Source organism: Euleptes europaea, chromosome 10, assembly GCF_029931775.1.
Source record: "Euleptes europaea isolate rEulEur1 chromosome 10, rEulEur1.hap1, whole genome shotgun sequence".
Taxonomy (NCBI): Eukaryota; Metazoa; Chordata; class Lepidosauria; order Squamata; family Sphaerodactylidae; genus Euleptes; species Euleptes europaea.
Window position 1 is genome coordinate 16,021,680 of NC_079321.1, and position 70,487 is coordinate 16,092,166.

A 70,487-nucleotide genomic window follows, 5' to 3' on the forward strand; every position below is an offset into this window, starting at 1 on the left:
GTTGCACGGGAATCCCCGGAAGAAGTACACAGATGGGATGGAGAGATATTCAGCAATGATCACCCCGCATGGCAAAGCTGGATCTGTCAAAAGGGCATCAAATCCACTCTTTTCTAAGGACCGCATGATTTCTCCGTTCCGCAAAAGGCTCTCGCAATTCATGAAAAACAGCTCAGAAAGAAAGCTCATGATCTTAAACGCTCCTATGATCATGGAAGGAAAAGGTACTTCATCGAAGGGCTGGTTGCCAAACAGGCGGAAACGATGAGCGAGATCGTCCGGCGTGTACGGCACCGCATGTGTTATCAGGGTGTAATACTTGGATTCTTTAAAAAGCAAGTTTACTTCTGGAGCCACTACCACTATTTCGTGGCCTTTTTCGCTGAGTTTCTCTACTACAGAACGCATACTGAGCCAGTGGCTTCCATCTTGAGGGATCACTAACAGCCTTCCACCTTCTCCGAGGGTCGCGAGTACAAAGAGAAAACAGACAGCACAAGCATCGAGGCGAGGAAGGGAAGAATCCATCTCTAAGGCCACGACACATAAACGCAAAGCTTCTTTTAAAAATTGGAGTGAAAAGCATACCCTCCTTGCTGCTTAAGTACTCTCTGCCTCCTGCCCCCTGCCTTTGTTAATGATTATATATTGAAGATGAGGTTGCTGATGAAGCAACTCTGGCCTAAATATCCCCCCCACCCCCGCTCAGTGAAATGGAATATTTGACTTGAAGGTAAAACTTGCATGCCTTTATCACGGACAGGTTCTTTTTCGGGCATGGGTGCCAAGGACAAAATAAAATAATGTGAAATATACTTGGGGCATCTTAGGTTAGGTCCAATCAAGAGATCAAAGGCCTCTTCCTTTTCGGTTGAAGACATGAAGCTGCCTTATACTGAATCAGACCCTTGGTCCATCAGTCAGTCTTGTCTACTCCGGCAGCAGCTCTCCAGGGTCCCAGGCAGAGGTCTTTCTCATCACCTACTTGCCTAGTCCCTTTAACCGGAGATGCCAGGGATTGAACCTGGGACCTTCTACATGCCAAGCAGAGGCTCTACCACTGAGCCACAGCCCCTTCCCAATTTGCAAGAAAGCAAACCACAGATTCCAAAGGGTTAAGTCATCTCGCCTCCTACAATGCAGGAGCTAATTTCCAACTCTTAGATGGAAAATGCCATCAAGATGCAGCTGACTTATGGCAATTACGTAGGGTTTTCAAGGCAAGAGACGTTCAGAGGTGGTTTGCCGTTGTCTGCCTCTGCATAGCGACCTTGGAATTCCTTGGCAGTTTCCCATCCATATACAAACCAGGGCTGACCCTGCTTAGCTTCCAAGATCTGACAATATTGGACTAGCCTGGTCCATCCAGTTCAGGTTTCTAACTCTTACGGGACAAATTTTGCAGCGGCCTCAACAGTTCAAGGGGTGTCCAAAAGACCTAAGGGCTGGACACAGATCACATGGTCACATGAAGCTGCCTTATACTGAATGGACTTTGTAATGTGTGAATTGGCCACATTGAGAGTTGGGTGTGCAAAGAGATCTGTGTGGAGAAGAAAATGAACAAAGACAGTAGCTTAGTGATGAGGGACACAGACTTGGGATGACACAGAGGAAAATTGAAGTGAATGGCAAAGCTTCTTGGAGGAAGGCTAGGATTAAAAAATCACTATATAGAATGATAGACAGGGTTGGATCCAGTTCTTGGAGTTTCCTGGACAAAATGGTCTGCTTTGGGCCCTCCTTGTACATGCATGCAGGGAAATGCACCCGCCTCAAGGTGGCACCTTCTTTGCACTCCTCCATCAGCACAAATCAATAGTTGTTTTCCATTTCCATTCCTCATCATCCTGACAGCTGGAAATGAAAGAGGGCCCCGCAATATCCAGAAGCCTCTAGGGAGGTATTTCATTTGCACCTGGGAGGAAGGCTAGAGAAGGGTCTGAGCATGGCCTCAGTTCAAGACTTTGCCCTTCTTCAAGTCCTGTCAGCACTGCGTGGGGCTTAGAAGAAGGCAAGAGAGCCACGCACAGCTGCTTCTGCCTCCTGGGCAGCTCCTTCTCGCTCTTCAAGTTTGGCATTAGGGTTGCCAACCTCCAGGTGGCGGCTGGAGATCTCCTGCTTATACAGCTGATCTCCAGGCGACAGAGATCAGTTCACCTGGAGAAAAAGGCCGCTTTGGAAGGTGGACTCTATGGTATTATACCCCATTGAAGTCCCTCCCCTCCCCAAACGCTGCCCTCCCCAGGCTCCACCCCCAAAATCTCCAGGTATTTCCCCACCCAGAGCTGGCAACCCAAATAATGACATTATGCATATAAACCAGGAGTGGTTTATGAATGTTGTGTGTGGGTTAAGTGCCGTCGCTTTCGACTCTCAGCAACCCTATGAATCAATGTCCTCCAAAACATCCTATCTTTAACAACCTTGCTCAGATCTTGCAAATTGAGGGCCGTGGCTTCCTTTACAGAGTCACTCCATCTCATCTAGGGTCTTCCTCTTTTCCTGCTGCCTTCAACTTTTCCTAGCTTTATTGTCTTTCCTAGTGAGTCTTGTCTTCTTGTAATGTGACCAAAGTACGATAGCCTCAGTTTAGTCATTTTAGCTTATAGGGACAGTGCAGGCTTGATTTGATCTAACAAGTGAAAGAAGCTCAGAAGCTCGCATAGTCTGGAGGCGAGGTCCAAAAGCAAGTCCAGGGTTGAGGCAAAAACATTCAAAGGGTTTTTAATGCACATAACAAGCAGCTGGTAGGCTAGCCTGCAGGATCACAGACAAATTGATGTCACAGTGGCTGTGAACTCAGGGCAGGCTCATATAGGGAATTTCCCTAAAGGTGATGGCTGGGTCCAGCAGAAGGCTCATCTCACAAGCTGAGTCAGCTTCTGTAGCAGAACAGGTCAAGATCTCGCTAATATTTGCATAGGAGACCTCGACGACACCCACAAACGCTGCTGTGGGTGGCTGAGTGCACGGTCAGAATGTTGGCGTAACAAAGTAATGTCCATTTCTCAATATCGGCATGTATAAATTTCGCTTAGTTTCATAGATGACTGCATATAAGACTTCAAGAAGGGTTCAACTTGTCTGCTTTCTGTGTATGTCATCACTTCTTGTACTTCATCAACTTCATTAATGTCCTAGACATCCTACTGAAATTAGAAAGAAATGCTGGATTGGCGTTAAATATCGTCGTTCCATCCCTTCTGCTCTGGATTTCTGGTGACATTTTGAAATCTACCGTGAACTTGAGTGAACTAACTTAGAAACCACAATTAATTCGAGGAGCCCTATGTTCTTGGCATAGCATTTGCAATCTTATGATGTTTCAACATTTCGTCTATGAACACTTCAGCCTTAAACAATTTTAATGCTTGTAAACCGAACAAACATGTCAAGAAAGCAGTTTATGCGGCATACTGCTGAATATTGCGGTAGCTTATCATTCATGGTGGAAAACTCTGTTACAATTTCCCCCCCACTCACTGGCTTCTTTAACACATTCTCTTTCTCCTCTTTTTCTCTCTGTGGGCCAATAGCGTGATTTCCCTGATCACTGCTGTGTTTCCTGACTTTCTGTAATTGTTAATCCTTCCCTCTTGTCTCTCCACTCAGAGGTGGTACCAGAGATCAGAGTGTTCGGTCAAGTGCCAGTGCTCCAGGAAAGCCCCAACTCCGGATTGATCCCGATCAATGAAGGGGGAAAGAGCTTGAAGGAGCGCATCTTCTTTTGTATCCCCCTTGGTTCATCTTCCACCCAGAGTAGGTCTCCAGGTACTAGCTGGAGATCTCCTGCTAATACAACTGATCACCAGTTGATAGAGATCAGTTCCCCTGGAGAAAATGGCCGTTTGGGCAAGTGGACTCGATGACATTGAAGTCCCTCCCCTCCCCAAACCCCGCCCTCCTCAGGCTCTGCCCCATCCCACCCCCACCGGTTGCGAAGAGGGAACTGGCAACCCTAACCCAGAGGCCCTGCACTCCATCTTCCATTTCTGGTTTGGAGGATGCCCAGGAGGAAGCAATGCAGTGCAGTCTCCTTGCTGGTACATGGCAACTAGGGTTGCCTGTTCCAGCTTGGGAAATACCTAAAGATTTTGGGGGTGGAGCCTGGGAGGGCAGCGTTTGGAGAGAGGAGGAACTTCAATGCCATAGAGTCCAATTGCCAAAGGGGCCATTTTCTCCAGGGGAACTGATCTCTGTTGCCTGGAGATCAGTTGGAATAGTGGGAGATCTCCAGCCACCACCCGGAGGTTGGCAACCCTAGTTATTATTGATCCTTGTTTGTAGCCTTCCACGTATCATGACACGCACACATCCTTTCCTGCTTAAATGCACATGTATTCCTTACAGACTGACCATTAAAAGATGACATACCTGAGGTAGGGGTTTTCTTTCCTCACAGTTGATCCCGCCTATGAAGACCATGTTCGGCATAAGAGGCCGGGGAAACTCAAACACAAAGTCATAGCGCAAAAGCCAGATGGAACCGTTCCTGTAAAGGGTTGGCAAGTGAACATCTCTCTGCAGAAACTCTGATGCAATATCTTGATACTTGGTATAAAGGGTCTTAAAAAGCGACGTCTCCAAAGAATTCACCAACAGATTAACCAGACGTTGGGTGAAAGTCATTTGGTCCGTGTGCCTGGTGTAGCATCTTGGGACGTAGGAAACTGGATTTGGGGATTTGCAAATGGCATGCTCTAGACTGCATGGGAACCCACGGAAAAAGTATACAGATGGGATGGAGAGGTGCTCGGCTAGGATGACTCCGCATGGCAGAGCTGGATCTGTCAACAGGGCATCAAAATGACTTTCTTCCAGGTATCGTATGACTTCTCTGTTCTTCAGAAGACTGTCACAGTTGTAGAAAAACAGGTTTATTATATACATGTTGTTCCGGTATTCCTGAAGAATTGAGTGAGGAAAAGGAACCTTACGGAACAGGTTTGCAGCAAACTTTTGAAAACTCCTTTTGAGTTCCTCTTCTGAATATGGCACCGGGTATGTTTTCCTCTCGTAATACTCTGATTCTCTCAAGAGCAAATTTGTTTCTGGCGCTACCACCACTATTTCATGTCCTCTTTCGTGAAGCTTCTCTGCCACGCTACGCATGCTGAGCCAATGGCTTCCATCTTGAGGGATCACTAGCAGCTTCTCGCTTGCAATGAAGCCGAAGGCCGTTAGTAAACAGAGAAGCCAGCTAGCCAACCTGTTAGGCCGGAGTCGGAGAAAAGTCATTGCTCTGCTTGGAAAAACGTTCTCAATGAAAGGAACCTTTTGCCTGCTTTGTAAGTTCAGGATTGAGAAAGAAATATAAACTTAAGCCTTATATGCTCCCAGAGTCTGTTAATCATTAGCTTAGCACAATCGGTGGGCACTGCATGGCAGAATAGTCCTTAGAGAATGTTTGCCATGTAAAGGTTGAATCAACTGAAACAGGAAGCACTGAAGGAAGGGGGACTTGCAGTTATGCAGTTTGAGAGCGAATTGGGGAATTAACTATAAGCCCCAACTATAGCTGTTCAGTAAAGAGAGGTAGGTAGGGTTGCCAGCCTCCAGATCTCCTGCTATTACAACGGATCTCCAGCCGATAGAGATCCGTTCACCTGGAGAAAATGGCCGCTTTGGCAATTGGACACTATGGCATTCAAGTCCCTTCCCTCCCCAAACTCAGCCCTCCTCAGGCTCCGCCCCAGTTTGCATATCATCATTGACAGGAAGCCTTACATATGAGGATGGACTTTTAGTGGGAAACACTTGGCCCTCCTGGTGTCCCATATGAGCCACCAACAGTTGGCCCTCCTGGGTTCCCATTTGGGCCACCCAGCTGTCAGTATTTTGCTGGGGAGGACATAGTTAGAGCCTCCAAATAAGGCCCAGGCTTCAGTCAGTTTCAGTCGTTGCCCAATGTTTGCAGACCTCATCACAAGCTTTAATGAACTTTTTATTTCTCTCTGACTTCCATGCATGCAGGGAGAAAGAAGAGCCCATAAAGCAAAGAGTACATTGCATCAGTGTTCCAAGAGCCGTCATGGGAATCTCCCATAAGGCAAGGACTGCAGATGGAGGAGGCTTTCCTCCCTCTTAGGGGGCACACTGGAGGTTCTTCTTCCTCCTCTGCTGACATGGCTACCACATCTTTGTGAACCTGCATTCAAACAAATATTAAAAGACTATTTTTAAAAAGTGGATTTAGAAGAAGAGTTGGTTTTTAGGTGCCGACTTTCCCTACCACTTAAGGGAGACTCAAACCGCCTTACAATCACCTTCCCTTCCCCTCCCCACAACAGACACCCTGTGAGGTAGGCAGGGCTGAGAAAGTGTGACTAGCCTAAGGTCACCCAGCTGGCTTCATGTATAGGAGTGGGGAAACAAATCTAGTTCACCAGATTAGCCTCCGCCACTCATGTGGAGGAGTGGGAAATCAAACCCAGTTCTCCAGATCAGAGTCCACCGCTCCAAACCACTGCTCTTAACCACTATACCACGCTGGCTCCCCATTCTATTTACATTGAATGTTAGCAGCATCTTCTTCCAGCAGAAGGTTATTTCGTTTTTTTTTTGTGGGTGTTGAAGAAAGTTAAGGCAAGAATGTTCAGGTTTTATATAAGATAAGCAGCCTCAGGGTAGGAACTACACCCTTCTGGAACTAAGAATGTAATGCCTCAGTGTATAGCCCACCAACATTCATACATCCCCTTTGGAAATGAAGGTGCTGTGAACCTGTAAACCTATGATCAGCATTTCTAGGGCTTCTGATAATTGTGGCTTTTTATTTTTGCTAGAGATAACCACTAATAAATTTTCACCGGTACAGATTCAGAACTGGGCTCAACAAACTATACTTTTAAAAAAAACAAAATAAAATCATTTTTGGAGGAAGTTGGTGCCTGATCAGCAGACATTTTTAACTGTTCTATTTTTGTTCGTGATTTAAATTAGTACCTGTTAGAAAGTCCCAAGCAAAACACTCGTATCTCAGACATTGGGTTCCACCTCTCTGGCCTCCTGTCAGGCACATGTGGATAATCAGGAGAAAAAGCACTTTGGACATAAAGGGAGTGCTTTGCTCAAACAGAACAAAGGCTGATAACAAACACAGGAAAAATGTTTTGCTAACACTGACTCCTGAAAGATACTCCTCCTTAGAGATACAAATACCTAACTAGAATCTCCACTCCTCCAGTTGGGGACCAAAGCTCAATGCACCCCAGACAGGCAAGCGAGGCCAAAGGACTCCATGCCTCCAAGATCAATGGGGCAAATGTCTCCCATTTCTCTTCCTCCTCCCTGCCTCTACAAAGCATAGTGTGTGGCTTCACCACCGTTTCTCAAATACCGGTGTCTCAAATAGGGTTGCCAGGTCCCTCTCCGTAACCGGCAGGAGGTTTTTGGGGACGGAGCCAGAGGAGGACGGGGTTTGGGGAGGGGAGGGACTTCAATGCCACAGAGTCCAATTGCCAAAGTGGCCATTTTCTCCAGGTGAACTGAACTCTATTGGCTGGAGTTGTAATAGCAGAAGATCTCCAGCTAGTACCTGGAGGTTGGCAGCCCTAGTCTCAAAAGATACAGGGAGGCCACTGCACAGAAAGGGGATGGGGCTCGGAAAGAGGCCAGCATAACATTACCATGATACCAGTGCAACATTATATTGATGTCATCCTGAAGTTGACTTTTGTCATGCCAATGTAGCCTCATGGGCAGGTGGGGGGGGGGAATAGGGGCTAGCACATTGCTGGGTGAATAATCTAGGGTTGCCAGCTGCCCACTGGAAGCAGGAGATTTCCTGCGCCCGGGCACTGCTGCCCCACACAGCTGGACGACAGGAAGAAAACGAAGAAGACAGACAGAGCATTCCTGAGATGCAATGGCATCAGGAACGAAAGTGTCTGTGGAGAGTGGGAAGGGCTTGCGCCGGCGTCCAGGCCTCCCGCGCCAGCATCTAGCCAGCTAGCACCAGCATCAGGAAGCCCGATGCTGGCAGAAAGGCCTGGATGCCGGTCGCGGGGCGCTGCTGCGGTAGTGCCGCCCCAGGACGCCGATGGGGGTGTCCGGTGGCGTCTGAACGCCGGCGTTCCGGGAGGTGTACTTGGGGCATAACTGCATCCCGGGATGCGTTCCCGGGCGTAATGGCGGCAGCCTGGAAGCGGGGCCACCTTTAGGTGGCTTCCTAAGGCCTTTTGGCCTGGGAACGCCCCTTTGAGGGTTGCACTGATTTTTTGCGCCTGGAGTAGGTTTCAGCGGGGCCAAAACCTCCTTTGGAGGCAACGCAGTCGGGTTGCCTCCATAGTAACAAGTATAATTTCAGTTAAACTTTAGCGGAAAACAACATCTCAAATAAGAAACTGGAATCTGACCTTCATGTCAACTTCGTGTCAGGAAAGCTGCCCTAATTGGTTGCTCAAGCATCATGCTTGGTTTAAAGGTCTGTTGGTTTGCAGTCTGCTCTCACAGTGGAAGGGGACCCAGGAAAAACGAGTTTTTCCTGAAGGATTCCCCCCAAATTTTCCAGCAGTAAAACTGGAACACGGAAGGGATAGTAGGAAGGGGGGGGGGTGAATCGGGACAAGGGGCACTCATGCCAGCCCTGGGACGCCACACTTCTGTGGGGCTCCACCGCTGGCGCTGCTTCCTGGCCGCTTTCCAGCGGCGCAAGTCCCCACGCCAGTGTTCTGGGGGGGTGGAGCTGCCTTTAGGCAGCATCTCCTAACCCCTTTCACCCTGGGACCGCCCTCTCGAGTTGCAGCGTTGCTATGCCAACCTTTTCAGTGGTATAGCCTCGCTGTTTTCGATGGGGGCATTCCCCCGTTTTGCATTTTAAATTGTTTTTATTTTACTTTCGGTGGCTGGGAAGCCTCTGTGGAGGCGCCACGGCTGTGCTTTGCCCGGCCGCCGCACATCCTCCCCCCCTTCAGGAATGGGCTGTAATTCACTATTTTACATTGTGCGACATCTTAAATTAAACACAGTCAATATAGAGCCTCTAAGTACTTCCTATAGAAGTCAGCCTACAAGATACTTATGATTCTCGAATGGCATTTGAGATTATTTTTGGATGGACTCTGGTGTTTCTTTGTCCCAGTGAGAGAACAAGAATCACATGTTGTTTTTAATTGCTTAAATATTTTAATGTTTTTATGTGCACTGCCTTGGGGATGCTGGTATATATAGCATATCCTGAACTATTTCATTTTGGTAGTGAGGGTTTTTAAGTCCTGTATAAATTGCATTGTTGGTTTCACTTCTTCTTTTCTCCACAGTACCAGCTGGCTTCCACTCTGCACTGTTGAAGAATTTTTTTCAAGCTATTTTGCAGAACTCTTGAGGCCCCCCCCCCCCCTCCGCACACACACATACTATTCATTTTTGGGGCCATTTTCAAAATATGAGTGCTCTTTTTTTATCTTTTATTGCATAGCTGGGTAGGGAGGTTGGGCCTTGGGTGAGCACCATTTTTGGGTGATGCTACTCTTCTCCCAGTCCTCTTCATTTTAACCAACTGGAGAAACCTGAGTTCAAATCCCAACTCAGCCATGAATTTTCTGGGAGACCTTTGGACCAGTCAGTTTCTCTCTGTTTAAGCTGCTATGCAGAATTGTCGTGGGGGGAAAGAGAGAACCACGTACAGCACCATGAGCTGCTTGGAGAAGGGTGGGATTAAAATCAAATAAATAATATGTGGCCGGCAGCAAGCAACAAAAAACACAGGCTCAGCTGAAGTTGGTGATTATTGTGCATGGTGTGCATTTCTCTTTTTTTTTTTTTGTTATAAATTTTTATTGCATTTTTCATAATAAAAAACATACAAAGAAAACATGGTGTGCATCTCTAGGCTGACCCTCACCAATGGGCTGGGCTGCAAAAGTGGGTGGGTGACAAACCAGCAATGTTCCCCCCACCTCCCCATAACACCCTTCTTCCGCTTGCGTTGAACGGGAGGAGGCCGGCGCAGGCCCTTACGTCATCAACGGGCGCCGCCCGCCTGGGAGAACGGGGCGGGCCCCGCCCCCGCCCGCCCGCCCGTTGCTAGGGCCGCGCAGTTGGGTGGCAACGAGCGCGCCTGTCGGCAGACGGGGCCGCCATGGAGGGCTCCATGGTGCGGCGCACGCAGGAGCTGCTGGGCCGAGTGATCCGGAAGCCGCCGCTGACGGAGCGCCTCCTCAGCAAGCCCCCCTTCCGCTACCTGCACGACGTGATCGGCGAGGTCAGCTTGCGCGGGGCCGGGGGCCGGGGCAGGAGGGCCGAGAGCGGGGCGCCGTTGCTTGGGCATGCGCAGGAGAGAGCAGCGGGCGGTGTGGGTGGGGGGGGCGAGAGGGGACGATGGCGGCACAGCCAGCAGGCCTCGCGCAGCGCCCGGAAGCGGCCCTGAGGGAACCGTAGGAATGAGCTTGCCAACCTCCAGGTGGGGCCTGGAGACCTCCCGGTGGTACAGTGGATCTCCTCCCGACTTGGGGTTGCCAGCCTCCAGGAGGCGGGGGAGAAATCGACACCACTGAACTAGTATCGGGGAGATTAGGCGATCAGTGCAGGAGCGAAATCAGATTTAAAGTGCAAAAATATCTTTATGCGCTACTGTGCCTAACCTTATACGTCAATATTCTAAATCACATATAAAATGTGTACAACACACAAGTACAACAGTAACACGAACACGCAATCCACCACCTCAAAGGTGAAGGAAGAAAGGGTACAGTTCATATATGACGTGTCTCAGAGAGTACAAACATCATTCTTCTGCACTCTTCTCAATGCAGGTAGGTAGGAGGATATCAATATTCAATGAGGGAAAAATTCGTGGAGGATATGGCCGTTTCAAATTCTTTGAATATGACTTCTTCATCAGTCCTTCCTATTATCATTTTAAATTTTTTTAAATAAAATATATCATTTCCCACACATAATCTCCTATAAGGAGGCAGCTGGAGATCTCCCGCTGTTACAGCTGACCTCCCACCCAGTTCCCCTGGAGAAAATGGCTGCTTTGGCAATTGGACTCTTATGGCGTTGAAGCCCTGCCCCAAACCCCGCCCTCCTCAGGCTCCGCCCCCCCAAATCTCCATTGCCCAGAGCTGGCGAACCTATCCAGACGACAGAGGTCGGTTCCCCTGAAGAAAATGACTGCTTTGGGGGTGGACTTTGTGGCATTATATGCCAACAGAGTCCCTCTCTAAACCCCACTCTTCCCAGGTTGCACACCCCAAATCTCCAGGTGTTTCCCAGCCCAGACCTTGCAATCCTATCCAGACGACAGAGATCGGTTCCCCTGAAGAAAATGACTGCTTTGGGGGTGGACTTTGTGGCATATGCCAACAGAGTCCCTCTCTAAACCTCACTCTCCCCACGTTGCACACCCCAAATCTCCAGGTATTTCCCAACTCAGCAACTACTGTTTTATTACAGCCAAAGGCCAGGATAAAGTTTCCCATCTCAGAGTTTGCAAGGTTCCTTAGGAAGACTGTTGGGGGGGGGGGCTTCAAATCATGCTCATGGGTGGTATTGCTGAGAGGAGACCTCCTGAATCCTCTGGGGGACACTGCAGGGAGGATAAACTCTTCTATTCTAGGTCCTTGGTGCCTCAGAGGTGGGCAAGTAGGGCTGGCAACTATGGCCTGGGAAATTACTGAAGATTTGGAAGTAGTACCTGAGGATTGGGGGAATTTGGGGAGGGATTTTGTCCAGAATCTATGCTTTACCATAGCGTCTACTCTCTGAAGCTGTCATTTTCTTCCCCCGGGGAAATTGATCTCTGTTGTCTGGAGTTCAGTTATAATTCTGGGATAATCTTTTTTAAAAGTGTAGTTGTAAGGAACAGATAGATCAAACCTTGGCCCAGCCCCATTGATATCACTGAGAACATAAGAAAGGCCATGCTGGATCAGACCAAGGTCCATCATGTCCAGCACTCTGTTCACACAGTGGCCAACCAGATGCCTCTAGGAAGCCCACAAACTAGACAACTGCAGCAGCACCATCCTGCCTGTGTTCCATCGCACCCAAAATAATAGGCATACTCCTCTGTTACTAGAGAGAACAGGTATGCAGCATGACTAGTATTGACTAGTATGACTAGAAAACATGGATAGCCCTCTCCTCCATGAACATGTCCACTCCCCTCTTAAAGCCTTCCAAGTTGGCAGCCTTGAGAGAGATTTAAGTATATGTTTAACACTCCCATGTGGAAAATGGGATTTAGCTCTTCTTGAGTTTGGCTGAATTGTTCCTGTGATGTACTGAAGGCTAAAAAAAGACATCCTTGTTTTCGAATTGGTGATTCATATCATTACGTTGCATTGCTGTCTTTTCTCCGTTAAGTACCAAATGCTGACATTCCTCTTCTTAAAGTTAATTACTGTTTTTTTATTTATGTCCGACTTTTCTCCCCAATGGGGACAAAAAATAACTGACAACATCATTATTTTCTCTGTCTTATCCTCACAACAACAATCCTGTGAGGTAGGGTAGTCTGAGAGAGTGAGATGCAGGCCCAAGATTACTCAGTGAGCTTCCATGGCAAAGTGGCGATTCGAACTCAGTTCTCCTACGTTGTTATCAACATTCTTACCCTTATGTCATGCTGTAAAATCTAGGGTAGCAGTTTTCACATTTTCTTTAAAGAGTGCTGTTAGTTGCATGAGAAAACAAGTGCAAGATTTCTGAGTACTACTTTGTACCCATGCTACAGTTTTTTGTAGAGGAAGGTCCCAACAGCAGCAGGATGTATACGTTTACAGAAGAATGTTGGTAGATACAGTTTCCCTGTATCTAGAGCACCAGGAACAGAGAATTTGCATCTTCCAAAAGTCCCCTTCTTTGCACTTATTGAAGGTACTATCCTTCATGAACTGACTGTTCTCATGTAGGACTGCCAATAGCAACCTAGCAGCTGCCTTGATTAAAAACGCCATCTAATTTATAATAAGGCCAGCATGGTTATCCTCAAATGGTACATGAGGAGCCATTAATGAGTTAAAGGAGAATGATGGATTGGTAGACATCTTTATAAATGTAACCCGACAATAGCACTGGGAGCAGCATTTCTCTGAACATTGTCATTATCTGTAGTGCTCTATGATCCTGTATGCATGATCAAAAACCTTTTAGGCAGAATTATAACGCCAGTGAGAAATCTCATTTAAAGTGATAGACCTGAAAGCATTAAAATTCAATAGAACCATAGATGGAAATGGTAAGCCAAGTTGCCTTCCAAACCCTGAACAAACATGTTTAAATGTTTTAAAGGTAACTAGATCAACCAGTTTCATGAAAGGACTGTACACCGAAGCAGAGATGAAATCTGATAATGTTAAGGTATGTTTGGAATGTTGTTATTTAATCTTTATCCTAAGAAAACTTCATAATTTTCAATGATCAGGAATGCTATGTACACAGTATTCATATTGAGACAAGGGGATGAAAATTTCCTCAGTAGGGTGAAAGAAGAAGGAACTATTTCACTTCACCCCAGCTTCCACCCATGCAGCTGTTCCTCTGTGGGGTACTGTGACCCCAGGATTAATCTTCCTAGGGTCAGAAGGGGCGGAGAAAGTGGAGGACTGCAGGAAAACCAGGCTTTCTGACTGTGCTTGGAGAGGTAGGATACTTGCCAATATGTAGGTTCAAGTGAAACATTGTGTCAAACTAGAAGAAGAAGAGTTGGTTTTTATATGCCAGCTTTCTCTACCCCTTAAGGAAAAATCAAACTGTCTCACACTTTCCCTCCCCCTCCCCACAACAGACACCCTGTGAGGTAGGCAGGGCTGAGAGAACTGTGACTAGCCCAAGGTCACCCAGCTGGCTTCATGTTTAGGAGTGGGAAAACAAATCCAGTTCACCAGATTAGCCTCCGCCGCTCATGTGGAGGAGTGGGGAATCAAACCCTGTTCTCCAGATCAGAGCCCTCTGCTCCAAACCACTGCTCTTAACCACACCACACTGGCTCCATTTTACACTAACTACATTTTACACTAACCAGTTTCCTACTGCAGTCTCTGGAGTCAAACCACTGGCTGTAACTCTGGTTTTGCTGGTTCAGAATTCATGTTAACCATAGGACAAACTATTGTTACCATATGTACCATTGGCCAATGTGAGTATGGTCCTGCTCTTTTAGTGGAGCCTACGTGCCCAAAACTGACCTCAGAAATCAATTTAAAGAAAAGTAGCTCTCTGTCTGTCTTTCTGAATTTTGGAGCTGCTGGCTCAGATTAACATTGGATGAAGCAAAATATCCTGGGATGTTCATACAAGCATCCCCAAATCCATTAATGCTACAAATGTCAGTTCAAAGGAAAGACCCATACAGCAGTATTGTGGATGAGAGGGAGTCCTTATCCAGGGGCTAATGGTGACTCTTGGTGACTCTGATGGCTTGTGGAGGGCAAACTAATATTTTTCTGCAAAACTGGGGAATATCCCAAAGTATTGGTGGGGGGGAGGAGAACCCAGTCTCTTGTCAGTGGTTTCACTTCATTCTCCTGCTGCTGGCCGCGGGACCTTCATCTTTACTGTTGGAAGGAGTTATCTGTCAGAAAGACCCCCATGATTCATATTTAAATCCGCAGGACTTTCCTTTAACAATGTGTTGTTGCAGGACAAAGATGCAAAAATCGCCTTCCTTCAGAAAGCCATCGATGTGGTTGTCATGGTGACGGGGGAACCCTTGGCAGTGAAGCCAGCACGTGTCGTTGCTGGGCATGAACCTGAAAGAACCAATGAGCTGCTGCAAGCAATTGCCAGGTGTTGCCTCGATAAGGTATGAGACTTCTTTCGGCTCTGGCCTTTTCAAAGCTTCTGTTACAAACACTGGCCTGGAATCCTACGAGGAGGTGAGGGGAAAGCATCAGGAGCTGCAGAGTGAACTGTCCTTCCTCTCGCATGCTCCTTAATTGGACACTTGTAATGCAGGAGCCCCATGGCGCAGTGGTAAGCTGCAGTACTGCAGCCAAGCTCTGCTCACGACCTGAGTTCTATCCCGACGGAAGACGGTTTCAGGTAGCCGGCTCAAGGTTGACTCAGCCTTCCATCCTTCCGAGGTGGGTAAAATGAATACCCAGCTTGCTGGGGGTAAAGGGAAGATGACTGGGGAAGGCACTGGCAAACCACCCCGTAAACATAGTCTGCCTACGAAACGTCGGAATGTGACGTCATCCCATGGGTCAGGAATGACCCGGTGCTTGCACAGGGGACCTTTACCTTTTTAATGCAGCTGAACGTTTTGAGGTTGCTCGTAGGTACTTTAATGAAGGGATGTGGCAATTATTGTACTAGTTCTCTTCCCCCCCTTCCTCCTTAGTTGATGCCTCAGGGTGCTCACCAAGTTTTCCTGCTCATATTATTTTTTTAAAATCTAATTTATTTTAACACTTACTATAAAAAGTTAGCAGACAAAGGCACAAGTTTTACTTGTTTATTTTCAGATAAGCAACCATAGTTCTGTTGCGAGTTGCCTCCAGCAAATGGTCTATCAAAACTTTGGGTGAGTCCACCCTGGCTCCAAACTTGGCTAGTGCTACTGCTGGCTTCATACCTATCCCCTCAGTTAGGATCTTATGAGTCCATTCTAAATCAGTCTTTTTGCATATATTTAAGCTCCTTCATACAATATGTAGCAAACAAAAAAAGAACTCTGACAGCCAATTATATACAGCCTTCAGTTAATAAAACGTGCAGTCCTTATTTCCCTAAACTGTCTGGGACCTTCGTATCTGTGGGACCGCCTCTCCTGGTATACCCGTCAAAGTGCTTTATGCTCAGCAAACAACTTACTTGTGGTTCCTGGACCGAGAAGTATCTGGTCTATTCTGTCCTGTTGCTATATGAATTTACACTTCAAACTGCTTCTTGTATTAAAGTAATTTTGGATGCTCCCTTTCTTTATATTACAGCTGCATATTAATAACTGAAAACTGATGTTACTGCTTTAAATTTCAAATGGTGACCAATGGAACTAGAAAAAGAACAGCATTTCATTAATCAGCAAGACCATATTGTGAAAATATTGGACTGACAAGAAAATATGTATGACAAACAAGCAACCCAAATCCTTTACATTTTAACAGAAATAAAAGACTTTCCCATTACTGTGGTATTTAGGGTTATGCAGGCCAAAAAGGAATGTGGAGTTATATACAGGTTCTTGCTTTTAAAGAATTGTGGTGGTTACTAAAATAGAAATTACTATTCTCTGCTAAAATTTTACATGTCAGTTTGACTATACATTTTCCTCTTTGTAGCTATCCAGTGATGAAGCTGTTCAAAAAGTTCTTGCTGGAGAGAAAGTAGATATCAAAAGAAAACCCCCATCTTCTTCGAAACCCCAAAACAAAGAAATCAAGGAGTCTAAGGGAGAAGATCACAGATCTCATAAAGAGGTGACGTGAACTGCCTTTATGATAATGTGACTATAACATTTACTTTATTTATTTGTTTACTTGAAACATTTGTATGCTGCCTTTCCACTTGATCAGGGTCCTCAAGGCGGTGCACATAAAAACATTAAATGTTGTTTTTAATTGTTCTGATGTTTTAAAGTTATACAATAATTCAATAAAAACACAGACGACACCAGAACCAGGGAGGAGGGCCAGTCACCATTATTGGGGTGTGTGTGCTAAATGAAACAAAAAGGTCTTCACCCACTGGCAGAAGACACCAATAGAGGGAGTCAGATGAAGGCCCCTTTCTTGAGTTGCCCCCTTCCCATCTAGCCTCACTGGGGCAATCAAAGCAGGGTCTCCGAAGAGTGAATAGGTAGGTTCAGCGTGGTGTAGTGGTTAAGAGCGGTGGTTTGGAGCGGTGGACTCTGATCTGATGAACTGGATTTGTTTCCCCTCTCCTCCACATGAAGCCAATTGGGTGACCTTGGGCTGGTCACAGCTCTTATAGAGCTCTCTCAGCCTCACCTACCTCACAGGGTGCCTGTTGTGGGGAGGGGAAGGGAAGGTGGTTGTGAGCCGGCTTGAGTCTCCCTTAAGTGGTAGAGAAAATCGGCATATAAAAATCTTCTTCATATGGGAGAAGCCAGTCGTTAAGATATGTTGGTCCCAGGCCATACAGGTCTTGAAACGCTACATGTATGAAAAGCAAGGTAGAAGTAGTGCAATTTAATACTTTTTTCTTTTTTTTTTCTTTTTTAGGGAAGAGGTCTCTCTGAAATAAAAGATAAAGGCATAAATCAAGACCAAATACCCAAAGAAGAACTAAAAGAGGCAGAAAGCAAACGGAAAGAAAAAGAACGTGACAAATCTAAAGATAATGAGAACAAGCAGAAAAATCCCGAGAAAGACCCTTCTAAAGAAGGTGAAAAACATGAAAGGGAAAGAACCAAGAACAGAATGTCCAAACAGGGAAGAGAGGCAGAGAAGACCAGAGACAAAGAAAAAGGAGAAGGGGAGCAAGAGAAAGAACCAGAACGCACTAAAGGAAGGGACAAAGAAAGGAAACACGAGCGAGGAAGAGAGCAAGACAGATCCAGAGAAAAAGACAAAGAGAGAGGCAAAGAGAAAGACAAGGAGAAAGAACATGAGAAGGAAAGAGAAAGGGGAAAGGACAGGGAAAGAGAAAAACGAAGAGAGAGGGGCAAAGAAGCAGAGCAGGCACGAGAACATGGAAAGGACAAAGGAGAGAAAAAGGTAAAGTATTTTTATTGGAACATTCTGAACTAGTGGTTGATGGCAACTGCAATTGGCAGATCTGTTTCAACAGTGAACTGGGTTTCAAAACTTAGCAGCTAAAAGGACTGAGCAGCTAGACAAACAGCTTTGTTTTATGATTGCTGCAATAGGAGGTCTCAGTGTACCGTAAGGACTGAAACGGAGCTGGGTACCGTATTTTTCGCTCCATAAGACGCACCTGACCATAAGCCAGACCTAGTTTTTAGAGGAGGAAAACAAGTTTTTAGAGGAGGCTTTAAAGCAGAGTCCCTGGAAGCCGGGCGGGGGGTCTTGAAAGTTCTCCATGCTGCCATCCCAGGCAGCGCAGAGCACTTTCAAGACCCCCCCCTCCGCCCGGCTTCTAGGGACTCCCTGGAAGCCCGGCGGGGGGGGGGGTGTCTTGAAACTCCTCCGCGCTGCCATCCCAGGCAGCACAGAGCACTTTCAAGACCCCCCCCCCCAGCTTCCAGGGAGTCCTGGGATGGCAGCATGGAGAACTTTCAAGTCCCCCCGCCCGGCTTCCAGGGACTCCCTGGAAGTTGGGCGGGGGGCGGGTATTTAAACTGCTCTGCGCTGCCAGGCACCGCAGAGCAGTTTAACCTCCACACACACACCCGCTTCCCGGGTGCCCGCCCAACAGCTGAGCCTCGGGACCGGGAAGCGCGGGGGGAGGGGGGAGGTTAAACTGCTTTGCGCTACCTAGGCAGCTTTGCCCTTCTCCCCGGGGCCGGATTCACACACATTCGCTCCATAAGACGCACAGACATTTCCCCTCACTTTTGGGGAGGAAAAAAGTGCAACTTATGGAGCGAAAAATACGGTATATGCTGCTAGGATTCTGCTTTGAGAGAAGCAACATTCTCTGACCTGAATAAATTAACTTATTCACATTCGCCTCCGCTGGATTATTTTGCAAAATGTATTCTGCATCAGTAGAGCTGGGCAGCGCACTGAATTCACCCACTACTGCTGTGGCTCCTCCTCAGCATCTTCTGGCATCTGAGAACCTGCCATAGCAGAACTTGGGTTCTTTTCCAAACCAAAATTAATTGCCTCTTTAAAAAACAAAAAAACCCTCCCCACTCTTGCATTCTTTGAGCGGAAGTGGCTTAGTCGATTCAGATCATGCAGATACCCACTGCCCAGTGGATTATGAAACTGTGAGCATTGCAGTGAGCGGAGGAAACTGGGGGAAGTGTTCTGTGTGGATGCCTTGTGTTCTGCTCCCGAGAGCACCATGATGTTTGATGAAAGATGGTTGGAACAAAACCCTGGGAGCAAAGTTACAAACAATCCCCACTGAGATGATGAGAGGGAGGGCACCATGGCCATCTTCTGGGCATGGAGTAGGGGTCACTGGGAGTGTGGGGGAGGGAGGTAGTTGTGAATTTCCAGCATTGTTCAGGGGGTTGGACTAGATGACTCTGGTGGCCCCTTCCAACTCTGTGATTCTATGACTGAGATGTAGCCAAGGGGATCATCTCCTCCCTAGTCCTTACATTAACGATTCAGGATATAAGTTGCGAGTGTTGCCCCAGGTACAAGCTCGGTATAAGCTGCATTAGATAGCATTGGCTAGGGAGTGATTAATTTCCCTAGAAAATGTTTAATAAAAAACATAAATTCAATGTTCCAGAATAAAGCAATGTTTTTCTTCTCTGTAGTCCGCAGGATCCGAGGACAGCATAATGAGAAAAATGGAAGAAAGATCGATAAAAGATAAGGCTGAGCCAGATCAAGAAGTAAGTCACAGAAAATGTTTTTTTGCAAGAACTGTAATGGAAATCTCTCATTTTTAGGCTCCCCAAAGAAGTGACAGTTAACATGAACAAGAACGTTTGTGTCCTTAAAATATTACGTCTCTGTGCCATCCCGGTATCTTCAGTGGACTTAAAGGGCTCCGACTCTGCTTAGGATGGTACTGGGAAAGAAGAAGAAGAGTTAATTTTTATATGCCAACTTTCTCTCCCACTTAAGGGAGAATCAAACGGGCTTACAATCACCTTCCCTTCCCCTCCCCACAACAGACACCCTGTGAGGTAGGTGATACTGAGAGAGCTCTAAGAGAACTGTGACTAGCCCAAGGTCACCCAGCTGGCTTCATGTGTAGGAGTGGGGAAACCAACCCGGTTCACCAGATTAGCATTCTCCGCTCATGTGGAGGAGTGGGGAATCAAACCCGGTTCTCCAGATCAGAGTCCCACTCTCCAAACTATCGCTCTTAACCACTACACCACAATTATGACTACAAGTTTTCATGGTCAAAACTTAGAGGAGGGTCAGGAAAATAAGGTTGTCTTCTCAAGAGTGAAAGAAATCACCTCTGTATCTGGGGTATTCATGCTGTAGCTAGAGAGTAGAAGAGGCCACCACCTCGCAAGGCGGCCTCTTCCACTTTTGAACAGCTCTTAGCATTAGGGAGGGTCTCCTAATATTTAGTAAAAATCTGTTTTGTAATTTCTGCCCATCAGTCCTAGTCCTCTCTGCTGGGGCAAGAAAGGCCCTATGAACAGTACCCCGAATAAATCTGTGCAGTCTTCTACATGACAGTCCTCCAGATAGTTAAAGACAGCAATCATGGCTTCCCTTAGTCTTCTCTGGGCTAAACTTGCCCAGCCTTTTTACCCTCCTCATAGGGCTTAGCTTGTAGACCCCTCATCCTCCTGGTCTCTCTCTTGTGGACATGATCTAATTTGTCAACACCCTTCTTTAAATGAGGTACCCAGAATGGGTCACGGTGCTCCAGATGCGGCCTCATTGTTGCAGAACAGAGCGCAACTATTACTTCCTGTGATCTATACACTATGTTTCTGGTAATACAGCCCAAGACTGCATTTCCTTTTTTTAGCAGCTGCATCACATTGGAGGGGGGGGGGGCTCATGTTAAGCTAGTAATCAAGTCAGACACCTAAATCCTTTTCAGATCTATTGCTGCCATGCCTCCCCTATCCTATACTTGTGCCTTGCGTTGAAAGGTGGCTAATCAACGTTTTAAATCAAATAAACAAACAAACAATGCATTACCTTGTAGATTCTGACAGACCAGCCATTTAATAACCTGCTCTAGAATTATACCAGATATTGATGTCAAATTGACTGTTTCGTAGTTTCCCAGGTCCACCCACCTTTTTTGAAGATCAGGACAACTTTCGCTCAGTCTTCCAGCACCTCACCTGTTCTCCCCGAATTCTCAGTGATCAGAACCAGAAGCTCCAAAATGCCACCCACGAGCTTCCTCAGTACCCTGGCATGTAATCCATCTGGCCCTGGAGGCGTGAACTTAGTTTAAAAACACCTGGCTATTTCAAATACCTCCTTGCCTATCTTTGACTGGAAGTCACTCCTCATATCATTTGTTCTGCTTTTCTCCGGTTGGACACAATTCCTGTATGGGAAGGTCCAGAGTTCTTCACATTCCATTTTTTCACCCTCAATTTTCTTCCCCCTCCCTCCAAGTTTATAGGCTTTTGTATTTGGATATCAATTGTAGCACAGTTGGAACACCATCATAGTTATAACTTCTGCTTGTTATTTAGTGCACAGTTGAGGAAAGAGACACAGAAGGGGTTCTAGATAAAATGTCTATCCCTATATTGTGGCTAGCATGACCAGAGGCAAAGGAGAGCAGGGCTTCGGTATCTTCAGTAGTGACATAGGCCGTGGATTGCAGCAGCAGATACAACTTTTCCCATCTCTGGTTTTTGTAGGTTATCCGGGCTGTGTGACCGTGGTCTTGGTATTTTCTTTCCTGACGTTTCGCCAGCAGCTGTGGCAGGCATCTTCAGAGGAGTAACACTGAAGGACAGTGTCTCTGTCCTTCAGTGTTACTCCTCTGAAGATGCCTGCCACAGCTGCTGGCGAAACGTCAGGAAAGAAAATACCAAGACCACGGTCACACAGCCCAGATAACCTACAAGAACTAATGAATTCTGACCGTGAAAGCCTTCAACAATATTTTCCCATCTCTGTTCTTCACAATTGTTACACATACCAGAGTCTTTCTTCCTTTGCCTGTAGTGACCTGAACTATACGTCCTCTCTGGCTTTGAGCTGCTCCTGTTTGTTTCCTCTTTGTGAGACCCAGTGTGGTGTAGTGGTTAAGAGCAGTGGTTTGGAGCAGTGGACTCTGATCTGAGAACCGGGTTTGATTCCCCACTCCTCCACATGAGCGGCGGAGGCTAATCTGGTGAACTGGGATTTTCCCCACTCCTACACATGAAGCCAACTGGGTGACCTTTGGGCAAGTTACAGTTCTATTAAGAGCTCTCTCAGCCCCACCTATCTCACAGGGTGTCTGTTGTGGGGAGGGGAAGGGAAGGTGATTGTAAGCCAGTTTAAGTCTCCCTTAAGAGGAAGAGAAAGTTGGCATATAAAAACCAACTCTTCTTCTTCTTCCTCCCCAGAAAAGGGGTAGGTGTGCGCCCACTCTCATCTTTCTCAGCCACTTCAGAACCACAAGTTGGTGGAAAGGAATGGCTCTTCCCCTTCCTCTCATGAAGTGGAGGAGTCACTGCATGTGTGTTCTTACTGTGGGGCTAACATAATGCTGGTAGTTGTGCCTCACGCACGTCGTGTTCGTTGCGCAACGTGCGCCTCTTTGAAAACTCTACTCTTCCATGACTGTTGCTCACCACTGTGCGTTGCACCAAGAAAAGAAAATTAGTCAAAGCGGCTTTTTCCCCATTATCGCTTGCTTTTTCTTTGTCTTTGCAAGAGTGAAAGCTCAGCAAGGTTATCCAAGCAACATTTAACAAAGGGAGCACGACATCGATCCAGAACTGGCAGTGAAGGTAACCAAAGAGTTTTTTCCCCTGTTTGTTATTCCCTGAGGATTTATAAGGGTAAATTTGTTTAAGTGGCTTAAAGTAGTACGAAGGACTCATCTGACTTGTAAATTCTTTCACGTCAGGGCGAAAGGAGTCTAGTAAAAGTGTATCTAGTGGTGCATTTGACAGAACGTCTAGCATATTAAGAGAGGCAGTTGAGACAGTGATTGGAGTACAAGAGCCAGGTAAGAAACAGCGAGGCACTCTTCCTGGGTCTTTCAGTGCTAAATGGGCATCCCTATTTATAATCAGCAATATAACTGCCATTTAAAAAAAAAATATCCAGCCTTTCTGATTTTACTTTAACGTAGCTTACAGGACGTGTTGAAAGAACCAATAGAACAATGTTTTTTTGATGGGGAATAAACAATACTTTCCCTCTGCTTTATTGCTGTTTTAGTTTTACATTTATGCACCTTTCCATATCAGATTAATCAAAAGATCCTTTCCTTATCTGAGAATCAGATAGACTGCAATGCAATCCTAAATAGAGTTACACCCTTCTAAGCCCACTGAAGTTAGTCCTTTGGAGTGCATTGTTGGTATCGTCTAGTGACTGAGCTGCTAATCGAAAGTGCCAAGCTTCGGTCTCATCGGGATTATGAACTCTCTCGGACAAGTTACCCCCCTCTTAGCCTTGTGCCCCCATCTGTGTTGAGAAGAATACCACGCTTTTCAGGGTAGTCATAGAGCCCTCTAGAAAACGTTACGTGATCTTTACTGGCACAGGATTCATCAGCCTTGTCGGGGCCAAATCATCAGGATCGGTTTGCCCGCTTATACTTATTGTTTGACAACCCTTCGCCTTTCTAGAGCCTTCTGTTTAGACTGAATGCTAACCCCTCTATGGTTATGCAAGGCAGAATTTTGAATATACCAGAAAGGACCTGTCCTTGCCCTTCTGGCTCTATTGATTCACTAGCTCATGCCCTTTTGGAATGCCGCTTTTATGAGGAACTTAGATCACGTTATATCTTTCCCCTTTTAATATATAAATCTAACGCCTCTGTTTCCGATATAATGCCTTTTTATTAAGTGACAGGGATCCCAAGGCTACATTGTCAGTGGCAAGATTTATTTCAGTCCTTATATTCCTCAAACATTAGATATAAAATTATGCTGCTCAAGATCAATGGATCAAGGAGCTTCTAAGGGATAAAAGGAAAGAAAATCATCAGGATTCCCAACATGCAAGGGTTCTTCCCTCCTGTCTGTTGTTGGAGAACCATGATATCCATGGCTCCTGGTGGGAAGTTTCTAGCTCCAATCCTGAATTTGTGCTCCCATCTCTGATAATGGGGGGGGGGGGAGTTTAAAGAGAACATGTAGGAGTTTAAGCAAAGACTCATCCTTCCAAGTCAATGGGCTTAGAAGGGTGTAACTATTTAGAGTAGCACTGTAAGCCAGGTATTTTCATTGTGCTTCTTGAATTCCCTGAATCTTTGAGATGTGTGTTTGAGAATGTCTCGTCTTCAGAGGTGCAACATGTAATCTGTCTTAAACAGTGAATTCTTAGGGACAATGTTCTGTTGTAGATACCTTTTTATTCTTACGTGAACCTCCCTCTGAATCAGACCACTAGTCTTTTGATGACAATATTGTCTACTCTGACTCTCAGCCTTTCACATGGCTTCATATCTGATTCTTTTAACCAGAGATGATGGGGGTTGAGTTTGGGACCTCATGCATGAAAAGCAGATGCTGTACTGCAGAGTCACGGCCCCGCCCTTAAGAACAGTCTTCCATTCACTTCTGCTGGCCCTTTTAAAAATGTCTGGCTTCCCCTTCCTGTTTCTGCTTCCCGGCTACCACACTGAGGCAAAAGACCTAGCCTGCTACTGCTACTAGTGGCTTCCTACTGTATGAGTTCTTTAAATTTGGAATAGCAGAAGCCAGTAGCATTGCAGCTTAATTTGTGGATGAAAAATTGGCAGCTGATTTGCCTGGGAAAGCAGACCAAAAATTTTAGAAATGTGAAAAAGGCACTTTCTTTGGTCGTTTTCGTTCGTGTTTTGTTTGCCCTTTTTATTAACCTTTTTTCTTTGCAGTTGACAATTCTCAGTTCAGAAGTGTACGGTTTTTCCTTAAATTCCCCCCTCCCCCATTCTAATGCCTTCCTGGGAGTAACCCTGTGTGTGCCCTCCCTGATGTTGCATGCAATGTGGTTGACTCCTTGCATTTTCCTACTCTCCTCTCCACTGCACTTACCTAGTGGGAAACCCCCCACCCCCAATAAAAAATGTGTTTCTACCCTTTAGCAGTCCTGTGACACTATCAGTAACAAGTAAGGGTATTCCTGCCCCTGCCTAACATACAAACACTGGGATAGCTAATTCATTTATAAATTTCTCCTAGATCTGAAGAGTAATCAACATGTCTTTATGTTTGCAGGTGAATCAGCCAGCGATGCAGGTAAAATTAATACTGCATTTTAACATGAACCAGCATGTCTTTGCAGTTATGTGGAACTTGGAGACAGGGTTGTTTTGCATTCAGCTTGGTAGTTCATTGTGAATCTAATTTCTCTTAAAGTTAAAATTTGATAAAGGCCGTAAGAGTGGTAAAAGGGAGAGGATTCACAGATCGCCCTTGGTTTTGTACTGAATTCAAATAAATACAGTTTTTAGAGTATTATGGGGGGGATCATTGGGGATGGGAGAGGAGGGTGATCTCTTTCAGTAGGATTTGAAGAGAAGTGCTAAATGAAGCTTTCGGAACAGCGTGTAACAGAATCGTTTCATTTAATAGAAGGAGACGCTGTGAATGCCGCTGCCCCTGAGAAAATGGTGATGGCTGAGAATGGTGAATTTACTAATGAGCCTCCTCCTCAAGTCAATCTAAGGTCTGTTTGTGTATCCTCCATTACTTCTGTCTTTTAAATGCATATTAACTAAAGGGAGAGACACGAAGATGGCGTCTTGAGCAGATATCTGGGCATGCTGCTCTGGCCCTACTGTTTATTTTGCAGTTTTAAGATAAATATTTCTTCTGAGCACTGAGTATTGATAAGGCACAGCTGGTGTGTATTTTAAATTCAAAGATGCAAGGGGGAACTGCAGGCTTCCAAGTCTTTTTGTTTGTTTTTTGATACTGTTGTGTCTTTGATGCTGTTATGACAAAACCCCTGCGGTGTTTTAATTGTCAGTTTAATAGGTTGCAGAGTAACTGTCAGTTCCTGAACTGATATGCGGCCATGGGCTCTGATGCAAAGGTCATTTTTTGATACTGTTGTGCCTTTGATACTGTTATGACAAAACCCCTGCAGTTCTCAGTTGCTTCAAACTCAGTCACAAGTAGAATGCCTTCTTGTAAGCAATCTAAGATACGTGTCTAAGATGATAACCATTTTCAAGTACTTGAAGGGCTGTCATATAGAGGAGGGTGCCAAGTGGTTTCCTGTTGCTCCAGAAGGTCGGACCAGAACCAGCGGGTTGAAATTAAATCAAAAGAGTTTCCATTAGTTAGAGCGGTTCCTCAGTAGAACAGGCTTCCTCAGGAGGTGGTAAGCGCTCCTTCCCTGGAGGATTTGAAGCAGAGGCTAGATGGCCATCTGTCAGCAATGCTGATTCTATGACCTTAGGCAGATCATGAGAGGGAGGGCATCTTGGCCATCTTCTGGGCATGGAGTAGGGGTCACTGGGGTGTGTGTGCGGGGAGGTAGTTTGGAATTTCCTGCATTGTGCAGGGGGTTGGACTAGATGACCCTGGTGATCCCTTCCAACTCTATGATTCTACGATTCTTCCATTTTAACTTCTTTCTTCGCTCCTTGTTCACATTGTGCTCCCTTGCAGGAATCTGGAAGCCCTAAAGTCAGGTCAGAAGTAGCACGTGCTCTCCAACAAACCTTTCTTCCCCCACACCATGCTCCCCCTTGTCTGGGTGGAGGGCTTCCCCATGCCCCCCTTGCTTCAGATGGGAGATCCCACTCACTTACTTCGCTGATTCTTGGGGCCTTGACACTAGTCTGTCAGGCCGCTGCCTTCTGCTCAGCCTGAGGCCCTGAAGGCCAGCTTAGCCACCACAGACACAAACTTTAATATGGGAAAGGGAAGGTCAGAGGGTAGAAAGAAAATGTTTCCTTTCGGGCCAGCGGCACTACAGGCTGGCTCGGCACTGCACCTATACAGCAGGGCTATTCTCTCCCCATCCTTCCTCCATCAGAGAAATTAATTCCTCCAGTTTAATCCCTGCCTAGGACCAACCCTTAAAGAGGGCTGGGTACAGAAGTTGAGGGGAGACAAACTGCAAATTCTAGTTTTATTTTGTGTGATTGTTGTGCTTCATTCTGGTTCTGGTGGAGCCAATGATTGTAATGTGTAGAAGAGTAGAAAAGTAGATTTTTACGGAGTCCCACCTTAAGGAGTCTCAAATCGGCTTTCAATCACATTCACTTCCTCTCCCCACAACAGGCACCTTGTGAGGTAGGTGGGGCTGAAAGAGTTCGGAGAGAACTGTGACCGGCTCAAGGTCACCCGTAGGCTTCATGTGGAGGAGTGGGGAATCGAACTTGGTTCACCAGATGAGAGCCCACTGCTCTTGACCACTACTTATGCTGTCTCTCAGGTGTTGTTGGACAGAACCTTCTTTTAAACCAATATCCTGGTTTTGGTATACGCGGGTCTGTTACAATGCATGTTCAACAGAGACATTCAGGCCTGATTTTAGTTCAGGGAAAATAAAAATAAAGGGTTGATCTGATCTTGGGCTTGAGCTGCTTTTTGTTAGTAACTGAAACCATTTTTGCCTGCCTTTAGAAGATTGCCACGACCCAGCAGCGCCAGGCCCGCCCCGCCCCGGATCAAACGTCAAGAAAGCGCAGAGGTATTACTGCCAGAGAGGTATGGACAGAATGAGAAATATTCCTCATACTGGTAAAATTTAATCTCTGCTTTTGCAAACCTAGCCCAGTTCACATTGTTCCAAAAGTTAATAATTTAGTCAAAGGGCTGTTCTCAAAATCGTCTTCTGCTCTGTGTGATATTTGCAAATGTTTGCAAGTCACAGATTAAAATCTGCGCTTTATGTAAATTCTGTTTACTTGGTAATAGAGTGAGAATTGCATCGTAACAAAGGTTAACTGGATTATCATAGTTCTCATAAGTAATTGAGGTGATGCAAAATGTGACAAGATTAAATCCGGGAATTCTACTGCAGACTTCCAAGAGAAGCTGCAAAAATCCTGTATCCATGAGAGTACTACAAAGGGATTGATCTTTCTTCATAAGGATAGAGGGCGGGACTTCTCATGACGTGGCTAATGTGAAAACAGAGCTCTCTCAGTTTTCTAAGAATGGAGGCCAGGGGTTGTCAGACTCACATAGGTGTTGGAGATGTAAGCTGCCCAGAGCCATTTTAACACATAGGTTGATGGGTATGTCTGATTGGCATGCCGTTTTTGGTTAGAGATTATTAGACGCAATTTTTGCATTAGGATGTTCACTGGTGCAAAGGATTTCACCATAAGAGATTAAGCTGCCACTCTTAATAGTCAATGGCGGTTTTTACTTAAGTACTGGAAGTTTAGGTTTTTTGTGACTGATCTTTTTCTATTTCTGTGAGCTCTGAAAGTTTTCCTGTGCCGCCTCTGTACAAAGCGGGGTGCCCCCAGCCTGCTAAAGTTTCAGAACAGTTGTTCGGCATTTTGGAAGCTGTTTTGTGCAATCCCTAGTTCCACATCTGAAGCCATGCTCTTCTTTCCTGAGCTTGTTAGAAACTGCTTACCTTCCCAAATAGTAGAGTTTTAGCTGTTTCGTTATTACATGCCTGCTTTCATGTTTTCAGGGTTATTGGAAGGTTTATTGTGGGGCTGCTCTTAGGGTTTCTAAATTTTTAATCTGTTGTTTTAATTGCTGTTTTTCCTTTCGTTACTTTTTAATGTTTTTGTATGACTTATTGTAATGTAATGGGGTTGAGATCACTGTATTATTGTTTATTACATAGTTTACTACCTCATTTATATAGAGAGGCAAATATTTTAAATGGTTTCAAAGCAAACAACAGAAGCCTGTGATACCCTTTACTGTTAGTTTTATTGCAAAAGACCCCAAAAGCTCTCAGCAACTGACAGAGTTGACTGCCTCTCTTGGTGTATCCCCCAAAGGACATTAAGATCGTCCGATGAGAATTTACTGGTGCTCCCTGGCCCTAAGAGAGTGCGGCTGTCCTCAACAAGAGCCAGGGCTTTTCGGCCCTGGCTCTGGCCTGGTGGAATGCTCTGCCTGGTAACATCAGGGCCCTGCGGGACATGAAAGTGTTCCGCAGGGCCTGCAAGACAGAGCTCTTCCACCAGGCCTACAACTGAGGACATCAGCCTATACCATCTTTACTGGCCTCCCCACCTTCCCTCCTTGAATGGGAATAATGCAGACTGAAGGTTTGCCACCTGTATGATACCTACAGTTTATTTAGGATTTAGTGCGCCATTATGTTGGGGTTTTAGAGTTTTGTTTGGTTGTGTTAATTATTATATATTGAACGTTTGTGTTTTTAAACGATGTTACCCGCCCTGAGCCGGCTTGCTGGGGAGGGTGGGCTATAAGGATGGATGGATAGATCGATAGATAGATGAGAAAGGTGCCTGCATGACGGAAGGAAAGTTTGGCTGCATGAAGCACGAGCAAGACAAAGAATCTGAAAAAAAAATGTTTCCTGTGGCTTCAGTTGTGGGATGGGGATTTGGAAGAGTCAGTTTGATCCCTATTTTTTGATCAGCAACAGCACTCTGCTTCTGCCTTGGATGATGGTCAGTCTTAACATTCTGTCCGAATCATATGTCTGTCTTGGCTTTTCCCCCAGGAACGGTAGTGCCAGAATAGTCTCCAATGTCATTATAGATAAAAAGGAGGAAGAGGAGGAGGAAGATGACCAGTTTGTGGTGGAAGCATCGTCAGAGGTGCCTGAACTGACAGAAATGGCAACGGTTAGTTGTGGAACATCATTGTTTAAATAAGAACTGCAAGTATCCATGGGTGGCATCCATTGTTTTGCTTCCTCTTCTTCTGAAGAGGGTGCCAGTACATTTCTTTTTACTTCATTAGGTAATCTGGTCTAATTTCAGGAAAACTTATGCAACAGAGATCGCTTTGATTTGAAATTTAAAAAAAAAACAGTTGTAATATACAGCAGTCCTCCATATGTGAGCTGGTAATCAGGTTGTTAGTCACTCCGTTATAGAGCAGAGATAGAGCTCATTGCTGACTCCGGTTTATTATTAAGAATTTTCTGCCTTAGAAACATGCAACCTGTTTAATCATAGTAAATTAAAGCTTCTTTATATCTTCTTTGCTGATTCACAGGAGGCAATGGTAGAGTTGGAAGGGGATGAGAAACATGGTAAGTGAGTTGTTTGGATAGGATTTTTGAGGGGTTTTTCCCCTGACATTTGTCAGTAGATGAAACTAATTCCAGAGGGAAATATATATGACAATCTCATTATTTTTTTCTCATTATTTTTTTCTTCCTCCTTCTCCTGCTCAATGCATCTCAACCTGGTCACTGATCACATTCGATCACATATTCCTTCATCTGCCTCTTTCACATAATTCTGTTGTGTGTCGATCCTGCTTTTTTTGTTCTCCTTTTCCTGCTTGTACCCTGAGCAAACTTTTAACAAGTGCACATTTCTTTATTCTCCTGCTTGCTTGCTGTTCTTGCCCTTAATGAATGTTGGCACACTCTCTGTAGGTAAAATAATGGGAAGGACTCTGTTTACGACTCTGTTGGATAGGGTACCCAGAAGGTGGCCTTGTCTAAAATCTCTCTCTCTCTTTAGAGTGATGATTATTTGGGGAGCATGTTTAAAATGAGGAAAGTGCACATAAATAATTCTGACTGAAACACTGTTTTTCTATACTACTACTTGTATTTATTAAAAAGAAAATGTTTACAAAGTATTAAGCTTTTGATACCTTACCGATCCAGGTAAAATTTATCTAGTTTTGGATGATAGATGCTGGAGATGTTCTCTGCTCAGAGGGACAAAGGGCATCTTCAAGATGGGTGTTTCTTTTTCCTCTTAGCTCGGGAGGCAGGAATTAATATTTAAATTTTTCCTGGCTTCTGAGGGTAAACGCCCCCTATAGCCAGTTCTATTTCCTGCCTTGATCGGGAGAGCAGCCTTTCGCAGCTCTCAGCTACTAGGAACAGAAAATCTCGAGCCTTACTTCTAATCTTATCTACCTTATACCTAATTTTTTATTCTTACTATTACTATTCTTATCTGCTACTATTATTCTCCTATCCGTTTGGGAGATAATTTAATTAAAAGGGACAAGGGAGATAATTTAATTTAAAAAGGGATCCCTTCCCGCCAAAACAAAATGGCGGATCGTCAGGACGACAATTACATTGCCTCAGCCGATTTGGATCCTAGCCTGCTAATGGCTATGCCTTATCCATCCGAGGCCATCCAACCCTCCACAAGTCAGCAAATTGACTTGAGGGTTAAAACTAAAAGAAAAACGGTGCAGAAAGCGCAAAAGGGCCGTCTCGGCTGGCAACAAGCGCGCAAAACGCCTCATCGAAGCAGCCCGCTCTGTAGCCACGCCGCAACGAAGCAGAGGAAAGTCCGTGGCGGCAGGCGGCTCGAAGAGTTCAGTGGAGTCTGCCGCTTCCTCTTCAAAGTTCCTGCGGGTGCAAAGCCCGGAGTACGGCAACTCGCCTTTGTCTAGGGGCACTCCGGCATCAGGCGCGAAGCTCGCGCCGGCACCAGACACCCACTCCCTGCAGCTATTCAGGGAACAGGCCCAGGAGGCTGGCGGCTCGCCTTTGCCTTGTGCCATTTCGTCCCTAGGCAGCTCGCCTCTGACTCAAGGACGACAAGCGGCAGCGGAGACTGCGTCTACGGGTACGATCTCCTTTCCCCCACTGCAGGACGGAGGTCTAGCCTTCCTAAAAGCAGAGCTCTCTTCCCTTATTAGGGACGCCTTCACTGAAGGTTTGAGAGCAGCTCAGCCCACTCCTGTACCGAATTACCCAGTCCAGGGAGTTCAAAACCAAGTCCATTCCAGCTTGGGACCCCATCCAAACCAACCTGTTACAGGCACTATTACTGGGACCTCATATAGGAAGGGCAAATGGCCCACTAAAGTGGCCCTTAAAGACAGCTCTGTGCAGCAAACCATGCAGGGGGAAGAAGGGGATGATTCTGTGTACTCAGGAGACGATAACAATGAAAGGGAAGAAGGAGAATTCAGTTCCGATGGGGAAGATATTATTGAACAGCCTAAACAATCCAGAGTGTTTAGCGCAGAGGAATTTCCTCTATTATTATCAAAAACACTGGCTGCCCTTGACGTTTCAGATGACTCTGAATCTCTAAACCCTCAGAGTAAAAAGGGAACAAAAGAGTTTTTTCACATGCATGACACCCAGACAGAGTGGTGCCAGTACCAGACTACTTTTTGTCCCTCATGAAGTCAGAGTGGGAAAAACCCATGGCTTCAAAACAGTGGCCTCTAAGGTCTAAAAAGTTCTACAACTTAGACCAAAGCACCTCAGACATACTCAAGGTTCCCCCGGTGGAAACACCAGTCACTGCACTCCACACATCAGAGCTAGTTACCGAGGGAGATCAGACCTTGATCAGGGATCCTGCTGACAGAAAGGCAGAGCTAGCTTGCAAAAAATCCCACGAGGCTTCAGCACTGGTGACATCAGCACTAGTGTCTAGAGCAGCAATAATTTGGGCCAGAAAATTAACACAGCTCATTCCACGAGGAAAAACAGGCCTGCAAAGGTGTGTCTAGACTCTTAAGAGCAGTATCCTTCCTGGCTGACTCAACATTAGACACAATGACATACGCAGCCAGGGCCATGGCAACCACAGCAGCAGCAAGGAGAGCCCTTTGGCTCCGCCCATGGCAAGTGACCCACCGATCAAAATTGGTTCTAATGGGTTTTCCCTATCAAGGGAAAAGACTGTTTGGGGATAAATTAGACCCCATATTAGTGGAAACTAAAGACAAGAAGAAAGCATTACCTAAGAGCCTTCAGAAGGAATACAAAAGTCAGAACTTTACTCCATTTCGATCATACCATACGTTACAAAGGTTTAGACCAGACCAACGTAGAAGCCAATGGAACCAGAACCGTAACTCCTTTCGGAGAGGAGGAACGTTCAGTAGAGGTTCAAAGTTTACCACATTCCAGGGTGACAAAGGGAATAAACCTGGTCGCCAAACAAAACAGTGACGCCACAATTCAGTCTGTGGGAGGAAGGCTCAATCTTTTTCAACCACAATGGTCAACCTCCCAACCGGACCAGTGGGTACTGAACAGGGCCTGCAGAGCTTCAGGTAACAAGTCCGAGGGAAAGACATACTGATCAGGAGAGACAATGTGGCCGCAAAGGCACATTTAAACAAGCAGGGGGGATCCAGATCATCAACACTTCACAAGGAAGCACTACCGATACTGCAGTGGGCAGAGTCCAATCTAGCATCACTCTCTGCGGAACGCATACAGGGAGTCACCAATGTACAGGCAGATTGGCTCAGCAGGGAGACGATCAGCGAAGCGGAATGGTCTCTCCACACAGTTATTTTCCATTGCATCACACAGAAATTCGGAACGCTACAAATTGAACCTTTACTCGTCATCTGATGCCGCTTTCGGCAGATGAGTATTGAAGAGCATATTACAGGACGTCTAACCCTCCCAGGGCGGGGACTGCTCTTGTATGTCCCATCTTGAAGATGCCCTTTGTACTCTGAGCCGAGAAAGAGCCTTGGCTACTTACCATGAAGGCTTCTTCTGCTCAGAGGGACGAAGGGCATCTTGCCCTCCCAGACGTCCATCAATAGTTGCGTTCTAATTTATAGATTTTTAAAGTTCAAGGTTGTCTATTTGAAATTCAGAGTTCATGAAAATACTGTTTACAGTATAATAACGAATAACATGTTTCTTAGCTTTTTCTACTAATCTTCTAAGGCTTGGAAAGTTTTATAACTGGCTATAGGTGGCGTTTACCCTCAGAAGCCAGGAAAAATTTAAATATTAATTCCTGCCTCCTGAGCTAAGAGGAAAAGGAAACACCCATCTTGAAGATGCCCTTCATCCCTCTGAGCAGAAGAAGCCTTCACGGTAAGTAGCCAAGACTCTCTCTTTTTAGAGAAAAATTACGTTGCTGTTGAACTGATGGTAGGTTCAAATATATGTCATAGCCAATTGAATGTTATAACATGATCCATTGCCTGGAGATGGGAGAAAGCAGCAGTGCCCGTTAATCTGGAATTTATTGGCAGCTGCTTAAATATTGGCAGCAAAATATAGGCATTGTCCAGAAATTGCCTCTGTTATCATTTGGCCTTGTTAAAACATAGAACATCACAGAAACTACCAAATTACAGACTTGGTTGATAAGCATGAAAATATAATAAAAGGTCTATAATAAAATAAATGCTGGGGCCATTTTAATGCCCTCCCATCTGATCTTCTTGAAGGCAGATACGCCCGTATCCCTTATGAATTTCGCCTCTGTCCTTGTCAATCTGGAATGGTGGAAACAGTAGAACATGTTCTTTTATACTGTTCATTCTATGAAGATATTCGCAATATCCTTATCAGTCCAATTTTGGCTAGCTTCCCAGACAGAGCTAGAGATAGTTATACTACTCTTTTACTAGATGATCGTGTGAATGACATTACCTACCAGGTTGCGAGATTTTGTGCCAGGGCATGTACAATAAGGCAGAAGAAGATGTCATAATGTTCCACGTGATAAATAGACTATTTTGTTAAGAGCCGTTATAATTAAATTCTTCTTTTAGCTGATCAAATTTTAGACATTATTTTAACTATTTATGATTTTTTTATGTAAGCTGGTCTTTGACCGTAATAAATAAAATGAATGAATGAATAAATGCTGCTACAGTCTCTCTGACTGTGGATGCACGAGTTAGCCAAATTGTCCTTTCTGCCTCCCTTTATTATTCTTTAGCAACCAAAACAATATCATAAAGACTTTAGAAAGAGTCAATTCTGTGGCCTTCAGAAAGGGTATTTTGCTACAATTTGGTGTTCAGAGGGAAACTGTTTGTTTTACAAATGAGAATTATTTCAATATGTTAGCTTAAGAACTTTTAATCTCTCCCCCACCCCAGTAAACTAAATTTTGATCTCTGACAGGTGGGCTTGTCAAAAAAATATTGGAAACAAAGAAAGATTATGAACTGTCACAGGCTCCAAAATCTGCTGAGAAGGTAATGCACTAATTCGGAGTGTTGTACTTGGGAGTGTTTTCTGTGCAGGGCTATTTTCCCGTTGTTGCATAATTATGTATCCTGCAAAGTAAAACTAAACATGTTGACAGTTTTGCCAATGTTTTTAGTACCGGTTATCAAAGTGTCTGCCATGAGGTGCCTTTGTAAATACCCACTGAAATCTGCCTCCTGCCCTGCCTTCATCACATCTTTTAGCCCACAATCTCTTGCCTTATAACCAACAAAGGTCCTTATTGTTTTATGTATTAAATGTATAAAATATTTTTAATTGCTGCACTCCCCGAGCTCTTTCTGGAGCCACTAGCGGTTAGACTTAGCTTAGGGAAACTTGAGCTCACGTCTCTTCCCCTGCCATGAGGCTCTCTAGGTGACCTTTTGTGGAGGGGGAATGATTGGCCCAACTTACCTAAGAAAGTTGTTAGGGGATAAGAAGGGACACTGTGCTGTTGGACGGGTGAGATAAATACCATAATAAATCAATTCCAAAGTCTTTGTTTACTAACCTCTGTGAAGGACAGCGTTTTGAGCAAGGCCCTGCTTGGAGAGCAAAGACACCGGAATGGTGTAGTGCTGGCCTGGAACTGGAGACACTAGAGTTCAAACTTCCCCCTCAGCCATGAAGATGACTAGCTGACCCATGGCCAGTCATTCTCTTTCAACCTTATCTATCTAGTGGTAAAATAAAGGAGGAGGGAACTGTGTATCATCATTGCAGCTTCTGTGCAGTCCCACATGGGAACTGTGCACGGGCAGGCCCGCTGCAGAAAATTCTAGAGCTTCTTCAGTTGTGTGGTGCTCCCTATTCCTCCAAAGGACTTTTCCTGCCTTGCAGAGGGGAGCACTTCCTTCCTTTCTCTCTCTGCTACTCCAGAGAAAAGACATGTTTTCTCCTAGCTCTTCCCTGCCTTTTTCATCTTCCTTCTGCTTTTGAAAAGATGCGGTGGCTCAGGAAGGCCTGTTTGACAGGTGGACCTACTTCAGTGGGACGGTGCTGCAATCTGAAGACTCCTCCCTGCGCCTTCTCTGGTAGGCGAGGAGTACAAAGTCTCCTGCTGCCCAGTTTGCAGGCAGTTTACACCCAAGTACTCCGGGCAGCATTTTAGGAGAAACAGCTCCCTGGGGAGCCTCTTCATCTCCTCCCAGCACCGTTTGGTTCTGAGGCTCTCCTTGAAAGAAACAACCATCTTTGCTGGCAATGACGACTTCTCAGGCACCAGGGGGTGCCTCATAGTTTATTCTGCTTCGATGTTTAGACTATATATCTTAGGGACTTTCTATTTCAGTCACACACTCTCCTCACTTCTCTCATCAGCATCTTCGATGCTGAAAGCTAGGAGCCACACGCCGCTCTGCGTGCAGGCCTTCCACACCCACACAATGGGGTGGAAAGCAGATACCTTTTTATACTTAGAAACCTAGAAAGTTAGATTAGATTAGTGGACTTGTCTTGTCTTTTTCTATCAGAAGTGTTTTAGTTTGATTAATAAATGAGTTTTAGTTTGATTAGCAGAAAAGCCTGATGAGTTTTCTTTTGTTCCTGTGAGCTCACACACGTGGGATTCTGCTGTTGCTGTAAGCTCAAGGCTGCTTACAAAGTAAAACAGAGTGAGTGTGGTGCAGTGGTAAGTGTCACGCTTGAGTCTCCTCTCTGCTGTGGAAGCTTACTGAGTGACCTTGGGCCAGTCACACACTTTCAAACTATCCTACCTCCCATGGTTGTTGTAAGTATAAAATAGGGAAGAGAAGAAGAGTTGGTTTTTTATACCCTGATTTTCTCTACCTTTAAGGAGTCTCAAACTGGCTTACAATTACAATCTCTTCCCCTCCCCACAACAGACACCTTGTGAGGTACCGTAGGTGGCGCTGAGAGAGTTCATAGAGAACTGTGACAGGCCCAAGGTCACCCAGCAGGCTTCATGTGTAGGAGTGGGGAAACAACCCGGTTCACCAGATCAGTCAATTGCTCGTGTGGAGGAGTGGGGAGTCAAACCCGGTTCTCCAGATTAGAGTCCAAACCGCTCTTAACCGCTACACCACGCTAGCTCTCATCAATGCAGGGATGGAGGAGACAACAGCAAAGGCAGGATGAAGCAAGGAAGTGGAGGAAGGAGGCATGGAAAAGAAGTAGGGCAATAGAATTTCCCCACATCTGCGAGTTCTTCATAGGCCTTCCGCCTGTCATATTTCTCTGCTTCTCCCTTATGTTTTCTGTCACACCACATCACTACTTGCCAAAAACATTTGTGAACTACTAATCTGGTAATTGAACCTAATGGGAATCAAACATGGAAGGCAAGCAAGCTTATTCAAAACAATTTTAAATTTCAAGGATTCAGCAAATATATTTCGAATACTGAGATTGAGAGGATTTTCCTCAGAATTGAGTTCTTTCTAGATAATTTATGAGCACTGCAGGTGTTTTCCAATGAAAGCATTATGGTAGGATAAGCAATCACTACTAAACTTCTTTTTCTTTGTACAGATCTTTCTTTAGAAATTTGGCATTTGGTTCCATTCCTACTGGTATTTGTTGAACGCATCTATTTTTATTGTATTATTTTGTTTCCAAAATATTCCTCATGTTTAGTTCGCTCCTTAACGATGCATACCTTTTCCTTTTTAAAACAATTAAGGAGAAGCCACTTTTGTATGAATCAGCGAGGCGGAAAGAGAAGGATCTAGTATCAAAAGAAGTAGAGAAATTTCGTGGATCCATTCAGGCACTTTGTCGGAGCGCTCTACCTCTTGGAAAACTCATGGATTATATTCAGGAAGATATGGATGCCATTAAGAATGAGTGCCAGATGTGGAAGAGTGAAAACAAGCAGCTTGCAGAAGCCCTGCAGAAAGAACAAAGGTGAGTATATTGAGAAATGCCATGTAAAGCATTGGTTATTCCAAAGTAATCTACAGTCTTACAAGTCAAGTTTGAATTAACAAGGGTTTTAAAAAATCTGAGTCTGTGGAAAGACAGTGGGAAAACAGGGGAAGTATCTCGTGTAGTGGTTAATAGCAGCAAACTCTAATCTGGAGAACCGGGTTCAATTCCCCACTCCTCCACATGAAGCCTGTTGGGTGACCTTGGGCCAGTCACAGTTTTCTCAGAACTCTCTCCACCCACACGGAGGCAGGCAATGGCAAACCACCTCTGAACATCTCATGCCTTGAAAACCCTGCGGGGTTACCATAAGTCAGCTATGACTTGACAGCACTTCCCACCACCACACCTTCCAAAAACAGAGACCCCTCCTTACACCCTTGTAGAAAAATGTGGGGGGAGGCAGGCACTTGAATAACCCTTCATACTGAAGCAGTATGAGGGAAGCATTTATTTATTTATTTATTTATTTATTTCACTTTTACCCTGCCCTCTCCAGCCCAAAGGCCAGGCTCAGGGCGGCTCACAACTACAGATCAATAAGATCAATACAAACCCTTAAAATATAATTTAAATACATTTAAAATAGCCCAAATCATTCAGTAAATTGGGAGTAATAATCTCCTTGATGGCGCTCAAATCACATAATAGTTGTTTGCAGCCCGATAGATGGAACTGATCTCCTCCGTAAGTGGGGGGAAGGGCTCAACCACGGGATGGGGGAAAAGGACTATATAACATATATATAACTGTATAACATATGCACCTGCAAGCTGCCAAGTAAGTCCATAGTAGGCAAGGTAGGCTCACACATGTCACTGTCTCCAGGGACTTGCCATACTATTCAGCAGCAAGTAAGCAAGTAAACATTTGCTTCACTCCAGGCTAGTGGAAACCTCCCAAGCTTCTGGCTCAAGACATCAGGAAGTTGGACAGATTTGCCCTCAAAGCAGCACAGTATTAGGCGGGGTCAAAAGTAGGTATTTATAATTTAAAATATTTATATTAGATAATCTCTGCAAAAAAAAACCCCACCAAAACCTCTTGAAGTTGGCTTGCAACAATACCATTAAAATACACATCATAAAAATATATAGATAGATAATATTCTGCATTAAGTTAAGACAAATCAAATAACAGCAAATACTAATACAGTTTCACATCATTAAAACAGAGCAGGGGATACCTAAAATAATCATGTTGGCTCTTCCTCTTTTCCTGCGGCTTTCAACTTTTCCTAGCATCATTGCCTTTCCCAGGGAGTCCTGTCTTCTCATAATGAGACCAAAGTACGATCGCCTTAGTTTAGTCATTTTAGCTTCTAGGGGTAGTTCAGGCTTGATTTGATCTAGAACCCACTGATTTGTCTTTTTAGTGGTCCACAGTATCCGTAAAACTCTCCTCCAACACCACACTTCAAAGGAGTCTGCTTTCTTTCTGCCAGCCCAAAATTACTAAAACAAATCCCTGGAATATACCAGCCCCCCCCCCCCATTTTGTGAAAATGAAAAGCATTTAAACAAAACAAAAATGTAATTTTTGAAGTGTAAACTCCTAATTCAAAATATGCCCTTAATTCAAAATAAGCTTTTGTGGGAACTCTTTTTCTCTCCAAACTTCCTGCCATAGACAGAACTTCAGGATAATTATTTGAGTACGTGGAACATCTTGGAGCATCTCTCTTTGTCTCTTCTTCAAATATGAGCCACAGTAGTTCTACGAAGAGTAATCTGCTGCTTCTGTCCCTTTTCAGCATCACAGACAGTGCTGTGGAACCACTAAAAGTAAAACTTGCAGAGCTGGACCAGTTGATCAGAGATGAGCAAGATAAGATTTGTGCTAAAAGGGCGACTGTTTTGAAGAACGATGAAAAAATCCGGAAGATGATTCTTAACATCAATTCAAGAAAGTGAACGTTATTAGAATAAAGAGCTGGAACTCTTCCTCCCCCCCCCCCACACAGAATATTAAGCGGGAAAGAAACAAAATTGGTTTGTATGCAAATAAAATCATTGCATACAATGTCCTATACAATTTCAGATTCATATATTTATGTTGGTGGTACTATGTAGATGAAATTGGCCATTCATTCAGTTTAAGTGGAAAACATCCATTTTAGCCTTAGTGTGGTAGCTTTTTCTCATATCTGCAGAGGTCAGTTTTCCTGGATACCTGCTGATCAAGCTTGCACCTTTTATTTCTGGTGGACTCGAGACATTTTAAGCACGTAGAAACTATTTTGCTACTTTATTTATTTGACTTTGGAAAGGTTGCAGTCGAAGTGGCCTGGAACACTTCCTTGTGCTGGCAAATCCATTGAGCAAACTTGTACAGAAATCCTTGCCAATCAAGTAACAAAATTAATCTATCTTAATGCTGCTTCCTGCATTCACCGATAACCATCGTAGATTTCAGTACAAGCCATGTCAAATGCAATCCAAACTTCACCACAGAAGAGGATAAAAAAAAAATCTTTTATCAACATACGAGTTCTGTGTGCATTGCCTTCATTTACTTGGAAAGAACTAGTTTAAGCATCGTTTCCCCACTTAAATTTAGTCATGTATGTTTTTACATTAAATTGTTATGAGATCATTAGTAAACAGCTTGCTGGCAGGTGGGGATGTTTGTCAGTCTTTCCCACATACGTCCTTCAACCCACTTCTGAAGAGTCTGTGTTATACTTACTAGTATAGTATAGTCTGCAATGTGAGACAGAGTACACCGAGTATAATTTGGAAGTATGTTAATACTTCTAAAGTTATACTATTATCATTGCAATCCTAAGGAGAGTTACTCCGAACTTTTTTTCCATGGATAAGATTTCAGAGACATCACTGTCTTTCTACTTGCAAATCTACCATCTCTCTTTTCCAAAGACACTTTCCTGATGATTTACTAGATGGTATGCAAGAGGAACGTAAACTGATATCTCTACATGTTGGGCAGCTGTTGGAGGGTGGGGGAATCTGGGGAGGGGGAAATGTGTTGCAATATTGCAGGTAGCAACATAAACATATTTGCTTAGAATTTACTGTGAAGGAAAGAAGATTGCCTAGGGATAGCTGCCTGAGCCATTTGTTTAGCGGGACATACAGTTTGCTTCGATGTGTGCTGACCAGTGGAGTCTTGGTTCTTGCCTTTGACCAATAGGGTCCCACTGGCTCTGAAGATGCCACCTTAAACTCCTGCCCCAAGAAGCACTTAGAAATTTGTCCTTGCCTTGTGGCAAAGCTCTGATCAGCCCCTTTTGACTAAAGTAGCAATTTGCAGTTCTAGAAAAGAGTATGAGAAGGTAATTTGGGGGAACTACGATGAGGCATCAGCATAGACGTTAGCTGTACTGGTGTTGTAGGCTCTCTTCAAAATGCTTGGTACATAACCGTGGCCACTGTGCTTGGACAATCATACATTTGCTACTTAATTCAGTATCTGAAATATCTTGTCGTACTTCTGAATGGATCTGTATATGTGGTGAGGACTGGTTGTGTTAGAAGAAAGAAACATACTTCTTGAGTAAAAAAATGTACATCATAAAAATGTAATTTGTACTATATGTTCTTTTTATATAAAATAATAAATGAGCTATTTTTTCTAAAAATTAGCAGTGTTTGGATTGTACAGTTGTTGTGGAAGGTCATTAAAATGAGAAACTGAATTAGTTTTGTGAACTCAACATCAGTTCATTCTTGCACACAGCCGTAGTAACTGGTGGCTGCTCAGGGCAGAAGGTGAAATGTGAGAATAAAGCCTAGCACAGGACCAGTGAGATGGTCTTTTTAAGATGAAGGTCTAGGAATACTGTTGAGGACCTAGGTTGACAGCAAGAGCAGCGGTGAGTTGCTGGGATGAAGCAAACCCTGGAGAAGTGGGCAAAAGTTTGAAGTTGACAATAAAAAGGGAACAATAATAATGGAAATATTCTTTGGAACATACAAGGTGCCATCATATCAGACTGTCATCTACTTGGATTGGCAGCAGCTCTCCAGGGTTCTAGGTTGGGTCTGCAGGGGTTGAATTCAGGGCGGGATTGACTTCTGCAGTTGTTTTTAAAGGGGGATCCAAATGACTGAGTAGTCCAGGTCCAGAGATCTGCTGGAGATGGGTCACAAAGTAAAAACAAGAAACAGAAACTAAACAAGCCATGAAACAAACCAAGTGCCTTCAGGTGAATAAACTCAACAGTATCCATGGCATAGAAGCAGATCATAAAACCACTGAAATAATGGAACATTTTAATTAAAAGCCAGTATGTTAGTCTCTTGCCATGAAAACCCCAAAAAGGGGTCGCCATAAGTCGGCTGCAACTTGACGGCACTTTACACACACATAAAGACAATATCCACCCCCCCGGCACCTAAAATACAGTATAGTAGGCGCCAGGCCAGCCTTGAGGGGGAGGGCATTCCAAAGGTGAGGTGCCATCACTGAAAATGCCCTGTCTGGTCATCTCCACTGGCTTGGGCTGGACAGCAGGAGAGGAGGCAGTCTTTTCCAATTATTTCTAGAAATATCATTTGGGTTTTGGAAATTAAAGCACTTTCCAAAACAGGTAAAGCAGCCCTGTCCCAAGACACTTACATTGCATGGACTTTAAAGGGTGCAGCGGGAACCCAAAGCGTCTTACATCATTCTCCTCTCCTCTGTTTTACCCTCACAACAGCCTTGCATGGTAGGTCAGGCTGAGGACGTGTCACCGGCCCAAGCTCGGCCAGCAAGCTTCCCTTCAGCCCAAAAGGGCCAGCGGCTTTAGCCTTTCCTCCTAGGGAAATTGTTAGCCGCCGCAGGGGGCCCTTGAGAGGGTAGAAAGGCAGGATATCAAATAAAGTAAATGAAAATTAATAGGGAAAGTGCTCCCGGCCCTTAACGATTTCGCTGTGCTGGCAAAGCAGACCTGGACAAACCACCTTAACAAGGAGTAGAAAAGAGCAGGAGTCCAGTAGCACCTTAGAGACTAACAAAATTTCTGGCAGGCCTTAACTTTGGGTGGATTATGCCCAGTTTTAATATCTAAACAACTTGCATTTATTATTTCAAAACAGCATGTCTATTTGCACTGCATTTAAAATTATTCACATTTTTATCACAGCAGAAAAGAGCAAGAGCCCAGTAGCACCTTAGAGATTAACAAAATTCCTGGCAGGCCTTAACTTTGGGTGGATTATGCCCAGTTTTAATATCTAAACAGCTTGCATTTATTATTTCAAAACAGCATGTCTATTTGCACTACATTTAAAATCATTCACATTTTTATCACAGCAGAAAAGAGCAGGAGCCCAGTAGCACCTTAGAGACTAACAAAGCTCCTGGCATGGTACGAGCTGAAGAAGGGAGCTGTGGCTCCCGAAAGCTCACACCCTGCCAGAAACGGTGTTAGTCTTTAAGGCGCTCCCGGACCCTTGCTCTTTTCTACCGCCAGTGACCGACCAGCACGGCTGCCCATCGTGATCCACCTTAACAAGGAAGCAGGAAGCGCCCCGCCCCCAGCTGCATTCCCACCAATCAGAGGGGCAGAACGGCCCGGCTGTCTCTGCCGCTCCAGACGCAAGGGGAGGGGATTCCCCGGGTCAGGGGTGTCCTTGCGCCAGGGGGGTTGCTTGGGCTGCCGGGCATGCCGGTGGGCTCTTGTGCTTCTTGCAGATGGCTGCTGCAACCGGTCCGGGCGTGCCCCAGCCCCCAGGGGACCCGGCCGCTCAAAGACCCAGCAGCAGCCTCGGTAGCAGCGGTGGAAATGCAGGTAATGTAAGAGGCGGGGGGGAAAGAAAGAAAGGAAGAAAGAAGGGAAAAAAGAAGGGGAAAAGGAAGGAAGGAAAGGAAGAAAGAAAGACACACGAGCCCAAGCCCGGCTTATAAGAACCAGCGTCTACACCACATGCTGGCGTGGCCAGGTCTTAAGCAAAATCTGTGTTGTTTTCCCCCTCTCTATTCCTGGGGAGGGGAGCCCTGGCTCAGCGGCAGAGCATCTGCTTGGCGTGCAGAAGGTCCCAGGTTCAATCCAGTTAAAGCAGTGGTTCCCAACCTTTTTTTGACCAGGGACCACTAGGACTTTTTTTGTTCGGTGCAGGGACCCCAAGGTTCCAAATAAAAATTCCGAGAATTTGCAAATAAACTTGAATCGTAACTGCAAGAGTCCAGTAGCACCTTAAAGACTAACACCAATATTTTCTGGTAGGGTATGAGCTTTCGTGAGCCACAGCTCACTTCTTCAGATACAGCTGTATCTGAAGAAGTGAGCTGTGGCTCGCGAAAGCTCATACCCTACCAGAAAATATTTTTGTTAGTCTTTAAGGTGCTACTGGACTCTTGCCCTTTTTGACTACTGCAAACAGACTAACACGGCTACCCACTGTGATTTAATCATAACTGTTAGTTAAACATTAAGCTTAGAATAATATTTGAATATATATATTTATAATAGAGAACTTTTAATTGAAAATGTTAATTTATTATGGGTTTATAACTTTGTTTCGCGGACCTTAATTTAGTTCTCGGGGACCCCTGGGGGGCCGTGGACCCCCGCTTGGGAACCAGTGAGTTAAAGGGACCAGGCAAGGAGGTGATGTGAAAGACCCCTTGCCTGTGAGACCCTGGAGAGCCATGCAGAGGGGCTTTGGCTCAGTGGCAGCGCATCTGCTTGGCATGCTGAAGGTCCCAGCTTCGATCCCCGGCAGCTTCAGTTCAAGGGACAAGGCAAGTAGGTGATGTGAACGACCGCTGCCTGGGAGCCCGGACGGGCTGTGGCTCAGTGGTAGAGCATCTGCTTGGCGTGCTGAAGGTCCCAGGTTCAATCCCCAGCATCTCCAGTTAAAGGGACCAGGCAAGGAGGTGATGTGAAAGACCCCTGCCTCTGAGACCCTGGAGAGCCGCTGCCGGTCTGAGTAATCAATACTGACTTGGATGGACCATGGTGTTCATGGTTTTTTTTTTTTTTAAATATTTTTGTTCGATTTTGTAGCACCCAGCCTGATGAAGCGTTCTGGTGAGCTTGGACCCTGTTATGGGTCACTGGGTTGTCCAAATCATAGGTATTACGTGGGCTGGCGTTTTTGGCTTTGGGGCCTTTGGTTGTAGATGAACCAGGCTGTGAACACAGCTTCCTAAAAGAAACGACCGGTTCTTTTCCATGTTAGTGTTGGGTGTGATCTGGGTGGGGCTTTTCTACAAGGATCCCGTAGAAGGTGAGCTCACTGGTTTAAAAAAGCAGAGCTTGCATGGTTTTCTTTGAGGATGCAGCAGGCTGTGTTCTCCAGAAATGATTGGGTAGGACTCTGTCAGGTGGTGTGTGTGTAAAGTGCCGTCAAGTCGCAGCCGACTTATGGCAACCCCTTTTGGGGTTTTCATGGCAAGAGACTCATAGAGGTGGTTTGCCAGTGCCTTCCTCTGCACAGCAACCCTGGACTTCCTTGGTGGGTCTCCCATCCAAATACTAACCAGGGCTGACCCAGCTTAGCTTCTGAGATCTGACGAGATCAGGCTAGCCTGGGCCATCCAGGTCAGGGCTGCAGGTAGGGGAACTTAATTACATTTGGGAGTGGGGGTGGCCAAGCCAAATAAATTGAGAAAGCAAATGCCTATGAGAAGACTGACCAGGATTTTCAAGAGATGTACTAAGTTCGATCCCGACGGAAGTCGGTTTCAGGTGGCCGGCCCGAGGTTGACTCAGCCTTCCATCCTTTCGAAGTCGGGAAAATGAGTACCCGGCTTGCTGGGGGTAAAGTGTAGATCACTGGGGAAGGCCATGGCAAACCACTCTGAAAACATAGTCTGCCTAGGAAACGTTGGGATGTGACGTCACCCCATGGGTCAGTAATGACCTGATGCTTGCACCTTTACCTTTTTAAGTCACTATGAGTGGTTAGGTTGGTTAAGGTTTAATACACTGACCACGCAACGTCATTCCACTTTGTTATTGGCAACCTGTTGGACTTCTCTTTTAGGCTTATTTCAATAACTTGTTGAAACGCATGCGCTACCACAGTTTCTCAACTGATCTGGAAAACAGCATTTCTGCTAATACTGTTTTCCACAGTATTGCCGGTTTGTTCTCTGTTTGGTAAAGGGTGTGTGTGTGTGGGGGGGGGGGGAACCTGATGCTAGAAGCCAGTTCTGTCCAAAAGTCCTTGAGTCAGCACCCGCCGTGTGCAGCTAGGCTGTATGGTCAGGTGCAACCTAGGAGTCATGTGCCTGAGCCAGATGAGTCCAGGGGAAAAACGCTTCTCTCTGTCTTGCTGTTTGTTTCTGTAAAATAGGGATAACGATTTTTACCTGTTTTGGAAAGTGCTTTAATTTCCACAAACAAAAATGATATTTCTAGAAAGAATTGGAAAGGTATATGGACAACATTGAACTTTCTGGCATGCACACGTTCTCTCTCTCTCTCTCTCTCTCCTTCTCTCCACACAATTCCTCTCGTGAGGGCCGGGCGATTCGGTGTCAGATGAAACTGTAAATTTTCACCTGCCCTGCCACAATGCAGACCTTTTACCCATAGGAGTGCGTGGGGAGCGTTTTTCTTCGAAGTGAGCAAGTTATGGGGTGTTCTTGGGGAACTCACTGAGTCAGGGGCAAGTACTGTAAGGAATCTTAACCAAATCAGTGAGTAGCTGTCAGCTTATGGTGGGAATGTTGCCTTCTTTCAAGCTGCAAAGTTGCTCTAACTCGTGGCCTCGAATAGGCTTGGGTACTTCAAATATAGCAGATGTTTCATGTCTTAACTAAATTTTATCTTACTTTGTGCTATTTTCAGGGGCAGGCCTAACCTCTGCTTAGTTATAATAACAACTAGGGGTCTCATTTAGGTCAACAGAAAACAATGGAATCCTTTACAGCACTTTGGTTCTCGTGGGTTATCCGGGCTGTGTGACCGTGGTCTTGGTATTTTCTTTCCTGACGTTTCGCCAGCAGCTGTGGCCGGCAGCTTCAGAGGAGTCACACTGAAGGACAGTGTCTCTCAGTGTCAAGGGTGTAGGAAGAGTAATATATAGTCAGAAAGGGGTTGGGTTTGAGCTGAACCGTTGTCCTGCAAAAAGTATCAAAGGTCATGTGCTAACCATTGTCCTGTAAGTATCAAGACCATGTGCTAATGAGGGTGTGGGATGTTAATGTGGAACCATTGTATCCTGAAGTGATCAGTTAATGTGTGAAATCCAAAGCTAATCTGCATGGCTATTGTGGACTGTAGTCTTTGTTAGTCTGGAGGTTTTCAGGACAGTTCCATTTGTGGGAGGAAAAAAGCCATAGAGACTGGTATGGTGTGGTGGTTTGACTAGGAATGGAGTGGCACAGATTCCTATCTCCACTAAGCTGTGAAGCTCACTGGATGATCTTAGGCCAGTTACTGTCTTGCTCAGGGTGGTTGTTAGTAGTAGATGGAGAAGGGGAGAACCACCTATGTCAACCCGAGTTCCTTAGAGGAAGGGCAGGATAAAAAAGTAACAGACGGATCAGTTGATGTCTGAATTAGACCCTGTCTTTCTTGCTAGGCCTTACTTTTCCTCTGTGGTTCACTCCGGTGACAATAAAGGCTGAGGCAAGAGCTGGCCCTTGTGGTCTAAAGGCTGCAATGCTCTCTCTAGCACAGGTCGTAATCTGAAGGAGTGGTTGAAGGAGCAGTTCTGTGATCATCCAATTGAGCACTGTCAGGACACCCGACTGCACGATGCCGCCTACACGGGGGACCTGCCAACCATTCAAAAGCTGTTGCAGGAAGACAGCTTCCAGAGGTAAATCCTAATTTTACTGAATTTCGCCCCTAAATATGGCAATAATCCCACTCTCTTTCTTCTCCCAGCAGATAGTTTAAAAACATGGCCTGAGAATGGTGCAATAACGGCAAGATGTAATGTCCTAGACTTAGCCGAGACACAAGGGCGCTACAATAAAATTATTGCAGAAGAACAAAAATGCCCATTTTGTCGGGATCAAATAGACTCCCTAGCCCACATTGTTTTAGCTAGCATGTCCACAAAATAATATTGCATGAAATAAATATATCAGTCCCTGGATAAAACAGCTAAAGATGCTTTCTGAGCCTAACTGGCCTGAAATTCCCCTGATCCTAGCTGGACTGCTTTTTAAAAAATCAGTGTAACATTTGCTACTTTCCAGTCCTCCAATACAGAGGGTGACTTTGGTGATAGTTTACATATACTGATTAGTATATATTAAAAAAACCCCAAACAGTTTCACATTTGGGTTCTCTCAGAACCCATGGGTGTATGCCATCCAGACCTGAATTTCACAGGCTGAAAGTAAGGGACATTGATGAATAATTTGCTGTGTTCCTTTTATGCCTTCTTCAGTCGCATCAATGAGAAATCTGTGTGGTGTTGCGGTTGGCTGCCCTGTACACCCCTGCGGATTGCTGCCACAGCAGGGCACGGACATTGTGTGAACTTCCTTATCCAGAAAGGGGCAGAAATAGATCTTGTAGATGTGAAGGGACAAACTGCTCTCTATGTCGCTGTCGTGCACGGCCACCTCGAATGTGTGCGGATCCTTCTGGAAGCCAGAGCTGACCCCAATGGGAGCCATCACCACCGCAGCACACCTGTGTACCATGCAGCCCGTGTGGGAAGAGCTGACATCCTGAGAGAACTAATAAAGTAAGTAGAGACTGGTGTTACTCCCTGGTTCTGGAGCCAGTAGCCTGTCAAAAGGATATAATACATTTGTGGCAGAAAGAATCTGTCAGGTACCAACAGTTGTCAATTGGTAGGCAGAGACAAGGTGAAGGGAGGGGGAAGGCCAGCAGGTGGAGGAGCTGTAGCTCAGTGGAAGGTCCCAGGTTCAATCCCTTGCATAGCTGTAAGGTCCCAGGTTCAATCCCTTGCATAGCTGTAATATAAGACTTGGATTTAAGAGGGATCACATGTTATAGTTGATAGAGTAACCAATGTATATTGGTCCATATTTGAAGGACTGTCTCTTTCCATATGTCCCCATTCACCAACTACAGTCTTCAAGCAGCCATCTGTTGGCAATACCATCACTTAGGGTGGCTCATCTGGCTTCAACCAGAGCCCGGGCCTTTTCCATAATGGCTCCTTTTCCATAATGTGGAATGGGCTCCCTGAAGAGATATGGGGTGGCCCTTCTTTGTAGATCTTTAGGAGGCGCTGCAGGGCTTGCTTGTTTGCCAGGGCTTTTGAGGGGGTTTGACTGGCAGGTATCTTTTATGCGGAGAGATTTGTGGTTTGTTGTTTTGGTTTTAACTAGAAATAAATTTTAACAAATGTTGTAAACACCCTTGAACCATGAGGACAGGCAGGGTATATTTTTTCAAAAAAAAAAAAAGATGCTTAGGGATTGGATTGTGTGGCTGCTTTGGTTCAGGGAGAGGGCTCTGCAGTTGTCTGGACTTCAGTGGAGCTGCCATAACTGTTTCCCAGTGAGCATTTGTTGGGAATTAGTCTACGAGTTTTGCCTCTGCCAGGATTACAGAAAGAGTTAAATGTTTGTGTTTCTGTTTGCATTGACTAAAGGGGATGGTGCTAGCCACTTGTCAGTTGGTCAGAGAGCTATTTGGTCAAGAGCTGTTGGTCATGTGATGTTCTGGCGTGATCTTAGAAGCTTCAGTTGAACTGCCGTTTTGGTTAAGCTGAGACTGTTTCTTTACTGTGCTTTAAGCCTTAGAGCCTGTTAGCCACGTGCTGACAAGAGTTTAGGAAACGAATTGTAGTTATGAGTTATTGATATATATTCCAAGTTTACCCTCTTTTGATTAGTAAACCTCTATGTTTTGTGAAGGAAAGCAACGTGTCTTGAATCTTTGTGTGTGTGTCTAATTTATGATCCGCAAGGTCACGATTTATCGCAATCTATCTCAACAGCATTTGCTTTCCCTTTCTCTTCAGGTATGGTGCCAATGTGGATGTGAATTACCACGTGACCTCAGTGATCCCTAGCCCTTCGGTCAGACCACTGACATCCCTGGTGGTTTGCCCTTTGTATATTAGTGCAGCCTATCACAACCTACAATGCTTCAAGGTGCTGCTGGAAGCAGGAGCCAACCCAGATTTTAACTGCTGCGGTCCGGTAAACATCCAGAACTTCTCCAGAGGCTCTGCGGTGTGCATAATGGATGCTGTCTTACGACACGGCTGTGACAAGGCCTTCGTCAGCCTCTTGATTGACTTTGGTGCCAACCTGAATCTGGTGAAATGGGAGAACCTTGAAGAAGGAGTTCCAGGAAGGATCAGAGTGAACTCAGAAGGCATGCAAATATTCAAAGAAGCCAGAAGTAAGTGAAAGAGATTTGGGGACATTTGCTTCTGAGCCTTGTAAATGTTGCACTCAGCATGAGGAATGTATTACTATTAATTTATCTAATTCTCAATGTGGACAAATCTGTGGATACTTAAATCCAGAGACTGGAGCCATTAACAGACAAGACAGCTTTTTCTACAAACCTGAGAAAAGCTCCAGGTCTGCAAAATAATCTGAAATCTCAAAAATAGGTTGGGAGTTTTAAGAAAACCCTAAGTAACAGAAGCAGCACCTGTAGCTTTAAGAAACAAATGTCCTCAGTGACCATTGTGAGACAACCACACAGGCCTTAGTTTCTGTCAGTAAAAGGCAGGAGCAGGGGGCAGGGATGTTTTGGTCTTTGAGGGAGGACTCATCGGGGCCAGGCCTGACAGCAACAACCAGGAATTTGCTACCAGGCAACTTGTATGATTCACCCAGGCCCAGCTGCTTGCTACTGTTCACCAGCTGTCACCCCACAAACGCCAGTGTTGTGTAGTGGTTAGAGTTTCAGATTAGGATCTGGGAGACCCGGGTTCAAATGACCCCTTTGCCATAAAAGCTATCTGGGTAACCTTGGACCAGTTACACGTTCTCAGCATAACTTACTTCACAGAGTTGTTGTGAGGATTAAATGGAGGAGAGGAGAATGATGTAAGCTGCTTTGGGTCCCCATTGTAGAGAGAGGTGGGATATAAATGAAATAATTAATATAGCTGATAATAGGTAGGTTGCTGGGTGGGTAAGGAAGAAAGAAGGGAGAAAGATGAGGGGTTGCCAAGAGGAGGGAAATAGGAAATAGTGTGTGGAGGAAGATACAGGGAAAAATGAGGTGCCCCCTGCAATTCCTTTCAGGCTCCATACTGTGCACCTGGTAACTTCCAGGGTAGAGGCTGTCATGGGCAGGGAAGCTGAAGACAGGGTCGCAGGTAAAGGTAGGTTGGCTAGTGGGCAGGAAGAAGAGAAGAAAGCAGGAAAATATAATATATTGGAACTTTCAGTTCTTTCCAGTATAACCCCAAGGCTTTTAACAGTCCCTTCATCAATTTGCCTGGTATAAACTTACAATCATACAGTTGGAAGGGACCACCAGGGCCATCAAGTCCAACCCCCTGCACAATGCAGGAAATTCACAACTACCTCCCCCCTCCACACCCCTAGTGACCAGAAGATGGCCAAGATGCCCTCCCTCTCATCATCTGCCTAAGGTCACAGAATCAGCATTGCTGACAGATGGCCATCTAACCTTTTCTTAAAAACCTCCAGGGAAGGAGAGCTTACCACCTCCCGAGGAATCCTGTTCCACTGAGGAACTGCTCTAACTGTTAGAGAATTCTTCCTAATGTCTAGACGGAAACTCTTTTGATTTAATTTCAACCTGTTGGTTCTGGTCCGACCTTCTGGGGCAACAAGTAGCAACTTGTGGGGCTTTCGGTGCCAGGTGCTTATTTACCCAGGCATTTTGTTGAGTTGGTTTCTGCTTACCCGAAAGCATTGTTATCATTTTTACCACACTGTTTTATTGCTATCTTAATTATTTTATTGTGCTGTATACAGTAAGCTACCTTGTGGTTTGAAAACTGCCTTAAGAGCATGTGTTGGCTGAGGAATGTAACAGACAAATTTTAAAAATTAATAAATCTTGCGGGAGGGAGAAATGTTGGTGTGGAGTGCAATCCGCTGTGCACTTTACTTAGGATTTATTGTATCTGTACTGTGGTACTTATTGGTAAGTAAAAAAAGCACTGAGTAAACAGATTTGATAGTACAAGCTATCAAAATCAGGACCTTTCTCTCTTATGACTGTCTTCTAAGTATATGTTCTGAGATGATAGGGTTGCCAGCTCCGGGTTGGGGTATACCTGGAGATTTTAGGGGTGGAGCCTGAGGAGGGGAGGGGCTTCAATGGGGTATAATGCCATAGAGTCCACCTTCCAAAGCAGCCATTTTCTCCAGGGGAACTGAGCTCCATAGTCTGGAGATTAATTATAATTCTATGAGAACTCCAGGTAGGGTTGCCAGCTCTGGGAAGAGAAATACCAGGAGATTTGGAGCCTGAGGAGGGGCGGGGAGGGGAGGGATTGTAACAGTACAGTGCTATAGAGTCCACCTTGCAAAGCAGTCATTTTCTCCAGGGGAACTGATCTCCGTCACCGGGAGATCAGTTGTAATCCCAAAAGATCTCCAGCCGCCACTTGGAGATTGCCAGTCCTATGACAGCCCCATTGCTGGTTAAATAAGTTGGTTGTGTAAGATTGAAGACTCACCCTAGCAGCTAGTAGGTTCAGGGAAGCTTGGAACATTCTCCAAGGAACTCCACAGTAACATCTGTGCAGAATAAACATTTACTGGGCATAAGCCACTGGTATGGATAGGGCAGGCTCGATTTCTGTCCTCCCAAGTTCTTTCTTCAACATTCTCATTGTCTGGTGCTGGTTTCGTTTCAGGTTGTCCCAGAAGATTGATGGCTCAGTGCCGTGTGGCAGTGCGGAGATGTCTTGGCAAATGCCGACTGCATCTAATATCTGCTCTTCCTGTTCCAGACCCTATTAAGAGATTTTTACTTCATGAACAACAGTGAGATCTAGATGTCCATTTGGGAGGACTGTTTTCTTTCTTTGCTTTTTCTTTAAAGACATCTGGTGAAAACGGGAAGCTTTCTAGTGCTGTTCAACAGTATATAGTATTTGAGTAATATGTTACCTTCACTACTTAATCCTTCCAGTTTGCACAGTGGATTTCAGCAATGTTAATTCCTGCTGAATCTGATACAGCTTGATCATTTCATGAGCAAGATGTCTGTATAACGTGACCTAGACTGGTATTTATTATTTATTTATTTATTTTTAAATGTCTAGCTTGCAGTTCCTTGGCAGGGCAAGTTACTGTTTTACACAACGGAAAGTCATTCTGATTTCCGGAGGGTCACAAGGGATGTGGGGAGAGAAAAGGTGAAGTGTGGTAATTAATTAAAGATGAATGGAACTGTTTATGTGAAACTGTCTGAACTGGCAAATAACATAAAATAAAACAATTAAAACATCATTAAAAAGGTTAAAGCAGCTTGTCCAAATCATCTGGCCTCACCAACTGAAACTCATCACACTGTGTTCCAGTGGCGTCTCCTGAGATTGAGTGGGGAGTCCAAGTCAAAGTAGATCCAAATGATTTTGTACACAAAATGTTTAAATACTGAGTCACAATAAGCCTGTATCATTTCTCTATCTACATTCTTAGGGAACTGCAATACAAGCCTCCTCACAACCCGAAAATGCTCTGCTGGACATAGCTGCCTGTAGATGCGAGGAAGGCAGGAGCCTGCTTCCCTGCCCAAGTGTGTATGTGAAGTGCCATCAAGTCGCAGCCGACTTATGGCAACCCTGTTGGGTTTTCAGGGCAAGAAACTAACATTTGCCATTGCCTGCCTCTGCATAACAACCCTGGCATTCCTGGGTGGTCCCCCATCCAAGTATTAACCAGGGCCGATGCTGCTTAGCTTCTGAGATCTGAGTAGATCAGGCTAGCCTGGGCCATCCAGAAGGTGTGATCGTTCATTCATTCATGTTCAGTCACATTGGTGCCCTGACCATTTCCCCAGATGCCTCATCACTCCTTAGGGACGCTTCACCAGCATCTTTTAGACACCTTCTGGGACTTTGCTCACTTAAGCCTGTATTCTAGTGACAAGTAAACTGGACTGGCAACACCTCTTGTCAGATACTAAGAGCATCTGCTCCCCATTTCACCTGGGTTTCCCCCCTTCAATTCTTTTTGCTGGTATTTATTTAAGGCACTTTCATACATCCTGAATAATGCACTTTCAATCCACTATCAATGTACTTTGCAGCTGGATTTTACTGTTTGAAATGGCAAAATCCACTAGCAAACAATCATTAAAGTGGATTGAAAGTGCATTATTCAGACTGTGTGAAAGTGGTATTTGTCTTTCTGTTTTACTATAGTCTGCCTTTCTCAGTATGACTCAAGGCAGATTACACAGTGCAAATTGATGTAATCAATGGGATCAGACTAGGATTATAGAACTCTGAAACGAGCGTAGAATATTAGACATGATTCGGTATACAGCTACAAAGCAAAAATATGGTATTACATCACTAGGTGTATAATATGTCCATAGTCCCTTTCCCTTCATAAATGCCTTTCTGAACCATTCTGTTATAGTATGAAATTTATAGAAGTGACCTTCTGAATAGTAACTTACTTATGTTACCTACATTTTCTCACAGTCCCTTTGGAAGGCTGTCTTTTTTCTCTTGTGCTCTTTCAAGCAACACCCACTGCTAAGTTATATGGCAGATTCTCTGGTATCTTGAATGCCCAGAGGTTCCGCCCCCTCTCTCTCTGTGGGATTCAGTTGCATTTCTTAATTGGGGGAGGGTAGGCTTTAGGATAAGTTGAGAGCTTCTTAGATAGCTCCTTTTCTTGATATTTTTCCAAATTGTTCCTGTGATTACCATCTCTTAAATCTGTCAGGAATTGACAGAAATGTCCCCTTTGCTGTTGCTGTTGCCAAATATATAAATATATTGCCATAATTAGACGAGGAACAGAGAATAAAACTGCTGATATCATACTGCCCTTGTACAAATCTATGGTGAGGCCACACTTGGAATACTGTGTACAGCTCTGGTCACCACACCTAAAAAAGGATATTACAGAGCTTGAGAAGGTGCAGAAAAGAGCAACCAAAATGATTAGGGGACTAGAGCAACTGTCCTATAGGGAGTGGTTAAGACGCTTAGGGCTGTTTAGTTTGGAAAGAAGGCGGCTAAAGGGAGACATGATAGAAGTCTATCAAATTATGCATGGTTTGGAGAGAGTGGACAGGGAGAAGTTTTTCTCCCTCTCCCAGAATACTAGAACACGAGGTCATCTGCTAAAGCTGGAGGGTGAGAGATTCAAAACAGATAAAAGGAAGTATTTTTTCACACAACGCATAGTTAAATTGTGGAACTCCCTGCCCCAGGATGTGGTGATGGCTGCCAGCTTGGAGGGCTTTAAGAGGGGAGTGGACATATTCATGGAGGAAAGGGGTAATCGTGGCTATTAGTTAGAATGGATACTAGTCATGCTGCATACCTATTCTCTCTAGTATCAGAGGAGCATGCCTATTATTTTGGGTGCGGTGGAACACAGGCAGGATGGTGCTGTTGCAGTCGTCTTGTTTGTGGGCTTCCTAGAGGCACCTGGTTGGCCACTGTATGAACAGACTGCTGGACTTGATGGGCCTTGGTCTGATCCAGCAGGGCCTTTCTTATGTTCTTATTTCCGCTGCCTTAAAAATCTGAGCAAATGTTCTCAATAGGAAAAGTTTTAATTGGATTTCCTCAATCTTTAGTAGTGCTCATAGCTCAACATGACCCCTCCTTTATGGGTGTTAATTAGTTCTGCTTAGCCTGCCTCGCACTGCACCTTCCTTGCTTTGATCGGGTTCTGTGTTTCGCCCACTCGGAATGGAGCTGATTCTCTTTGATCCTTTATTGTTTCCAACTGGCCTCTCTTCGTAACATCTCCCCACTCCTGTCTTTCTGTTGTTTGCAGCTTTTGAGTATAAATCTCTCTGTTGTGGATGTATGCTCTGTGCATCTGATGAAGTGAGCTCTGACTCAGGGAAAGCATGTTTCTGGAATTTGGTTAATTTTTAAGGTGCCTCTTGAATCAGAAGTGGAGAGGCTGCCATCTGATGGAGGGAGGAGAAAGAACATGCCGGAGCCAGTTCTGAGGAGTCCAATATGTGTCCATGTGAACTTCAATAGGGATAGTGAGGAGAGTTCCTGACACTTCGCTGCAAACCTTTTCTACTTGCCTCTGTGAGATGACACCTCTGTGAGATGACTCCTACTTAAGGTTGCTAGCCTCCTGCTGGGGCTGGAGATCTCCCAGAATTGCAATTTATCTCCAGACTACAGAGATCTGTACCCCAGCAGGAAATGGCTGCTTTGTAGAGTGACATCTATGACACCCTGCTAAGGTCCCTCCCATCCCCAAGCCCCACCCTCCTCAGGCTCCACCCCCACATATCCCGGAATTTCTGAACCTGAAGTTGGCAGCCCTACTGCTGTGCCTCCAAGAGCCGTTGCTGCTTTGTAGCTACAGCAGCCTAATCCAACCACAAGGCTGGGGGCAAGAGATGTAGTTCTCTCCTTTTAGTTGCTTTCCCTGGCTGCTAAAGCAGGCCATAGGAAGAAAGAAAAGCTGTACCAAACAGGAGACATTTATTATGGGGTTAGACCATTTTAGTCCCGCCCCTCCTCCAAGGAGGTCAGGACAATACATATGGTTCTTCCCTCCTCCATGTATCCTCACACCGACCCTGCGAAAAAGGCTAGGCTGAGAGAGAAGGACTTAACCAAGATCTTTCAATGAACTTCCTGGCCAAGTGGCCAGGAACCTGGGGTCTCCCAGGCCTACTCCAGTCTTCTAACCACTATACAGTGCTGGCTTGCAGTCCCAGCAAGGTGAAACAGAGAGGATCAGAGGAAGAAGTTCTTCTTGTTTACTTGGCCCGGCCAATGGAATGAGTGGGAAGAGGAACTTTCCCAATTAATGTGGTGTTTGAGAGATGAACATTTCCTTATTTTTACTCATGATGCAGCTTGATGCAAAGATTAATCACATGCCAGTACTTTGGGATGCAAGACGGGGGGGAAATATGCTTTGCCTTTTGTTAAGAGAGCTGTAGGAGGAAGGCGCTAGCCTAGGCCTGAAGGTCATTCAGTCTTGCTTGCTTGGCATGCAGAAGAAGGTACCAGGTTCAATCCCTGGCAGCTCCAGTTAAAGGAACCAGGCGAGTAGGTGATGTGAAAGACCTCTGCTTGAGACCCTGGAGAGCCACTGCCGGTCTGAGTAGACAATATTGACTTTGATGGACCAAGGGTCTGATTCAGTGTAAAGCAGCTTCATGTGTGTTCATGGGAAGTACGAAAACCCCACTAGACCACTGCTTCCACAACTGCTATATGCTGGCTTTCAAACCAGCGCAGAAAAATCTAATCAACAAAAAGCTAACCACTGATCCATTTTGTATTCTTTTCTCCTTGATGCAAAGAAAATATTTCTTAAGATACGGTTACCCTTTCATGAATAACTGGAATTAGCTGGCATGAAATATGACTTGCTTATGTGCAATAGTCAGATCATGGCACTTTCTGCTGGTCCCTATGTGCACACTCTTGGGGATGGTCCGCTCTCTGTTCCAGGATGTTCTGCCCAAGCAGCCATGGCCTGTCCAAGACTCTTCTCAGCCTTGTGAAATGCTTTTGGCCAGCTTCAAGTTTGCTGTGAAAAAACAAGGCAACATTGAGATATTATTTCATTCTGGGCCAGCATTTTAAATGTACTCCTCTGTTTGTATGGTGTTCAATTTGTTTCAAGGTTAAAGCTCCCTTTGCATAGCATGGAACACATGAACACATGAAGCTGCCTTATAGTGAATCAGCCCCTTGGTCCATCGAAGTCAGTATTGTCTACTCAGATTGGCAGTGGCTCTCCAGGGTCTAAAGGTAGAGGTCTTTCACATCACCTACTTGCCTAGTCTCTGTAACTGGAGATGCCGGGGATTGAACCTGGGACCTTCTGCATGCCAAGCTGATGCTGTACCACACACTGAGCCACAGCCCCAAGAATCCAGAGCTAGCGGCCTGCCCTTTGCACCACCTGGATTTGTTTCATGGCATTTCTGCCTTGCTCTGCAGGCCCTTCTAGAGGGGCAGCCATTTTTGTGCCAGCTCATCGCATACATCAAATTATAGCACGAATGTCGAGCTTGTTCTCCAAGAAACCCACAGCTGGGCTTTCCAGTTGTGCTGAGCTGCCCCTTGTAGCCATAAGGTTCTTGGGTTCCATATCTCATGTCACTCTGAATGCCTCAAGAGGTGTGGGAATGTTGTAGGGCTGCCAACCTCCCGATGGGGGCTGGAGAGGTGGAATTACAACTAGGGGGGCCAACCTCCAGGGGGAATTTGGAGATCTGGGATTACAACTGATCTCCAAGTGACAGAGATCAGTTCACCTGGAGAAATTGTCGGCTTTGAAAGGTGGACTCAAAGGCATTATACCCCTCCCCAAACCCTGCCATTCTCAGGCTTTGCTCCCAAAATCTCCGGGTATTTCCCAACCTGGAGCTGGCAGCCGTAATTACAACTGATCGCCCTCATTTTACCCTTCCCCTTTACTTCCTTGGTTTTTTTGTGTTTTAGTCCAATGATCTTAACTCAGCATACAGTTTTGTAACTACACAGTAGGAAAGCTGTATCCTCTGGTTTTTTAATTATAAATGGAAAACCCATACTGTTTTAGCTGTGAGTCGGTCTCCATTACCACTGCATAAAGAATTACTTCAGTGGAGAAAAAGCTGTCAGCAACAGACAGTCGACTGTTACCTTTTCCAGAATGGAAATTGTACATTTTTTCTGTCCTACAGGCTGCAAATTAGAAATCCAGGTAAAACTACCATTTTAAGTGCAGCCAATGGAAACCCAGGGAGAACTGCCTGGGAATTGTGACTACCTGTCCTTGCCAGATGTTGGAAGCGATCTAAATAAGAGCCCACCCCTGTACAGATGCTTGTTCATGCATATCAAACTGACAGTTTAGCAAGGCACTTTAATTTCAGGTCTGTTTCCACTGGTTCTGAAAGGATATCGGGATTCCACTTGCAGGTGAAACAACAAAATACTCAAAGCCAATTGAGCATAAGGGAAGGGGGGCATTTTTGCCTCCCCATGCTGTAAGAAAGAGTTCATGCTGGAAGAAGAGGAAGAAGAGTTGTTTTTTATATGCCGACTTTCTCTACCACTTAAGGGAGACGCAAACCGGCTTACAATCACCTTCCCTTCTCTTCCTCACAACAGACACCCTGTGAGGTGGGTGGGGCTGAGAGAGCTCTAAGAGAGCTGTAACTAGCCCAAGGTCACCCAGCTGTCTTCGTGTATAGGAGTGGGGAAACCAACCCAGTTCACCAGATTAGAGTCCGCCGTTCATGAAGAGGAGTGGGGAATCAAACCCAGTCTCCAGATCAGACTCCACCTCTCCAAACCACCGCTCTTAACCGCTACACCACACTGGTGTAGTGGTTAAGAGGATGCAGGCTGGATGGTGCTTGTGATGAAATGTCATTTTGCTCAAGTGTAAGAATTTTCCGCTTTGCTTTGTGCATGTGGAGTGAATGCTCAGAGGTTAAGCTCAAACAGTCCTGACATGGTCTGGTTAAAAGAAAGAGCTAGCCCCACTCCCACCCAAAAATCTTACTTTTGCTTAAACATGCCTTGGATTGCATCATTAGTGCTAAAATAAGGGCACTCTGCTCATGCCCTCGATCACTGGGTTAATCAGAGCTTCTGAAAAATGTTACCTCCTAAAGGAAAGGTGTTAGAACTCTCTGAATGCCTCGTTTATTAAACCAGCAGCCTTTACTCTGGTTTGGGATGGTTGTATGTAATTAATTCCCCCATAGTGAGGGAATGCCTTTGATTTCTACATGTGGCCAAAGGCTTCCTTGCGATGTGTAGATTCATAACATTGAAAATGAGTTCCTGAGCTAGGATTTAAGAACATAAGAAAGGCCATGCTGGATCAGACCAAGTTCCATTAAGTCCAGCAGTCTGTTGACACAGTGGCCAACCAGGTGACTCTAGGAAGCCCACAAACAAGACGACTGCAGCAGCATTGTCCCACCTGTGTTCCAAAGCACCTAATATAATAGGCATGCTCCTCTGATCCTGGAGAGAACAGATATGCATCATGATTAGTATCCATTTTTACTAGTAGCTACGAATAAGCTTCTCCCTGTCCACTCTCTCCATTCAATGCATGGTTTTATAATTTGACATGATCCGGATGAGCTAAATAAATCAAAGTTCACCTTCATTAAAAGTTGTTTTATGTTTTTCTACTCACTAGGCCAACAAGCCAGGGACACTATTTATGGAGAGCAAGATTACAATTCTCCCTAGTCCCGTTCAATGTTTTGATAACTTGTGGTTATTCTGCAGAGCACTTATATTGTTGGTCAGTACACTAACCCTTCACATGAAGTGACTAATGTTAGAAAAAAATTGATCAAAGCTATGAAGGAGATATGGATTATTCCTACAGTTCTTTGGATGAATAAAAACAATAGTCACAATGGATTCTGTTAAATGGTTTTTCACAGTTTATCTGAGATGTTTTGAGCTTGATGATGGTCATCCCTTCTGAGTTCTGAAATTCATCCCCTTCCAAATAAAAAAATATATTGTGAAGAGCCTTGATACATCAATCCAAAGGTTCCTCTAGTGCATTATCTAGTTTCTCAGAGTGGCTAACCAGATGCTTCCAGGAAGCTCCTCGCCTGGTATGAGACCAACAATCACTCCCTGCTTTTACTGCTCAATAAGTTTTATTCTGCTTCATCAATGGATTACGCCTATCTTAATCAAATTACCTGCCACTGTTAACAAAAGATAAAACAGTCCCCTTTTGCTGGTGGATAGAGATCCAAGAACAACATTGGCAGTAGCCAAGTATCTATCCACCATATTTTCCTTAAAGAAATAAAGGCTCCCCTTTTACTGCTCAAGATCTTTTGGTCAAAGGAGTTTGAAAGAAGGAAAGGAAAGGATATTCTGCTTCTAAAACTGGATGTGTCATTTAATTATTATGACTGATACCCATGGGCAAGACTATCCTCGATGCATTTCTTTAATCCCATTTTAAAGTCATTTTATCCAGTGAGGCACATTTTGTAACACCACATCACACAAGTTAATTATGTGAAGAACTACTTTATTTTGTTTCCTCTGAGAAAGCAAGTGGTAAGTGAAAAATAGCATTTTATAGTTAGTTTTGTATGGGCCATTTAAACATGGGTAATATAGGGATAAATCTGTCTTTTTGGAAACATGTTATTTGGTAGAAATGGAGCACTCATCAGAGTTAGGATGAGGTTAATAGTAACACTTTGGAGCTCCCTGGCTCTAGTATTGCAGTCTTGGAGAAGTAGGGGAAAAAACCCCAGCAGAGCAACAGCAGTAGTTTAGGAAGGAATGACATATTTCCTGGCAGCTGCCATCAGCATCTAGCCTGGGCAGCCTGTTTCTGAGGGAATCCCACTGTTGGCAGTGGGTCATTGATAGAAGGTCAACATTGAATGGTCAGTACCAAAAGACAGCATCCCCTCGGGTCCCACTTTGGGACGTGGAAAGTGCAAACAGCAGGTTCTTGTTGTCAAGCACAGAAGGAATCCATCCAGATCTCAATAATATAAGCCAGGTCAGCATTCCCATTCAAGGTAAATTACTGTGCGGGCCATATTTCCATTGACTGACCTACCATTTCTCAACAACATCTTCAGATCTTTTAGCAGGTTGACATGGGGCTCTGCTTAGAGAAGGTGCAGAGAAAGGGAGAAACACCAGTTTTTGCAGTCCCTCCATTGTTAGTTATAATGAGTCATACTAGAATTTGTCATCTAAAGCCAAAGGTAAGTTAAGAGCTGGCCTTATTGTAAGTGGAATTGGCAGTGGATTTTAGGGGATGTTTTAATGGTACAGTGTTTTTGTTATATATCTGGGTACTGAAGTTGTGAGGGAGGGAGAGGCACCAGTGGACAGTGGGATGTGTGGTAGGGGAAGTAATGGCCAGTTCAGGGGATGAAGGAATGTCAACTGGTGTTTCTCCCTTTCTCTGCACCTTCTCTAAGCAGAGCCTCATGTTAACCTGCTAAAAGATCTGAAGATATTGTTGAGAAATGGTAGGTCGGTCAATGGAAATACATGCCGTGCAGTAATTTACCTTGAATGGGAATGCTGACCTGGCTTATATTATTGAGACCTGGGTGGATTCCTTCTGTGCTTGACACCAAGAACTACAAGGCAAAGATTGCAGTGATCAACTGCTTTATGACTCTGGACGTAGTTCTGCTAAATTTAATTAATGGCAAGTCCCTCACACATACAGTCACTCTGCTCTTTTGCCCAGCACTGAGGTAATGGCAAGCACTACCACTCACTTTGCTGGAAAGTGGAAAAAGTCCAAAGTGTAACTAATCTGCCAAGCCTTGTGACTCTCGTTTTAGTATAGTGTGGTGGTTGAAAATACACTTCTAGGTATTTTGTAGAGTATTTTGAAGCACTATATGGGCTTGTAGCAACAAGAACAAATGAGTGTGCAATGAATATACTGTGGAAGATGAGAAGACCTTAAAATGCTTGGAGGAAAGATTAGGAACTTACTTCATAGACATCAACAAAGAGGGGAAAGTGAGATATTTATAGGTATATATGACACTGGACAGAAGTCTACTGATGCCTGTACAACCCCAATTCAAAGCCCTTCTCGTTATTGGTAAAGGGGTATAAAATACAATATAACAAGTCCCTCAGGCTGGAGAGCTGTGTATCACTTCACCAACCATATGTTCCTTTTATTTTATTTGTATATATATTCACAGTTTGCTTGAAGAAAACAAAGGCATTTATACCTTTAAATTTAATAAATGTGCCCAACTGCACAAGCTATGCTAAGTTTTAATTATACATTTTAAGGTGATAAATCAGTAAAATAAGTCTATTGCAGATAAACTATTACGTATATTTCAATTTTTTTCTGAATTTCTGGAGACGTTTAAATGAAAAAAAATCACCCCGTGGTTCAACCTGATAAAAAATAACATTTTAGAGCCTCCTACCTGCCAGACATCACAACATACAGCCTCAGAGCAGTCCTTACATCACTGCGTTTCCAAACTATGCCCATGGAGCTCCTTGCAGGCCATTTTTTAAAAAAACCTCTGGCTCAACATATTTATGTGGTGGCTCAGTAGAAGATCTCCCCCATTTATGTCTTGGCCTGTCCTTTATATACTAAGCCCCGGGACAGGTTTTTGGCAAACATTCTTTCAGTGTCAAATTCATCATCTGATGTTGACAGATTATTCTATTTGTTATCAGATATGGACCCTTATATTTCCCAAAAAATGGCTCTGTATGGCCTGGCGGCCAAGAAAATCAGGGTAAAGCAAATCACGAAAGGTGGTAAAGCTGACTAGAGCCGAATGGGCATATTTTAATTTCTTAATTTCTGTTCTTTTAATTCTGGTTTTGTACATTTTAACCTGTTGTTGTATTGTTTTAGATTGGTAACGGCCTATGGCCTCATACAATAAACCTGACTTGAAAAAAAATCTGATGCCATGGCTTCAAAACCTTCACAGGTTTTACACCTCTAGGTTCACAAAGCATTCTGTTAACACTTATTCCACAAAAACAACAGAGTGTTTCCAGCCATCTGCAGGACTTTACCAGCTGAGGATAACCTTGCAAACTCATGCCACAGAAAACGTACAGTGCCACAAGTCTCTTTGTTGTTTTACCAAAATAAATCAATACTGGCTTCAAAAAGCATGAGAGCATAACATCCTCAGATGTTAGTATTACATTTTAACACAATAGATTTGCATTCATCTTTCTCCTCTTCAGTTGTCACTTTATAAAAATAGAGGTAATCGAAGTGGGCCTCTGCATGAAAAGGCGAGATCATGTGTTTCTGTCATCGTTATAGAACAGGGTAAATTCTGTTGTTCAAGTCAGCTGCAGAACATCATATTAATGTCTTGAAAAGGATAAAAGGGGCACTTTAGTCTCCTTTCTTTGCTCTAGCCTTTGTAGAATCTGCCATATCAACAGGAGGCAATGAGTAAAATGAACAACAAACTTGGTAAAGACATCAATGCGGACAAACTTGGTAATGACATCAATGGGTTTTCAGTCTGAAAGTCAATAGAAAATCAGTGTTTATTATCTCTGGTGGGCAAAAGATAATAGAACAAGAGAAACCTCTCATGATGGCTGAAAGTATTTAAAGCTTAAGACTCACCTAGTTTTGCAATCTGAAGTAAAATGTTTAAGATTGATAACAAATTAAGGCTATTGGGTTCAGAAGACTTTATTTAAAAATTATAGGTAGATCACCAAAATGTTTCTCTAATTTCAACGAGGAGTGCATCCAATCAGTTTTATTCAACTGATTCAAAAACTATTCAAGGGCAAATGATGGAATCTTCTTATTTAAATTTTGACGATGAAACAATGTCAGATTATCTATTTTGGGTCGATATGGATTCAACTGACAGGCAAGATGATTTTCTACTCGGCGGTTCTCCTCCAGCAGCGAAGCAGTGCTCTTGGCTACCCAACACTTGGCACTCCTTACTTCCTGAGGCTGAGATAGCACTCCCTGACCTAGGGGGGCAGATTCAGCAGCTTGAGGAGAGTGCTGAACTGGACAGCTCCCCGTTGGTTCGATCTGATGATAGCGCTAAGATGCACGACCATCACAACTTCGTTGCGGCTCACCCTTACAACCCACAAAGATGTGCGGCCAACGTGAGGGAAAGAAAGAGAATGCTCAGTATCAACTCTGCATTCGATGCGCTTAGAGGCCGCGTCCCAACTTTCCCGTATGAGAAGCGTCTCTCCAAAATTGACACTCTCAGGTTGGCCATAGCTTACATCGCGTTGCTTAGTGATATCCTCACTGCGGGATCGGACCCCAAATCTTACGTGCAGAAATGTATGAAAAATGGATATAAAGGCCATCAGAATGCACGCTGGAACACAAGCGGTAAGTTGGCAATTTTTTAAAAAGACCTATCTCAGAGCTGGCTTTGATTGCAAGAGAATGAAATAAGTAAAATCAACAACAACAACACCCTCAACATGACAGGATGTTTTCCCTCCTGTGCAAATGGATCGTTTTAATAAAGCATATATTTAGAAAGATCATTAATGCTATAGATTTAAAAACTGCAATAAGAAATCAAAACAATAGTAGATACTTTTGAGGCTGCTTTTGAGAATGTTCCTTTAAAAATGCAGTGATGTTTGGTGTGTCACTGCATTTAGACATTTCCTAGAAAGGTATTGTTTTGTAACAATCTCAGAATTGTCTCGCTTATTGCAATTATTCCATCTACAATATATCACTGCTTTAAAGTAATGAATAAAAGACCCTTCTTAACTTAAAAAATATTTTGTCTTCCACTAGCCATTAATATACTGAGATATTGTCTTTGTTTTGCAGCCACTTACGACTACAAAAATTGCTAATAATAAGAAGAAAACAATCCAAATAGGGGAAACTATAGAAATAGGATAATTTTAAAATCAGTAATAACAGTCTGTTTGGCCAGTTCCTTGGACTGGGCCACTGTGACAAAGTTTTGCATTCTCTACATTCTTTCTTCTACTATTCCATGTTTCATGTACTACTTCTACTTCTTCCATGCTATTCTATATATTATTGGATCAGGAAGTCTCCAATTTAAATCCTGCCGCTGACTTAAGCTAACTATTCTTCCAGCTTCAGTTCCTCCCCTATATTACGGGGAATAACAAATCAACTAAGTTGCATGGTTACTGTAAAGATTGCAAGATAAATTATGTTAAGAGCCTTGAAATCCAAATGCTGTTATTAATTCATAATTATTAATAGCAACCTGTAGTTTGCTGCTCTCCTCAGTTAAGTCTGAACCTTTCCTCTAGCCTAAGGAGTCTTCTTCCAGCTTCACATCACTAGTGTCCTGTCTAATTTTTTTGCCATCAAGTCACATCTGACTTATAGTGACTCCTGGTGGGGTTTTCAAGGCAAGAGATGTTCAGAGGAGGTTTGCCATTGCCTACCTCTGTTTCATGACCCTGGTATTCCTTGGAGGTCTCCCATCCAAATACTAGCCAGGACCGACCCTGCTTAGCTTCTGAGATCCAATGAGATCAGGCAAGCCTGGGGCTATCCAGTTCAGGTCAATCCTGTCTATACTATTCAATTATTGTACAGGGCAGTCCTTAAAACAATGAATAGGAAGAACACTATTGATGCTAAAGTCATATTCAGAACATGGGGAGATGATCGCACTGATGTTTCCGAAAGGAGTTTGCAAAGTTCCAATAATAACTGTGCATTGTAATCAAATTCCAATAGTACCTTAAAAACTGATATTTTGCATATGATCAAACTGCGTAAATCCTATTGGCTTTGATAGGATGTAAGCACCTTGCAGGATTCCTTAGGCTTTAACTTTGGGTGGATTATGCCCAGTTTTAATATCTAAACCGCCTGCATTTATTATTTCAAAACAGCATTTATATTTGTACTACATTTAAAATTATTCACATTTTTATCACAGTAGAAAGGAGCAAGAGTCCAGTAGCACATTAAAGACTAACAAAATTTCTGGCAGGGTATGAGCTTTCATGAGTCACAGCTCACTTTTTCAGATATAACTAGACTGTCAGTCCATCTATCCTTAAACAGAGAAGACACCCAATGGCAATAGCATGTAAATGTCAATACCAGGTAAATGACATTAGCAGTAATGGTTGGATCAGGTGTGATATGCAGAGGAGTAGTAGGTGTGGAGAAATCACCATTGGTAATGAGACAGGAATCCCAGGATATTCCCCTTTAGATCTGTGCTGTGGGCCTTTTCCAGGGCTGGAGAAAGCTCACAGCACAGATGTAAAGCAAATTGGGGTGGCAGGGAATTGCTTTAGATCCATGTTGCCAGCATTGGCAGCGTGGATCTAAATGAAGCCCCCCCCCCCCGCCTACCTTCCCCAGAGTCCTGGAAAGGTGGGCGGGGGGAAGGATTAATTAAAATCTATGCTGCCAAGGCTTGGCAACAGGGATCTAAGCCCTGCGTGGCTTCCCGGCTTTCCTTGGCAGCATGGATCTTAATGAAGCCCCCCTGCTCACCTTCCTGGGGCTCCCAGAGCGGGGGACTCTGGGGAAGGCAGGCAGGGGGGGTTTCATTTAGACCCACACTGCCAAGGCTGGAAGCATGGATCTAAGTGAAGCCCCTCCCTGCATGGCTGAGCAGAGTGGGCTTCACTTAGACTTAGATCCATGCTGCCAAGGCTGGCAGCATGGATCTAAAACAATTCCACGCCACCCGATTTGCAGGGCTCCTGGGAATTAGGGTGACATGGAATTGCTTTAGATCTGTTCTGCGGGCTTTCTCCAGCCCCAGTGAAAGCCCACAGCACAGATCTAAAGGGGAATAGCTGAACCCGAAAAATTATTTGGGAAGTGGTTATCCGGCTTTGCTGAGAGCCCCCTTTCCCCTGTTTGTCCAAAATTAAACCTGGGAAAAGCCGAAACAGTTTATTTCAGGTTTATTTTCAGCTTGGTAAAGCCAATATGTACAGCCCTAGTCGTGTTCTATTTTTATCGCAATAATCCGTATAAAAACCGCATAATGTAGACAATTTGTATTATCCCGATTTGAAGCTGAAAAGGAGTGGTTTGCCAATGCCCATTGCCCACCTACGTCATATCAGGGACAAGATTTTAAGGAGAAACTTCTAGGTTTGAAACTCAGCCAACAAGTCATTAAGGCAGCTATATAACCAATTCTATATTGCCTTTATTAGTATATCAGTATAATAGCAATGTAAAGTAGATATACATTGAAAACAGAGAAGCAGACTAGAAAATCCCAGCTTCTATGTATAAAACACTACCCTGACTGAGATGTTGCTAATCAAATTAGATGAATTAAGCACAAAGATAAAATGCTCTTTGTTAACTAATCCTTTTCATCTTTTTCTCAATAGCTTCATCTAACACAAGGTAAGAGTTGGGGGAAGTGACTATGAGAACAATAAAATAGTTTCCGTTTTTCTACATTAAAATACTCCAGCTAGTTTCCTTCAAAAGCATGTGTTTGTAAAGGTTTTAGCTAGCTGACAGTTTTGCTCAAGAACAGTGGTGAATGCTTAAATTGATTTAGTGAGGTGTAGGTTTGACTTGTTAGCCACTTCTGAAGTGCATCTAAATCTTTGTGATCTTTGTTTCTTTAAATTTATTTTCAACTCTGCAGATCTGACAGCTCGCTTGTCCTGGATAAAATGGGATTAAGAGATCCATCAAATTTAAAAAAAAAGGACTGGATTCCTCAAAGGATCTATCTGCCTATCATCAGCTGTTAAGTTCTCATCATTGCCAACAGAAAACTTCAGGAAGTAATCATATGCACAGTTAGGATTCTTAAATAACATTATCTTCATTGTTATTAGCCAACTGCTATTTCCCCCCCTTTGCTTTCCATTGTCATAGCATTTTTATAACACCTGCCCGCTCTATTTAGTCTTTGCTTAAATTTTTTAAATCTGTATTTTTGTGGGAGTCGTCTGTATCCTTGTTATGCAGCTGACATTACATAAATAGGGGAAAACCAATTTAAAATTTTTAATAATTAGTGTCATCTCAAAAATGGTTATATGGGGCTGTTTTCCATTAAAACCCATAAACTGAGCATCCATAGGAATATTGTGGCACTTTAAGGACTAAAGTTATCCATCTGTGCAGTTGTAATAAGCTCTGTACACTCATAGGGTGTTTGCTGCCATTACCACTGCCAATTGTTAAAAGGCACATAATTAAAAGGTGGAAAGTACATTTGAGTGTTTAGAGTTGGGAATTATTACCAGTGCTACTCCCCACAATGGATGGGTAAGTATTGCCATAACATTTATGCTGTGTGCCCCCCAACAGAAGCAGTGCATTGGAATGGCCAAGATGGAGGGGTGTGATTAAATTCTTCACACCCAAATGCCAAAGTTCACAATCCCAAAGTGTGGTAATGTATACTCTGTAGAGGCTCAGAGGTTATAAAATGCCTTTTGCAGGCTGGCAGGGAGGAAAGAAAAAGAAAGTGGGTATGATTCACCTCCCAAGCATGAAGCTATCCAGCACCTTAGAAATTCAAATGATCCTGGCCAGGAGAAGGAAAATAGGCTGCCAGGTCTCACCCAAGACTTGGTCACATTTTATCTATAGAGCTCCAAGGGACCAAAAGCAACAGCAGACCTTCCTTTTGGGACAGGGAGAGAAAGAGGGTTTGTGAGGAGAGGGCAAAAGTGGAAACCATAAAACCCCCGAGCATGAGGAAGAAAGGGCCATTTAGCCATTCACCATGTGGGATTAAGCAGTCTCCATTTTACTGCAAGCCTGGATTCCATCTTGAGCACATGTTCTGAGACCACATGGGGAGAGCCCCAACTATTGAAATCAAGGTAATTGGATGATTTCATGATGTTTGCAATCCAAGAATTAAGAGCCTATCCTTACTTACCATTGTTAGGGATATTTAGAAGATTGCATAGTATCACCTTTTCTTTTGATCCTTGCTCAATCTGATGTGTTTACATATTCCATATGTGGTTTTTATTTTCTTATTAAACTTCTTTACATTTTCAGTGTGGCTAGTGTGATCTTTCTGACCTATGTTAAAGTCCCTGTTCAGACAACACATACCAACTGCAGAAGGAGGAGGATGCAACTGTTAACTTTACTCCCCTAGAGTGTTCAGTGAAGCACATTAATCCCCTTGGTAGCAAAATACAGAGTGGGGGCTTTCACAGCAAAGCAGCAGGGGGTGGCATATTAATTGACTTGATGGCGATGGTGATAGAGAGGGGGGAGAGGGAGGGAGGCCCCCCCCCAGGAATGACTGTATTCCCAGTACAATTCCAACCACCTGCCAACGCTACGCTGTGATCCACTGTGACCAGCGTGGCTCTCACTTTTTTGCTGTGCAGGTGCCAATTGCTGTCCCTGAAGGAGCAGGTTTGAACATGTGCTGCTGGGTTGTGGCCTGTGATTACAGCTCAAGTCTTCTCTGAGATAGTTCCTTTTGTCACCTTTGGCTGATGTAACCAGCTATGGATCCAGAAGGCAGCATCCAAGTTTTTGCAGGGGTTGCATAAAGGGACTGAATCACCCCCAATGTTGAAAGAGCTACATTGGCTGCCCACCTTTTTCCAGGCACAATTCAAAGTTCTGGTTCTTACCATTAAGGCCCCAAATGGCTTGGGACCAGGGTACTTGGTGTAATGTTCCCAGTAGGGCTGTTGAAAAAACAAATTCGGTTGAATTCAGATTCGGGTTTAAATGGCCTTTTTTTATTCGGGAAATCCCGAATTCCCCCTTTTCAGTATAGGGGGAATTCGGCTTTAAATTCAGGATTCCCAAATAATTTGGCAATTTAAAGCCATTTAAACACATTTGCAGCTTTCCGTGGCTCTGGGGGGCATTTTTGGAAGTAGAGGTCCCAAATTTTCAGGGTAGCTTGAAGGGACCATCCTTGCAAGAACCCCCAGGTTTGGTGCGGATTGGGTCAGGGGGTCCGGAGTTATGGGGTCTGGAAGGGGTTGCCCCATCCCCCCATAAGAATGAATAGAAGCCTGCTGGGTGACCTTGGGCCAGTCACAGTTCTCTCAGAACTCTCTCAGCCCAAGCGGAGGCAGGCAATGGCAAACCACCTCTGGAACATCTCTTGCCTTGAAAACCGTGCAGGGTCACCATAGCTATGATTTGATGGCACACCCACACAATTTGTTGGTGTCCAGTGCCAATTTCAAAGCATTTCATGGGGAAATTGTTATTCAGTGCCTGCATCTCATCTTGCATTTTGTTTAGAATCAGAATTGGATATTTGGGGGCCTGTCAAAGAGGGGGTCGCACATAGGGTTGCCAGCGCGGGGTGGGGAAATACCTGGAAATTTTGAGGGGGGAGCCAAGGGAGGGTGGGGGCTTTAGCAGGGTACAATGCCATAGAGCCCACCCTCCAAAGCAGCCATTTTCTGCAGGGAAACTGATCTC

At 44.5% G+C, this 70,487-nt stretch overlaps 3 protein-coding genes across 3 annotated transcripts; 2 read left to right on the forward strand and 1 right to left on the reverse strand.

Moving 5' to 3' along the window:
* Nucleotides 1–2,802: 2,802 nt before the first annotated feature.
* Nucleotides 2,803–8,109, reverse strand: LOC130483956 (UDP-glucuronosyltransferase 1-6-like). Its single transcript, XM_056856865.1, has 4 exons — nucleotides 8,002–8,109; nucleotides 6,009–6,151; nucleotides 4,378–5,212; nucleotides 2,803–2,964 (listed from the first exon to the last, which is right to left on the reverse strand). Exons 1-4 carry the CDS (start codon nucleotides 8,107–8,109, stop codon nucleotides 2,803–2,805), a joined length of 1,248 nt encoding a protein of 415 aa, XP_056712843.1.
* A 1,937-nt stretch (nucleotides 8,110–10,046) lies between these two features.
* TRAF3IP1 (TRAF3 interacting protein 1) lies at nucleotides 10,047–39,519 on the forward strand. The gene is made up of 16 exons (XM_056856533.1): nucleotides 10,047–10,207; nucleotides 13,243–13,311; nucleotides 14,594–14,755; nucleotides 16,236–16,373; nucleotides 17,139–17,633; nucleotides 19,319–19,396; nucleotides 22,369–22,444; nucleotides 22,564–22,665; nucleotides 24,872–24,892; nucleotides 25,229–25,322; nucleotides 27,236–27,319; nucleotides 29,277–29,400; nucleotides 29,777–29,813; nucleotides 34,608–34,681; nucleotides 37,336–37,559; nucleotides 39,334–39,519. The coding sequence occupies exons 1-16, from the start codon at nucleotides 10,085–10,087 to the stop codon at nucleotides 39,491–39,493; spliced, it is 2,061 nt and encodes a 686-aa protein (XP_056712511.1). The 5' UTR covers nucleotides 10,047–10,084; the 3' UTR covers nucleotides 39,494–39,519.
* A 3,672-nt stretch (nucleotides 39,520–43,191) lies between these two features.
* ASB1 (ankyrin repeat and SOCS box containing 1) lies at nucleotides 43,192–52,446 on the forward strand. Its single transcript, XM_056856866.1, has 5 exons — nucleotides 43,192–43,322; nucleotides 47,156–47,302; nucleotides 47,882–48,184; nucleotides 49,436–49,821; nucleotides 52,274–52,446. The coding sequence occupies exons 1-5, from the start codon at nucleotides 43,192–43,194 to the stop codon at nucleotides 52,405–52,407; spliced, it is 1,101 nt and encodes a 366-aa protein (XP_056712844.1). The 3' UTR covers nucleotides 52,408–52,446.
* The last annotated feature ends 18,041 nt before the right edge of the window (nucleotides 52,447–70,487 follow it).

Bases quoted from the DNA above. Each gene is read 5' to 3' on its own strand.
- LOC130483956 (XM_056856865.1), bottom strand. From the start codon at position 8,109: ATGCAGTTATGCCCCAAGTACACCTCCCGGAACGCCGGCGTTCAGACG. The intron at 5,213-6,008 runs GTACTCTTTGCT...CCGGCCTAACAG, and splicing joins TCTTGGAACACTGATGCAAT to GTTGGCTAGCTGGCTTCTCT. The intron at 2,965-4,377 runs GTATGTCATCTT...CCGTGCACTCAG, and splicing joins AAAGAAAACCCCTACCTCAG to CCACCCACAGCAGCGTTTGT.
- TRAF3IP1 (XM_056856533.1), top strand. From the start codon at position 10,085: ATGGAGGGCTCCATGGTGCGGCGCACGCAGGAGCTGCTGGGCCGAGTG. The intron at 22,666-24,871 runs GTAAGAAACAGC...TTATGTTTGCAG, and splicing joins GATTGGAGTACAAGAGCCAG to GTGAATCAGCCAGCGATGCA. The intron at 37,560-39,333 runs GTGAGTATATTG...GTCCCTTTTCAG, and splicing joins GCCCTGCAGAAAGAACAAAG to CATCACAGACAGTGCTGTGG.
- ASB1 (XM_056856866.1), top strand. From the start codon at position 43,192: ATGCCGGTGGGCTCTTGTGCTTCTTGCAGATGGCTGCTGCAACCGGTC. The intron at 47,303-47,881 runs GTAAATCCTAAT...TGCCTTCTTCAG, and splicing joins CAGGAAGACAGCTTCCAGAG to TCGCATCAATGAGAAATCTG. The intron at 48,185-49,435 runs GTAAGTAGAGAC...CTTTCTCTTCAG, and splicing joins ATCCTGAGAGAACTAATAAA to GTATGGTGCCAATGTGGATG.